Source organism: Salmo salar, chromosome ssa05 (genome assembly GCF_905237065.1).
Source record: "Salmo salar chromosome ssa05, Ssal_v3.1, whole genome shotgun sequence".
NCBI classification, from domain to species: Eukaryota; Metazoa; Chordata; class Actinopteri; order Salmoniformes; family Salmonidae; genus Salmo; species Salmo salar.
Window position 1 is genome coordinate 90795089 of NC_059446.1, and position 66247 is coordinate 90861335.

At 46.6% G+C, this 66247-nt stretch overlaps 2 protein-coding genes across 3 annotated transcripts in view; one reads left to right on the plus strand and one right to left on the minus strand.

The window, feature by feature from the left end:
- The window catches only part of LOC106606144 (dolichyl-diphosphooligosaccharide--protein glycosyltransferase subunit STT3B), a 94949-nt gene extending 94607 nt beyond the window's left edge, over positions 1-342 (minus strand). For both annotated transcript variants that reach the window (XR_006770039.1, XM_045719365.1), the window contains exon 1: positions 1-342. This exon is cut by the window's left edge and continues 214 nt beyond it. Coding sequence is in view for 1 of the 2 variants with exons in the window: in XM_045719365.1 (XP_045575321.1) it covers positions 1-55 (55 nt within the window). In the remaining variant the exon portion in view is untranslated.
- A 34649-nt stretch (positions 343-34991) lies between these two features.
- Positions 34992-59963, plus strand: LOC106594092 (acidic amino acid decarboxylase GADL1). The gene is made up of 14 exons (XM_045719367.1): positions 34992-35227; positions 42174-42358; positions 44173-44299; positions 47284-47374; positions 47620-47729; positions 48021-48136; positions 49751-49830; positions 50206-50260; positions 52449-52565; positions 52891-52955; positions 53302-53383; positions 54350-54549; positions 57504-57645; positions 58389-59963. The coding sequence occupies exons 1-14, from the start codon at positions 35197-35199 to the stop codon at positions 58560-58562; spliced, it is 1575 nt and encodes a 524-aa protein (XP_045575323.1). The 5' UTR covers positions 34992-35196; the 3' UTR covers positions 58563-59963.
- The last annotated feature ends 6284 nt before the right edge of the window (positions 59964-66247 follow it).

Below are 66247 nucleotides of genomic sequence, written 5' to 3' on the forward strand. Positions count from 1 at the left end.
TATTCGCAGCAGAGGCTTTATGCTTGCTATCGGTAACGGAGTGATGTTCCGCCATATTCTACGTTGTTGGCAGATCTGATAGGAAAGAGAGACCCCCCCCTGCTGCCACGCTCCACTGTAAAGACCCTCACAGCCTATCTGCACCTCTCGTTTTACTTCCAATGACCTACGGTGCACCAGAACCCTATCCTTGGTATAACCGGACCGCTAATTCAAACCAAGTTCCCCCGATGGAGTCACATAGCAGACGGGGTTGCAGTACCGCAGTAGCACACGCGAACCGACTGGCTGCTCCTCTTTGGACGTTAACGGCAGGGCGGGCGCACCGAGGAGAGCAGGACCAGGAAGAGCAGGACCAGGAAGAGCGCTCAGCCTCTCACAACCAGACAGGTCCACAGCCATGTCATAACACCAATCACAAGAGAGAGTGTACAGACTGACAGGGACAGTAACCAATGGGATGGGATTCACGCCGGATAGTCGTAGCGTTCGTGTGGAGGATCGCGCACAAGAAAGTCCACCAATCATATGTCTAGGATATAATAATGGACTGAACAGATAGCCAATCCGCTATCAACAGCGCGGGATCAGTTTCACGGAAGAAGCCAATGAAATAAATGAAATCCGCGAGACATGCCTGCCACCAGAGCGTAAACCACAGCCGTGTAAACCGTGTGAATAAGTAGGATCAGTAGGCTACAGTAGGACCTGCCTCCAACCAGCTGCCTCCCACTGCCCACATACCAGCGGTATAATGTCCTCCTTCCATTCAAAACAATCCTCCTGCTGAGAATGACACAAACAGGAAGTCACCACAGCATGTCGGGAATAGACTTCTCACACGAATAACAGACAGGGTGAATTAGACCTGTTATTGTCACGTGGCTTATTCTGTTGTATTATTTGGTGTTGTGTTTTCATCTAGTCTCACGGTGACGTCAGTCAGCAGCCACACTAAGCCAGAGTACAGGTTTAGGTTGGTTATTACCCATACAGGACTAGTTTATCAGGTTTAGGTTATTACCCATACAGGCCTAGTTTATCAGGCTTAGGTTATTACCCATACAGGCCTAGTTTATCAGGTTTAGGTTATTACCCATACAGGCCTAGTTTATCAGGTTTAGGTTATTACCCATACAGGCCTAGTTTATCAGGTTTAGGTTATTACCCATACAGGACTAGTTTATCAGGTTTAGGTTATTACCCATACAGGCCTAGTTTATCAGGTTTAGGTTATTACCCATACAGGACTAGTTTATCAGGTTTAGGTTATTACCCATACAGGACTAGTTTATCAGGCTTAGGTTATTACCCATACAGGCCTAGTTTATCAGGTTTAGGTTATTACCCATACAGGACTAGTTTATCAGGTTTAGGTTATTACCCATACAGGCCTAGTTTATCAGGTTTAGGTTATTACCCATACAGGCCTAGTTTATCAGGCTTAGGTTATTACCCATACAGGACTAGTTTATCAGGCTTAGGTTATTACCCATGTAAGCCTAGTTTATCAGGTTTAGGTTATTACCCATACAGGCCTAGTGTATCGGGTTTAGGTTATTACCCATGTCTATTTCTTATTACTGGAATGAAATGAACTGGAGGTTCATTTCCACAGAATTTCTACTGTGGTTGTAGCATAACACCAAACCTGTTTCAGCTCCTCTAAATACATGATATTGTCTGAGCTCAGTAGTAAAAGTACAGCCGTTGATTCAAGTGGGTGAGCAGCATTCCAACAGAGGAGAGCTGCATACACAAGAGAGAGAGGGGAGGGAGGAGAGAGATGAGGAGAGCAGAGCACATCCACTCTCACACAGTCTGCTTTCTATTCAAACACAAATACTGCTCAATACCTGGAACATTAATACAGGTCCACACTGACACAATACCAATGTGTGGCTTTTCTGCAACAATACCTCCCTCTCTCTCTCCATTGTTATATATCTCTCTCTCTCCATCTCTTTCTCCATCGTTATCTCTTTCTCTCTTTCTCCATCGTTCTCTCTCTCTTTCTCCATCGTTCTCTCTCTCTCTCTTTCTCCATCGTTCTCTCTCTCTATCGTTCTCTCTCCCCTTCTCTCTCCATCGTTATCTCTCTCTCTATCTCTCTCTATCATTCTCTCTCCCCTTCTCTCTCCATCGTTATCTCTCTCTCTATCTCTCTCTATCGTTCTCTCTCCCCTTCTCTCTCCATCGTGATCTCTCGCTCTATCGTTCTCTCTCTCCTTCTCTCTCCATCGTTCTCTCTCCTTCTCTCTCTCTCTCTCTCTCTCTGACCCGGAAAACCTCTCCCTATACACTGATTTGAAAAGAAAAGAAAGAGGGTGAGATTGAGGGGAGAGCACAGAGTATGCATGAAAACAAAAGAGAAGTATTTTAATCAGTAGTGTTCAGTAACTGTCTCTATTGTATAATTATAGTCAGTAGTGTTCAGTAACTGTCTCTATTGTATAATTATAGTCAGTAGTGTTCAGTAACGTTTTCTATTGTATAATTATAGTCAGTAGTGTTCAGTAACTGTTTCTATTGTATAATTATAGTCAGTAGTGTTCAGTAACTGTTTCTATTGTATAATTATAGTCAGTAGTGTTCAGTAACTGTTTCTATTGTATAATTATAGTCAGTAGTGTTCAGTAACTGTCTCTATTGTATAATTATAGTCAGTAGTGTTCAGTAACTGTCTCTATTGTATAATTATAGTCAGTAGTGTTCAGTAACTGTCTCTATTGTATAATTATAATCAGTAGTGTTCAGTAACTGTCTCTATTGTATAATTATAATCAGTAGTGTTCAGTAACTGTCTCTATTGTATAATTATAGTCAGTAGTGTTCAGTAACTGTCTCTATTGTATAATTATAATCAGTAGTGTTCAGTAACTGTCTCTATTGTATAATTATAGTCAGTAGTGTTCAGTAACTGTTTCTATTGTATAATTATAATCAGTAGTGTTCAGTAACTGTTTCTATTGTATAATTATAATCAGTAGTGTTCAGTAACTGTCTCTATTGTATAATTATAGTCAGTAGTGTTCAGTAACTGTCTCTATTGTATAATTATAGTCAGTAGTGTTCAGTAACTGTCTCTATTGTATAATTATAGTCAGTAGTGTTCAGTAACTGTCTCTATTGTATAATTATAGTCAGTAGTGTTCAGTAACTGTCTCTATTGTATAATTATAGTCAGTAGTGTTCAGTAACTGTCTCTATTGTATAATTATAATCAGTAGTGTTCAGTAACTGTCTCTATTGTATAATTATAGTCAGTAGTGTTCAGTAACTGTCTCTATTGTATAATTATAGTCAGTAGTGTTCAGTAACTGTCTCTATTGTATAATTATAGTCAGTAGTGTTCAGTAACTGTCTCTATTGTATAATTATAGTCAGTAGTGTTCAGTAACTGTCTCTATTGTATAATTATAGTCAGTAGTGTTCAGTAACTGTCTCTATTGTATAATTATAGTCAGTAGTGTTCAGTAACTGTCTCTATTGTATAATTATAATCAGTAGTGTTCAGTAACTGTCTCTATTGTATAATTATAATCAGTAGTGTTCAGTAACTGTCTCTATTGTATAATTATAGTCAGTAGTGTTCAGTAACTGTCTCTATTGTATAATTATAGTCAGTAGTGTTCAGTAACTGTCTCTATTGTATAATTATAATCAGTAGTGTTCAGTAACTGTCTCTATTGTATAATTATAATCAGTAGTGTTCAGTAACTGTCTCTATTGTATAATTATAGTCAGTAGTGTTCAGTAACTGTCTCTATTGTATAATTATAGTCAGTAGTGTTCAGTAACTGTCTCTATTGTATAATTATAATCAGTAGTGTTCAGTAACTGTCTCTATTGTATAATTATAATCAGTAGTGTTCAGTAACTGTCTCTATTGTATAATTATAGTCAGTAGTGTTCAGTAACTGTCTCTATTGTATAATTATAGTCAGTAGTGTTCAGTAACTGTCTCTATTGTATAATTATAGTCAGTAGTGTTCAGTAACTGTCTCTATTGTATAATTATAGTCAGTAGTGTTCAGTAACTGTCTCTATTGTATAATTATAGTCAGTAGTGTTCAGTAACTGTCTCTATTGTATAATTATAATCAGTAGTGTTCAGTAACTGTTTCTATTGTATAATTATAATCAGTAGTGTTCAGTAACTGTCTCTATTGTATAATTATAATCAGTAGTGTTCAGTAACTGTCTCTATTGTATAATTATAATCAGTAGTGTTCAGTAACTGTCTCTATTGTATAATTATAGTCAGTAGTGTTCAGTAACTGTCTCTATTGTATAATTATAGTCAGTAGTGTTCAGTAACTGTCTCTATTGTATAATTATAGTCAGTAGTGTTCAGTAACTGTCTCTATTGTATAATTATAGTCAGTAGTGTTCAGTAACTGTCTCTATTGTATAATTATAGTCAGTAGTGTTCAGTAACTGTCTCTATTGTATAATTATAGTCAGTAGTGTTCAGTAACTGTCTCTATTGTATAATTATAGTCAGTAGTGTTCAGTAACTGTCTCTATTGTATAATTATAGTCAGTAGTGTTCAGTAACTGTCTCTATTGTATAATTATAATCAGTAGTGTTCAGTAACTGTTTCTATTGTATAATTATAATCAGTAGTGTTCAGTAACTGTCTCTATTGTATAATTATAATCAGTAGTGTTCAGTAACTGTCTCTATTGTATAATTATAATCAGTAGTGTTCAGTAACTGTCTCTATTGTATAATTATAGTCAGTAGTGTTCAGTAACTGTCTCTATTGTATAATTATAGTCAGTAGTGTTCAGTAACTGTCTCTATTGTATAATTATAGTCAGTAGTGTTCAGTAACTGTCTCTATTGTATAATTATAGTCAGTAGTGTTCAGTAACTGTCTCTATTGTATAATTATAGTCAGTAGTGTTCAGTAACTGTCTCTATTGTATAATTATAGTCAGTAGTGTTCAGTAACTGTCTCTATTGTATAATTATAATCAGTAGTGTTCAGTAACGTTTTCTATTGTATAATTATAGTCAGTAGTGTTCAGTAACTGTCTCTATTGTATAATTATAGTCAGTAGTGTTCAGTAACTGTCTCTATTGTATAATTATAGTCAGTAGTGTTCAGTAACTGTCAAACAAACCCTCGCTTAAATGACCTTCCTTCCATACACTGTTCTGCACACTGTTCTAGAACAAGAAGGGTAGAGGACTTTTTGAGGCAAGCTGCAAAATTGTTCTTTTTGTCCAAACCGTTCCCAGAAGATGAGAGTTTGAGTTGTGTGTACATTTGTGTGCTGTAGATTGTCAGAGCTTACTGAGGCAAGGCGTAATCATTTCAAGTCAAATTGATAAAGGAAATCCTATTACTCTCCCCACCCAGTCTAGATTGGCTCAAAGCAGGAAAATAACATGTGGGGTTACGTCCCAAATTTCACCCTATTCCCGATAATAAAGTCCCTACTTTCAATCAGGGCACATTAAAAGTAGTGCACTATAAAGGGAATAAGCTGCCCTTTGTGACACATTCATAGATTTCCTCCAGAAAAGATACTGGATAGAATCCTGTTTAAAAACAGTGAAACCCACTATGTGAAACCAATTAGAGATTGACGTTTGAGAGATCAACCAAATACAGACAACAAGCAGTTGCTCATCCAATTCTATCCGTTACTTTAGGCTGTAAAGTTTGACCTGTTTTTGTTGTGAAATGGTGCTCCGTTGCAAAAGAGACATCGTTCTCACTGAGACTTCCCTGTATAAAAAAACATGTAGAAATAAAGTATTTACAGAAGTAGCTGTATGTATAGTAGCAACTGGTAAATAGAGAAACAGAGTATGAATGACATTTAGGTCTCAGGTCATCCTCCCAGCTCGGTCCATAACAGGGCCTATTCATCTACATCAACAGCTACTCAGTACAAGGGAGTCCAGGTCACATGGCTTAAACACTTAATATCAAATCAAATGTATTTATATACATCAGCTGATATCTCAAAGTGCTGTACAGAAACCCAGCCTAAAACCCCCAAACAGCAAGCAATGCAGGTGTAGAAGCACTCCTCTTCACATTCGTCAGTTGAAATTAAATGTATTCAGTCACACACACCGAGAGACTTTATTTGAAGAAGTGAACTATTTCCGGAATGATCTGTGTAGCAACAACAGTGATGAACAGAATAAGTTGAGTAAACCCTCAGCCCCCCCCCAGCAGGTCTGTCCATAATAACATAGCAGGGTCTATGTCCCCCCAGCAGGTCTGTCCATAATAACATAGCAGGGTCTATGTCCCCCCCAGCAGGTCTGTCCATAATAACATAGCAGGGTCCATGTTCCCCCCAGCAGGTCTGTCCATAATAACATAGCAGGGTCTATGTCCCCCCCAGCAGGTCTGTCCATAATAACATAGCAGGGTCTATGTTCCCCCCAGCAGGTCTGTCCATAACAACATAGCAGGGTCTATGTCCCCCCCAGCAGGTCTGTCCATAATAACATAGCAGGGTCTATGCCCCCACCCCCCAGCAGGTCTGTCCATAATAACATAGCAGGGTCTATGTCCCCCACCCCCCAGCAGGTCTGTCCATAATAACATAGCAGGGTCTATGTCCCCCCCAGCAGGTCTGTCCATAATAACATAGCAGGGTCTATGTCCCCCCCCAGCAGGTCTGTCCATAATAACATAGCAGGGTCTATGTCCCCCCCCAGCAGTGCTGTCCATAATAACATAGCAGGGTCTATGTCCCCCCCCAGCAGGTCTGTCCATAATAACATAGAATGGTCTATGCCCCCCCCAGCAGGTCTGTCCATAATAACATAGCAGGGTCTATGTCCCCCCCTGCAGGTCTGTCCATAATAAAATAACAGGGTCTATGCCCCCCCCCAGCAGGTCTGTCCATAATAACATAGCAGGGTCTATGTCCCCCCCCCAGCAGGTCTGTCCATAATAACATAGCAGGGTCTATGTCCCCCCAGCAGGTCTGTCCATAATAACATAGCAGGGTCTATGTCCCCCCCAGCAGGTCTGTCCATAATAACATAGCAGGGTCTATGTCCCCCCCAGCAGGTCTGTCCATAATAACATAGCAGGGTCTATGCCCCCACCCCCCAGCAGGTCTGTCCATAATAACATAGCAGGGTCTATGTCCCCCCCAGCAGGTCTGTCCATAATAACATAGCAGGGTCTATGTCCCCCCCAGCAGGTCTGTCCATAATAACATAGCAGGGTCCATGTTCCCCCCAGCAGGTCTGTCCATAATAACATAGCAGGGTCTATGTCCCCCCCAGCAGGTCTGTCCATAATAACATAGCAGGGTCTATGTTCCCCCCAGCAGGTCTGTCCATAATAACATAGCAGGGTCTATGTCCCCCACCCCCCAGCAGGTCTGTCCATAATAACATAGCAGGGTCTATGTCCCCCCCCAGCAGGTCTGTCCATAATAACATAGCAGGGTCTATGTCCCCCCCAGCAGGTCTGTCCATAATAACATAGCAGGGTCTATGTCCCCCCCCCAGCAGTGCTGTCCATAATAACATAGCAGGGTCTATGTCCCCCCCCCAGCAGGTCTGTCCATAATAACATAGAATGGTCTATGCCCCCCCCCAGCAGGTCTGTCCATAATAACATAGCAGGGTCTATGTCCCCCCCTGCAGGTCTGTCCATAATAAAATAACAGGGTCTATGCCCCCCCCCAGCAGGTCTGTCCATAATAACATAGCAGGGTCTATGTCCCCCCCCCAGCAGGTCTGTCCATAATAACATAGCAGGGTCTATGTCCCCCCCAGCAGGTCTGTCCATAATAACATAGCAGGGTCTATGTCCCCCCCAGCAGGTCTGTCCATAATAACATAGCAGGGTCTATGTCCCCCCCAGCAGGTCTGTCCATAATAACATAGCAGGGTCTATGCCCCCACCCCCCAGCAGGTCTGTCCATAATAACATAGCAGGGTCTATGTCCCCCCCACCCCCCAGCAGGTCTGTCCATAATAACATAGCAGGGTCTATGTCCCCCCCAGCAGGTCTGTCCATAATAACATAGCAGGGTCCATGTTCCCCCCCAGCAGGTCTGTCCATAATAACATAGCAGGGTCTATGTCCCCCCCAGCAGGTCTGTCCATAATAACATAGCAGGGTCTATGTTCCCCCCAGCAGGTCTGTCCATAACAACATAGCAGGGTCTATGTCCCCCCCAGCAGGTCTGTCCATAATAACATAGCAGGGTCTATGCCCCCACCCCCCCAGCAGGTCTGTCCATAATAACATAGCAGGGTCTATGTCCCCCCACCCCCAGCAGGTCTGTCCATAATAACATAGCAGGGTCTATGTCCCCCCCAGCAGGTCTGTCCATAATAACATAGCAGGGTCTATGTCCCCCCCAGCAGGTCTGTCCATAATAACATAGCAGGGTCTATGTCCCCCCCCCAGCAGTGCTGTCCATAATAACATAGCAGGGTCTATGTCCCCCCCCCAGCAGGTCTGTCCATAATAACATAGAATGGTCTATGTCCCCCCCCCAGCAGGTCTGTCCATAATAACATAGCAGGGTCTATGTCCCCCCCTGCAGGTCTGTCCATAATAAAATAACAGGGTCTATGCCCCCCCCAGCAGGTCTGTCCATAATAACATAGCAGGGTCTATGTCCCCCCCCCAGCAGGTCTGTCCATAATAACATAGCAGGGTCTATGTCCCCCCAGCAGGTCTGTCCATAATAACATAGCAGGGTCTATGTCCCCCCCAGCAGGTCTGTCCATAATAACATAGCAGGGTCTATGTCCCCCCCCAGCAGGTCTGTCCATAATAACATAGCAGGGTCTATGTCCCCCCCCATGATAACATAGCAGGGTCTATGTCCCCCCCCAGCAGGTCTGTCCATAATAACATAGCAGGGTCTATGCCCCCCCCCCAGCAGGTCTGTCCATAATAACATAGCAGGGTCTATGTCCCCCCCAGCAGGTCTGTCCATAATAACATAGCAGGGTCTATGTTCCCCCCCACAGCAGGTCTGTCCATAATAACATAGCAGGGTCTATGTCCCCCCCCCAAGCAGGTCTGTCCATAATAACATAGCAGGGTCTATGTCCCCCCCCAGCAGGTCTGTCCATAATATTATAGCAGGGTCTATGTCCCCCCCCAGCAGTGCTGTCCATAATAACATAGCAGGGTCTATGTCCCCCCCCAGCAGGTCTGTCCATAATAACATAGCAGGGTCTATGTCCCCTCCCAGCAGGTCTGTCCATAATAACATAGCAGGGTCTATGTCCCCCCAGCAGGTCTGTCCATAATAACATAGCAGGGTCTATGTCCCCCCCCAGCAGGTCTGTCCATAATAACATAGCAGGGTCTATGTCCCCCCCAGCAGGTCTGTCCATAATAACATAGCAGGGTCTATGTCCCCCCCCAGCAGGTCTGTCCATAATAACATAGCAGGGTCTATGTCCCCCCCATGATAACATAGCAGGGTCTATGTCCCCCCCAGCAGGTCTGTCCATAATAACATAGCAGGGTCTATGCCCCCCCCAGCAGGTCTGTCCATAATAACATAGCAGGGTCTATGTCCCCCCCAGCAGGTCTGTCCATAATAACATAGCAGGGTCTATGTCCCCCCCCAGCAGGTCTGTCCATAATAACATAGCAGGGTCTATGTTCCCCCCCAGCAGGTCTGTCCATAATAACATAGCAGGGTCTATGTCCCCCCCAGCAGGTCTGTCCATAATAACATAGCAGGGTCTATGTGTCCCCCCCCCAAGCAGGTCTGTCCATAATAACATAGCAGGGTCTATGTCCCCCCCAGCAGGTCTGTCCATAATAACATAGCAGGGTCTATGTCCCCCCCCCCAGCAGGTCTGTCAATAATAACATAGCAGGGTCTATGCCCCCCCCCAGCAGGTCTGTCCATAATAACATAGCAGGGTCTATGTCCCCCCCAGCAGGTCTGTCCTTAATAACATAGCAGGGTCTATGTCCCCCCCCCAGCAGTGCTGTCCATAATAACATAGCAGGGTCTATGTCCCCCCCAGCAGGTCTGTCCATAATACCATAGCAGGGTCTATGTCCCCCCCCAGCAGGTCTGTCTATAATAACATAGCAGGGTCTATGTCCCCCCCCAGCAGGTCTGTCCATAATAACATAGCAGGGTCTATGTCCCCCCCAGCAGGTCTGTCCATAATAACATAGCAGGGTCTATGCCCCCCCCGAGCAGGTCTGTCCATAATAACATAGCAGGGTCTATGCCCCCCCCGAGCAGGTCTGTCCATAATACCATAGCAGGGTCTATGTCCCCCCCAGCAGGTCTGTCTATAATAACATAGCAGGGTCTATGTCCCCCCCAGCAGGTCTGTCCATAATAACATAGCAGGCTCTATGTCCCCCCCAGCAGGTCTGTCCATAATAACATAGCAGGGTCTATGTCCCCCCCAGCAGGTCTGTCCATAATAACATAGCAGGGTCTATGTCCCCCCCAGCAGGTCTGTCCATAATAACATAGCAGGGTCTATGTGTCCCCCCCCCAAGCAGGTCTGTCCATAATAACATAGCAGGGTCTATGTCCCCCCCCAGCAGGTCTGTCCTTAATAACATAGCAGGGTCTATGTCCCCCCCCAGCAGGTCTGTCAATAATAACATAGCAGGGTCTATGCCCCCCCAGAAGGTCTGTCCATAATAACATAGCAGGGTCTATGTCCCCCCCCAGCAGTGCTGTCCATAATAACATAGCAGGGTCTATGCCCCCCCCCAGCAGTGCTGTCCATAATAACATAGCAGGGTCTATGCCCCCCCCCCAGCAGTGCTGTCCATAATAACATAGCAGGGTCTATGTCCCCCCCAGCAGGTCTGTCCATAATAACATAGCAGGGTCTATGCCCCCCCCCCAAGCAGGTCTGTCCATAATAACATAGCAGGGTCTATGTCCCCCCCCAGCAGGTCTGTCCATAATAACATAGCAGGGTCTATGCCCCCTCCCCCAGCAGGTCTGTCCATAATAACATAGCAGGGTCTATGTCCCCCCCAGCAGGTCTGTCCATAATAACATAGCAGGGTCTATGTCCCCGCCACCCAGCAGTGCTGTCCATAATAACATAGCAGGGTCTATGTCCCCCCCCCAGCAGGTCTGTCCATAATAACATAGCAGGGTCTATGTCCCCCCCAGCAGGTCTGTCCATAATAACATTGCAGGGTCTATGTCCCCCCCCCAGCAGGTCTGTCCATAATAACATAGCAGGGTCTATGTCCCCCCCCAGCAGGTCTGTCCATAATAACATAGCAGGGTCTATGTCCCCCCCAGGAGGTCTGTCCATAATAACATAGCAGGGTCTATGTCCCCCCCAGCAGGTCTGTCCATAATAACATAGCAGGGTCTATGTCCCCCCCCAGCAGGTCTGTCCATAATAACATAGCAGGGTCTATGTCCCCCCCAGCAGGTCTGTCCATAATAACATAGCAGGGTCTATGCCCCCTCCCAGCAGGTCTGTCCATAATAACATAGCAGGGTCTATGTCCCCCCCCAGCAGGTCTGTCCATAATAACATAGCAGGGTCTATGCCCCCCCCCAGCAGTGCTGTCCATAATAACATAGCAGGGTCTATGCCCCCCCCCCCCAGCAGTGCTGTCCATAATAACATAGCAGGGTCTATGTCCCCCCCCAGCAGGTCTGTCCATAATACCATAGCAGGGTCTATGTCCCCCCCAGCAGGTCTGTCTATAATAACATAGCAGGGTCTATGTCCCCCCCAGCAGGTCTGTCCATAATAACATAGCAGGGTCTATGTCCCCCCCAGCAGGTCTGTCCATAATAACATAGCAGGGTCTATGCCCCCCCCGAGCAGGTCTGTCCATAATAACATAGCAGGGTCTATGCCCCCCCCGAGCAGGTCTGTCCATGATAACATAGCAGGGTCTATGTCCCCCCCCAGCAGGTCTGTCCATAATAACATAGCAGGCTCTATGTCCCCCCCAGCAGGTCTGTCCATAATAACATAGCAGGGTCTATGTCCCCCCCAGCAGGTCTGTCCATAATAACATAGCAGGGTCTATGTCCCCCCCCAGCAGGTCTGTCCATAATAACATAGCAGGGTCTATGTGTCCCCCCCCCAAGCAGGTCTGTCCATAATAACATAGCAGGGTCTATGTCCCCCCCCCAGCAGGTCTGTCCATAATAACATAGCAGGGTCTATGTCCCCCCCCAGCAGGTCTGTCCATAATAACATAGCAGGGTCTATGTCCCCCCCCAGCAGGTCTGTCCATAATAACATAGCAGGGTCTATGCCCCCCCCAGCAGTGCTGTCCATAATAACATAGCAGGGTCTATGCCCCCCCCCCAGCAGTGCTGTCCATAATAACATAGCAGGGTCTATGTCCCCCCCAGCAGGTCTGTCCATAATAACATAGCAGGGTCTATGTCCCCCCCCCAGCAGGTCTGTCCATAATAACATAGCAGGGTCTATGCCCCCCCCAGCAGGTCTGTCCATAATAACATAGCAGGGTCTATGCCCCCCCCCAAGCAGGTCTGTCCATAATAACATAGCAGGGTCTATGTCCCCCCCAGCAGGTCTGTCCATAATAACATAGCAGGGTCTATGTCCCCCCCAGCAGGTCTGTCCATAATAACATAGCAGGGTCTATGCCCCCCCCCAGCAGGTCTGTCCATAATAACATAGCAGGGTCTATGCCCCCCCCCAGCAGTGCTGTCCATAATAACATAGCAGGGTCTATGTCCCCCCCAGCAGGTCTGTCCATAATAACATAGCAGGGTCTATGTCCCCCCCCAGGAGGTCTGTCCATAATAACATAGCAGGGTCTATGTCCCCCCCCAGCAGGTCTGTCCATAATAACATAGCAGGGTCTATGTCCCCCCCAGCAGGTCTGTCCATAATAACATAGCAGGGTCTATGTCCCCCCCCAGCAGGTCTGTCCATAATAACATAGCAGGGTCTATGCCCCCCCCAGCAGTGCTGTCCATAATAACATAGCAGGGTCTATGCCCCCCCCCAGCAGTGCTGTCCATAATAACATAGCAGGGTCTATGTCCCCCCCAGCAGGTCTATCCATAATACCATAGCAGGGTCTATGTCCCCCCCCAGCAGGTCTGTCTATAATAACATAGCAGGGTCTATGTCCCCCCCCAGCAGGTCTGTCCATAATAACATAGCAGGGTCTATGTCCCCCCCAGCAGGTCTGTCCATAATAACATAGCAGGGTCTATGCCCCCCCCCCAGCAGTGCTGTCCATAATAACATAGCAGGGTCTATGCCCCCCCCCCCCAGCAGGTCTGTCCATAATAACATAGCAGGGTCTATGTCCCCCCCCAGCAGGTCTGTCCATAATAACATAGCAGGGTCTATGCCCCCCCCCAGCAGGTCTGTCCATAATAACATAGCAGGGTCTATGCCCCCCCCAGCAGTGCTGTCCATAATAACATAGCAGGGTCTATGCCCCCCCCCAGCAGTGCTGTCCATAATAACATAGCAGGGTCTATGCCCCCCCCCCAGCAGTGCTGTCCATAATAACATAGCAGGGTCTATGTCCCCCCCAGCAGGTCTGTCCATAATAACATAGCAGGGTCTATGTCCCCCCCCAGCAGGTCTGTCCATAATAACATAGCAGGGTCTATGCCCCCCCAGCAGGTCTGTCCATAATAACATAGCAGGGTCTATGCCCCCCCCCAAGCAGGTCTGTCCATAATAACATAGCAGGGTCTATGTCCCCCCCAGCAGGTCTGTCCATAATAACATAGCAGGGTCTATGTCCCCCCCCCCAGCAGGTCTGTCCATAATAACATTGCTGGGTCTATGTCCCCCCCCAGCAGGTCTGTCCATAATAACATAGCAGGGTCTATGTCCCCCCCAGCAGGTCTGTCCATAATAACATAGCTGGGTCTATGTCCCCCCCAGCAGGTCTGTCCATAATAACATTGCAGGGTCTATGTCCCCCCCAGCAGGTCTGTCCATAATAACATAGCAGGGTCTATGCCCCCCCCCCCCCCCAGCAGGTCTGTCCATAATAACAAAGCAGGGTCTATGTCCCCCCCAGCAGGTCTGTCCATAATAACATAGCAGGGTCTATGTCCCCGCCACCCAGCAGTGCTGTCCATAATAACATAGCAGGGTCTATGTCCCCCCCCCAGCAGGTCTGTCCATAATAACATTGCTGGGTCTATGTCCCCCCCAGCAGGTCTGTCCATAATAACATAGCAGGGTCTATGTCCCCCCCCAGCAGGTCTGTCCATAATAACATAGCTGGGTCTATGTCCCCCCCAGCAGGTCTGTCCATAATAACATTGCAGGGTCTATGTCCCCCCCCCAGCAGGTCTGTCCATAATAACATAGCAGGGTCTATGTCCCCCCCAGAAGTCTGTCCATAATAACATAGCAGGGTCTATGTCCCCCCCCTCCCAGCAGGTCTGTCCATAATAACATAGCAGGGTCTATGTCCCCCCCCAGCAGGTCTGTCCATAATAACATAGCAGGGTCTATGCCCCCCCCCCAGCAGTGCTGTCCATAATAACATAGCAGGGTCTATGCCCCCCCCCCAGCAGTGCTGTCCATAATAACATAGCAGGGTCTATGTCCCCCCCCAGCAGGTCTGTCCATAATACCATAGCAGGGTCTATGTCCCCCCCAGCAGGTCTGTCTATAATAACATAGCAGGGTCTATGTCCCCCCCAGCAGGTCTGTCCATAATAACATAGCAGGGTCTATGTCCCCCCCCAGCAGGTCTGTCCATAATAACATAGCAGGGTCTATGTCCCCCCCAGCAGGTCTGTCCATAATAACATAGCAGGGTCTATGCCCCCCCCCAGCAGGTCTGTCCATAATAACATAGCAGGGTCTATGTCCCCCCCAGCAGGTCTGTCCATAATAACATAGCAGGGTCTATGCCCCCCCCCGAGCAGGTCTGTCCATAATAACATAGCAGGGTCTATGCCCCCCCCCCGAGCAGGTCTGTCCATAATAACATAGCAGGGTCTATGCCCCCCCCAGCAGGTCTGTCCATAATAACATAGCAGGGTCTATGTCCCCCCCAGCAGGTCTGTCCATAATAACATAGCAGGGTCTATGTCCCCCCCAGCAGTGCTGTCCATAATAACATAGCAGGGTCTATGTCCCCCCCCCAGCAGGTCTGTCCATAATAACATAGCAGGGTCTATGTCCCCCCCCCAGCAGGTCTGTCCATAATAACATAGCAGGGTCTATGTCCCCCCCAGCAGGTCTGTCCATAATAACATAACAGGGTCTATGTCCCCCCCAGCAGGTCTGTCCATAATAACATAGCAGGGTCTATGTCCCCCCCCCAGCAGGTCTGTCCATAATAACATAGCAGAGTCTATGTCCCCCCAGCAGGTCTGTCCATAATAACATAACAGGGTCTATGTCCCCCCCAGCAGGTCTGTCCATAATAACATAGCAGAGTCTATGTCCCCCCCAGCAGGTCTGTCCAGAATAACATAACAGGGTCTATGTCCCCCCGAGGGGTCTGTCCATAATAACATAGCAGGGTCTATGTCCCCCCCCCAGCAGGTCTGTCCATAATAACATAGCAGGGTCTATGCCCCCCCCCAGCAGTGCTGTCCATAATAACATAGCAGTGTCTATGCCCCCCCCCCAGCAGGTCTGTCCATAATAACATAGCAGGGTCTATGCCCCCCCCCCAAGCAGGTCTGTCCATAATAACATAGCAGGGTCTATGTCCCCCCCAGCAGGTCTGTCCATAATAACATAGCAGGGTCTATGCCCCCTCCCCCCAGCAGGTCTGTCCATAATAACATAGCAGGGTCTATGTCCCCCCCAGCAGGTCTGTCCATAATAACATAGCAGGGTCTATGTCCCCGCCACCCAGCAGTGCTGTCCATAATAACATAGCAGGGTCTATGTCCCCCCCCAGCAGGTCTGTCCATAATAACATAGCAGGGTCTATGTCCCCCCCCAGCAGGTCTGTCCATAATAACATTGCAGGGTCTATGTCCCCCCCCAGCAGGTCTGTCCATAATAACATAGCAGGGTCTATGTCCCCCCCCAGCAGGTCTGTCCATAATAACATAGCAGGGTCTATGTCCCCCCCAGGAGGTCTGTCCATAATAACATAGCAGGGTCTATGTCCCCCCCAGCAGGTCTGTCCATAACAACATAGCAGGGTCTATGTCCCCCCCAGCAGGTCTGTCCATAATAACATAGCAGGGTCTATGTCCCCCCCAGCAGGTCTGTCCATAATAACATAGCAGGGTCTATGTCCCCTCCCAGCAGGTCTGTCCATAATAACATAGCAGGGTCTATGTCCCCCCCCAGCAGGTCTGTCCATAATAACATAGCAGGGTCTATGCCCCCCCCAGCAGTGCTGTCCATAATAACATAGCAGGGTCTATGCCCCCCCCCCAGCAGTGCTGTCCATAATAACATAGCAGGGTCTATGTCCCCCCCAGCAGGTCTGTCCATAATACCATAGCAGGGTCTATGTCCCCCCCAGCAGGTCTGTCTATAATAACATAGCAGGGTCTATGTCCCCCCCCAGCAGGTCTGTCCATAATAACATAGCAGGGTCTATGTCCCCCCCAGCAGGTCTGTCCATAATAACATAGCAGGGTCTATGCCCCCCCGAGCAGGTCTGTCCATAATAACATAGCAGGGTCTATGCCCCCCCGAGCAGGTCTGTCCATGATAACATATCAGGGTCTATGTCCCCCAACCAGCAGGTCTGTCCATAATAACATAGCAGGCTCTATGTCCCCCCCCAGCAGGTCTGTCCATAATAACATAGCAGGGTCTATGTCCCCCCCAGCAGGTCTGTCCATAATAACATAGCAGGGTCTATGTCCCCCCCCAGCAGGTCTGTCCATAATAACATAGCAGGGTCTATGTGTCCCCCCCCCAAGCAGGTCTGTCCATAATAACATAGCAGGGTCTATGTCCCCCCCCAGCAGGTCTGTCCATAATAACATAGCAGGGTCTATGTCCCCCCCCCAGCAGGTCTGTCCATAATAACATAGCAGGGTCTATGTCCCCCCCCAGCAGGTCTGTCCATAATAACATAGCAGGGTCTATGTCCCCCCCCCAGCAGTGCTGTCCATAATAACATAGCAGGGTCTATGCCCCCCCCAGCAGTGCTGTCCATAATAACATAGCAGGGTCTATGTCCCCCCCAGCAGGTCTGTCCATAATAACATAGCAGGGTCTATGTCCCCCCCAGCAGGTCTGTCCATAATAACATAGCAGGGTCTATGCCCCCCCCAGCAGGTCTGTCCATAAGAACATAGCAGGGTCTATGCCCCCCCCAAGCAGGTCTGTCCATAATAACATAGCAGGGTCTATGTCCCCCCCCAGCAGGTCTGTCCATAATAACATAGCAGGGTCTATGTCCCCCCCCAGCAGGTCTGTCCATAATAACATAGCAGGGTCTATGCCCCCCCCCAGCAGGTCTGTCCATAATAACATAGCAGGGTCTATGCCCCCCCCAGCAGTGCTGTCCATAATAACATAGCAGGGTCTATGTCCCCCCCAGCAGGTCTGTCCATAATAACATAGCAGGGTCTATGTCCCCCCCCCAGGAGGTCTGTCCATAATAACATAGCAGGGTCTATGTCCCCCCCAGCAGGTCTGTCCATAATAACATAGCAGGGTCTATGTCCCCCCCCAGCAGGTCTGTCCATAATAACATAGCAGGGTCTATGTCCCCCCCCAGCAGGTCTGTCCATAATAACATAGCAGGGTCTATGCCCCCCCCCCAGCAGTGCTGTCCATAATAACATAGCAGGGTCTATGCCCCCCCCCAGCAGTGCTGTCCATAATAACATAGCAGGGTCTATGTCCCCCCCAGCAGGTCTGTCCATAATACCATAGCAGGGTCTATGTCCCCCCCAGCAGGTCTGTCTATAATAACATAGCAGGGTCTATGTCCCCCCCCAGCAGGTCTGTCCATAATAACATAGCAGGGTCTATGTCCCCCCCAGCAGGTCTGTCCATAATAACATAGCAGGGTCTATGCCCCCCCCGAGCAGGTCTGTCCATAATAACATAGCAGGGTCTATTCCCCCCCCAGCAGTGCTGTCCATAATAACATAGCAGGGTCTATGCCCCCCCCCCAGCAGTGCTGTCCATAATAACATAGCAGGGTCTATGCCCCCCCAGCAGTGCTGTCCATAATAACATAGCAGGGTCTATGTCCCCCCCCCAGCAGGTCTGTCCATAATAACATAGCAGGGTCTATGTCCCCCCCAGCAGGTCTGTCCATAATAACATAGCAGGGTCTATGCCCCCCCCAGCAGGTCTGTCCATAATAACATAGCAGGGTCTATGCCCCCCCAGCAGTGCTGTCCATAATAACATAGCAGGGTCTATGCCCCCCCCCCAGCAGTGCTGTCCATAATAACATAGCAGGGTCTATGCCCCCCCCCCAGCAGTGCTGTCCATAATAACATAGCAGGGTCTATGTCCCCCCCAGCAGGTCTGTCCATAATAACATAGCAGGGTCTATGTCCCCCCCCAGCAGGTCTGTCCATAATAACATAGCAGGGTCTATGCCCCCCCCAGCAGGTCTGTCCATAATAACATAGCAGGGTCTATGCCCCCCCCCCCCAAGCAGGTCTGTCCATAATAACATAGCAGGGTCTATGTCCCCCCCAGCAGGTCTGTCAATAATAACATAGCAGGGTCTATGCCCCCCCCCAGCAGGTCTGTCCATAATAACATAGCAGGGTCTATGCCCCCCCCCCAAGCAGGTCTGTCCATAATAACATAGCAGGGTCTATGTCCCCCCCAGCAGGTCTGTCCATAATAACATAGCAGGGTCTATGCCCCCCCAGCAGGTCTGTCCATAATAACATAGCAGGGTCTATGTCCCCCCCAGCAGGTCTGTCCATAATAACATAGCAGGGTCTATGCCCCCCCCCCCCCCAGCAGGTCTGTCCATAATAACAAAGCAGGGTCTATGTCCCCCCCAGCAGGTCTGTCCATAATAACATAGCAGGGTCTATGTCCCCGCCACCCAGCAGTGCTGTCCATAATAACATAGCAGGGTCTATGTCCCCCCCCCCAGCAGGTCTGTCCATAATAACATTGCTGGGTCTATGTCCCCCCCCAGCAGGTCTGTCCATAATAACATTGCAGGGTCTATGTCCCCCCCCAGCAGGTCTGTCCATAATAACATAGCAGGGTCTATGTCCCCCCCAGCAGGTCTGTCCATAATAACATAGCAGGGTCTATGTCCCCCCCCCTCCCAGCAGGTCTGTCCATAATAACATAGCAGGGTCTATGTCCCCCCCCCAGCAGGTCTGTCCATAATAACATAGCAGGGTCTATGCCCCCCCCCCAGCAGTGCTGTCCATAATAACATAGCAGGGTCTATGCCCCCCCCCAGCAGTGCTGTCCATAATAACATAGCAGGGTCTATGTCCCCCCCAGCAGGTCTGTCCATAATACCATAGCAGGGTCTATGTCCCCCCAGCAGGTCTGTCTATAATAACATAGCAGGGTCTATGTCCCCCCCAGCAGGTCTGTCCATAATAACATAGCAGGGTCTATGTCCCCCCCAGCAGGTCTGTCCATAATAACATAGCAGGGTCTATGTCCCCCCCAGCAGGTCTGTCCATAATAACATAGCAGGGTCTATGCCCCCCCAGCAGGTCTGTCCATAATAACATAGCAGGGTCTATGTCCCCCCCAGCAGGTCTGTCCATAATAACATAGCAGGGTCTATGCCCCCCCGAGCAGGTCTGTCCATAATAACATAGCAGGGTCTATGCCCCCCCGAGCAGGTCTGTCCATAATAACATAGCAGGGTCTATGCCCCCCCAGCAGGTCTGTCCATAATAACATAGCAGGGTCTATGTCCCCCCCAGCAGGTCTGTCCATAATAACATAGCAGGGTCTATGTCCCCCCCCAGCAGGTCTGTCCATAATAACATAGCAGGGTCTATGTCCCCCCCCCAGCAGGTCTGTCCATAATAACATAGCAGGGTCTATGTCCCCCCCAGCAGGTCTGTCCATAATAACATAACAGGGTCTATGTCCCCCCCAGCAGGTCTGTCCATAATAACATAGCAGGGTCTATGTCCCCCCCCAGCAGGTCTGTCCATAATAACATAGCAGAGTCTATGTCCCCCCAGCAGGTCTGTCCATAATAACATAACAGGGTCTATGTCCCCCCAGCAGGTCTGTCCATAATAACATAGCAGGGTCTATGTCCCCCCCAGCAGGTCTGTCCATAATAACATAGCAGGGTCTATGTCCCCCCCCAGCAGGTCTGTCCATAATAACATAGCAGGGTCTATGCCCCCCCCAGCAGGTCTGTCCATAATAACATAGCAGGGTCTATGTCCCCCCCAGCAGGTCTGTCCATAATAACATAGCAGGGTCTATGCCCCCCCGAGCAGGTCTGTCCATAATAACATAGCAGGGTCTATGCCCCCCCCAGCAGGTCTGTCCATAATAACATAGCAGGGTCTATGCCCCCCCAGCAGGTCTGTCCATAATAACATAGCAGGGTCTATGTCCCCCCCAGCAGGTCTGTCCATAATAACATAGCAGGGTCTATGTCCCCCCCCAGCAGGTCTGTCCATAATAACATAGCAGGGTCTATGTCCCCCCCAGCAGGTCTGTCCATAATAACATAGCAGGGTCTATGTCCCCCCCAGCAGGTCTGTCCATAATAACATAGCAGGGTCTATGTCCCCCCCCAGCAGGTCTGTCCATAATAACATAGCAGAGTCTATGTCCCCCCAGCAGGTCTGTCCATAATAACATAACAGGGTCTATGTCCCCCCAGCAGGTCTGTCCATAATAACATAGCAGAGTCTATGTCCCCCCCAGCAGGTCTGTCCAGAATAACATAACAGGGTCTATGTCCCCCCCGAGGGGTCTGTCCATAATAACATAGCAGGGTCTATGCCCCCCCCAGCAGGTCTGTCCATAATAACATAGCAGGGTCTATGCCCCCCCCAGCAGTGCTGTCCATAATAACATAGCAGGGTCTATGCCCCCCCCCCCAGCAGGTCTGTCCATAATAACATAGCAGGGTCTATGTCCCCCCCCCAGCAGTGCTGTCCATAATAACATAGCAGGGTCTATGTCCCCCCCAGCAGGTCTGTCCATAATAAAATAACAGGGTCTATGCCCCCCCCCCAGCAGGTCTGTCCATAATAACATAGCAGGGTCTATGTCCCCCCCCCCAGCAGGTCTGTCCATAATAACATAGCAGAGTCTATGTCCCCCCAGCAGGTCTGTCCATAATAACATAACAGGGTCTATGTCCCCCCCAGCAGGTCTGTCCATAATAACATAGCAGGGTCTATGCCCCCCCCAAGCAGTGCTGTCCATAATAACATAGCAGGGTCTATGTCCCCCCCAGCAGGTCTGTCCATAATAACATAGCAGGGTCTATGTTCCCCCCAGCAGGTCTGTCCATAATAACATAGCAGGGTCTATGTCCCCCCCAGCAGGTCTGTCCATAATAACATAGCAGGGTCTATGTCCCCCCAGCAGGTCTGTCCATAATAACATAGCAGGGTCTATGTCCCCCCCGCAGCAGGTCTGTCCATAATAACATAGCAGGGTCTATGTCCCCCCAGCAGGTCTGTCCATAATAACATAGCAGGGTCTATGTCCCCCCCAGCAGGTCTGTCCATAATAACATAGCAGGGTCTATGTCCCCCCCAGCAGGTCTGTCCATAATAACATAGCAGGGTCTATGCCCCCCCCAGCAGGTCTGTCCATAATAACATAGCAGGGTCTATGTCCCCCCCAGCAGGTCTGTCCATAATAACATAGCAGGGTCTATGCCCCCCCCAGCAGTGCTGTCCATAATAACATAGCAGGGTCTATGTCCCCCCCAGCAGGTCTGTCCATAATAACATAGCAGGGTCTATGCCTTCCCCCCCCCCCCCCAGCAGGTCTGTCCATAATAACATAGCAGGGTCTATGTCCCCCCCCAGCAGGTCTGTCCATAATAACATAGACCCTGCTATGTCCCCCCCCCCCAGCAGGTCTGTCCATAATAACATAGCAGGGTCTATGTCCCCCCCAGCAGGTCTGTCCATAATAACATAGCAGGGTCTATGCCCCCCCCCAGCAGGTCTGTCCATAATAACATAGCAGGGTCTATGTCCCCCCCCAGCAGGTCTGTCCATAATAACATAGCAGGGTCTATGTCCCCCCCAGCAGGTCTGTCCATAATAACATAGCAGGGTCTATGTCCCCCCCAGCAGGTCTGTCCATAATAACATAGCAGGGTCTATGTCCCCCCCCAGCAGGTCTGTCCATAATAACATAGCAGGGTCTATGTCCCCCCCAGCAGGTCTGTCCATAATAACATAGCAGGGTCTATGTCCCCCCCCCAGCAGGACTGTCCATAATAACATAGCAGGGTCTATGTCCCCCCCCAGCAGGTCTGTCCATAATAACATAGCAGGGTCTATGCCCCCCCCAGCAGTGCTGTCCATAATAACATAGCAGGGTCTATGTCCCCCCCAGCAGGTCTGTCCATAATAACATAGCAGGGTCTATGTCCCCCCCAGCAGGTCTGTCCATAATAACATAGCAGGGTCTATGCCCCCCCAGCAGGTCTGTCCATAATAACATAGCAGGGTCTATGTCCCCCCCCAGCAGGTCTGTCCATAATAACATAGCAGGGTCTATGCCCCCCCTCAGCAGTGCTGTCCATAATAACATAGCAGGGTCTATGTCCCCCCCAGCAGGTCCTTCCATAATAACATAGCAGGGTCTACGTCCCCCCCCAGCAGGTCTGTCCATAATAACATAGCAGGGTCTATGTCCCCCCCAGCAGGTCTGTCCATAATAACATAGCATGGTCTATGCCCCCCCCCAGCAGTGCTGTCCATAATAACATAGCAGGGTCTATGTCCCCCCCCCAGCAGTGCTGTCCATAATAACATAGCAGGGTCTATGCCCCCCCCCAGCAGTGCTGTCCATAATAACATAGCAGGGTCTATGTCCCCCCCCCAGCAGGTCTGTCCATAATAACATAGCAGGGTCTATGTCCCCCCCAGCAGGTCTGTCCATAATAACATAGCAGGGTCTATGTCCCCCCCAGCAGGTCTGTCCATAATAGCATAGCAGGGTCTATGTCCCCCCCAGCAGGTCTGTCCATAATAACATAGCAGGGTCTATGTCCCCCCCAGCAGGTCTGTCCATAATAACATAGCAGGGTCTATGTCCCCCCCAGCAGGTCTGTCCATAATAACATAGCAGGGTCTATGTCCCCCCCAGCAGGTCTGTCCATAATAACATAGCAGGGTCTATGTCCCCCCCCAGCAGGACTGTCCATAATAACATAGCAGGGTCTATGTCCCCCCCCAGCAGGTCTGTCCATAATAACATAGCAGGGTCTATGCCCCCCCCCAGCAGTGCTGTCCATAATAACATAGCAGGGTCTATGTCCCCCCCAGCAGGTCTGTCCATAATAACATAGCAGGGTCTATGCCCCCCCCCAGCAGGTCTGTCCATAATAACATAGCAGGGTCTATGCCCCCCCCAGCAGGTCTGTCCATAATAACATAGCAGGGTCTATGCCCCCCCCTCAGCAGTGCTGTCCATAATAACATAGCAGGGTCTATGTCCCCCCCAGCAGGTCTGTCCATAATAACATAGCAGGGTCTATGCCCCCCCCCCAGCAGGTCTGTCCATAATAACATAGCAGGGTCTATGTCCCCCCCAGCAGTGCTGTCCATAATAACATAGCAGGGTCTATGTCCCCCCCCCCCAGCAGGTCTGTCCATAATAACATAGCAGGGTCTATGTCCCCCCCCAGCAGGTCTGTCCATAATAACATAGCAGGGTCTATGTCCCCCCCAGCAGGTCTGTCCATAATAACATAGCAGGGTCTATGTCCCCCCCCCAGCAGGTCTGTCCATAATAACATAGCAGGGTCTATGTCCCCCCCCAGCAGGTCTGTCCATAATAACATAGCAGGGTCTATGTCCCCCCCAGCAGGTCTGTCCATAATAACATAGCAGGGTCTATGTCCCCCCCAGCAGGTCTGTCCATAATAACATAGCAGGGTCTATGTCCCCCCCCAGCAGGTCTGTCCATAATAACATAGCAGGGTCTATGTCCCCCCCCAGCAGGTCTGTCCATAATAACATAGCAGGGTCTATGTCCCCCCCCCCAGCAGGACTGTCCATAATAACATAGCAGGGTCTATGTCCCCCCCAGCAGGTCTGTCCATAATAACATAGCAGGGTCTATGCCCCCCCCCCCAGCAGTGCTGTCCATAATAACATAGCAGGGTCTATGTCCCCCCCCAGCAGGTCTGTCCATAATAACATAGCAGGGTCTATGCCCCCCCAGCAGGTCTGTCCATAATAACATAGCAGGGTCTATGCCCCCCCAGCAGGTCTGTCCATAATAACATAGCAGGGTCTATGCCCCCCCCTCAGCAGTGCTGTCCATAATAACATAGCAGGGTCTATGTCCCCCCCAGCAGGTCTGTCCATAATAACATAGCAGGGTCTATGCCCCCCCCCAGCAGGTCTGTCCATAATAACATAGCAGGGTCTATGTCCCCCCCAGCAGTGCTGTCCATAATAACATAGCAGGGTCTATGTCCCCCCCCCAGCAGGTCTGTCCATAATAACATAGCAGGGTCTATGTCCCCCCCCAGCAGGTCTGTCCATAATAACATAGCAGGGTCTATGTCCCCCCCAGCAGGTCTGTCCATAATAACATAGCAGGGTCTATGTCCCCCCCCCAGCAGGTCTGTCCATAATAACATAGCAGGGTCTATGTCCCCCCCCAGCAGGTCTGTCCATAATAACATAGCAGGGTCTATGTCCCCCCCCCAGCAGGTCTGTCCATAATAACATAGCAGGGTCTATGTCCCCCCCAGCAGGTCTGTCCATAATAACATAGCAGGGTCTATGTCCCCCCCCCCAGCAGGTCTGTCCATAATAACATAGCAGGGTCTATGTTCCTCAATCAGCAACTATTCAGCATTGAGGCAAAGCCAAGGCCACACATCTTACCACTTTACACTGACAGAACTCAATAGCACCTCTTTTCAAAATCTTCAGTTGAGATGATGAAATACATTGAGTCCAGTGGTTTTCAAACCGCTCCTCGGGGGACCCCCCCGCTCCTCGGGACCCTTCAATTGGAAGTCCACCCCAATTACCTCTACATAAAAACACCCAACCTAGACAGAACATAGAAAACACAACTTCTTCTGCCACGCCCTGACCAAAACTTATACACCTACTCCACCTGCTGGTCACGACGTGACAGGTCCTGATTGGTTTGAAAAGGCGGGTGATTAACAGGCCGAAGGCCAATCAGATTGAGAGGTCCAATTCCACTACTTCGCTACTCGTTGTCATGCCAAACATATGACTTGGAGTAGGGCTGGATTTCAGGCTAAGAATCTGATACTAAGTCGCTGCATTGAAGTCTGATCCACTCAACTCTACACATCTCTAGAGAGAGAAGCTGCTGTGCCACTAAGGCACTGCATCTCAGCGCTACAGACACCCTGGTTCGAATCCTGGCACATTTGTCCCAGCGTCGTCCGGTTTTGGCCGATCTTGGCCGTCATTGTAAATAAGAATTTGTTCTTAACTGACTTAGTTAAATAAAGGTTAAATATATATATTTTTTTAAATAAATGGTTACAGATAATGATTGTTGGAACTGAGTGCAGATGCTCTCTCCATTTGGATATTTGTTTTATACCTCGTCTGTTCAGCTCCTCCAGTATTCTCATTACCCCATTAACGACTGCCCTTTAACGCTCTGGCCTAACAACTACAGCCTTCTGTAGACATCTTCAAGAGTCCTTCACGCTGATAACTGTCACAGTGTCCACAGAGGGTGGCGCCCCTCCCCGGTCGGGCGGCGCTCGGCGGTCGTCGCCGCCCGGCCTACTAGCTGCCACCGATCTATGTTTCTGTGTTGTTTGGTTTTGTCTGTCTAGGTCTGCACCTGTTCCTTGTTTGTAATTAGTGTGGGGGGGTAATTTAGTTTGTCCTTTTTGTTCAGGTATTCGTGCGGGATTGTTTTGTGTCATTTCGAAGGGCTGTTCGTATTTCGACGCTGCCTGTTAGTTCAGCGTTCTGTGGAGCTGTTAATTATTGCAGGGCTGCGCCCCGTTCTCTTTATTATTTTGGAGCTGTGCTCCTGTCGGGTGTTTAGGCGCACCCAGTATTGCGGCGGCCTATTTTTCCAAACAGTGTTAATAAACATCTGTATTTTTGGACCTCCGTCCCCTGCCCTTGACTCTGACCCTTCCTGCTACACTGATAGCCGTGACAATAACAGGTTATGAAGCATGTCGCCTGCAAGGTTAAGTAACGTGTCACCTTGTCTTTTTCTCTTATTAAATAATACATACGTGAATTTGAGCCGATCTATGTTTTGCTCTATCTTTTGACCAGTGCTGTGAAAGATGAATCCTCCTCTTCTCATTGGCTGTGTCCTAAACGGCACCCTATGTTTGACATAGAAATAAATCATGCAGACGACCCAGTTCTGTATTCCTGTGCCACCTGGGTGCAGGAGGCCATTCGTGAACTTCAGGCATGACTCTGATTCAGGTCAGAAATCATTTACAGATCTTAAAGGATTAAAGTAAAACCAAGCTCATGCTGTTCTCTAGGTCACTACATGTTGACCCTGAGGACCTGTATATTTGCGCTACAAATGGAGCCCAAACTGAGCTCGTTGCTCAATATCAGTACCTGGGTGTCTGGATGTAATGGTCGTCGTGTATAGTAGACCAAGGCGCAGCGGGTTGAGTGCTCATCTTAACTTTTATTTGAACACGTAACAAAACAAGAAAACAAACGACCGCACAGTATTGCAGGCTACACACAGCTATGCAACAACAACTTCCCACAAAACACAAGTGGAAAAAAAAAAAAGGCTACCTAAGTATGACTCCCAATCAGCAACAACGATGTACAGCTGTTCCTGATTGACAGCCATACCAGGCCAACACAAAGAAATACACAACATAGAAAATCATAGAAATACAAAGAACAATACCCAAAAACCCCGGAACACATAAAACAAACACCCCTCTTACATAAGGACATATCCCAACAAACCCCGAAACACTCTAAACAAATACCCCTGCCACGTCCTGACCAAACTATAATAACAAATACCCCTGCCACGTCCTGACCAAACTATAATAACAAATACCCCCTGCCACGTCCTGACCAAACTATAATAACAAATAACCCCTGCCACGTCCTGACCAAACTATAATAACAAATACCCCCTGCCACGTCCTGACCAAACTATAATAACAAATACCCCCTGCCACGTCCTGACCAAACTATAATAACAAATACCCCCTGCCACGTCCTGACCAAACTATAATAACAAATACCCCCTGCCACGTCCTGACCAAACTATAATAACAAATACCCCCTGCCACGTCCTGACCAAACTATAATAACAAATACCCCTGCCACGTCCTGACCAAACTATAATAACAAATACCCCCTGCCACGTCCTGACCAAACTATAATAACAAATACCCCCTGCCACGTCCTGACCAAACTATAATAACAAATACCCCCTGCCACGTCCTGACCAAACTATAATAACAAATAACCCCTGCCACGTCCTGACCAAACTATAATAACAAATACCCCCTGCCACGTCCTGACCAAACTATAATAACAAATACCCCCTGCCACGTCCTGACCAAACTATAATAACAAATACCCCCTGCCACGTCCTGACCAAACTATAATAACAAATACCCCTGCCACGTCCTGACCAAACTATAATAACAAATACCCCCTGCCACGTCCTGACCAAACTATAATAACAAATACCCCCTGCCACGTCCTGACCAAACTATAATAACAAATACCCCCTGCCACGTCCTGACCAAACTATAATAACAAATACCCCCTGCCACGTCCTGACCAAACTATAATAACAAATACCCCCTGCCACGTCCTGACCAAACTATAATAACAAATACCCCCTGCCACGTCCTGACCAAACTATAATAACAAATACCCCCTGCCACGTCCTGACCAAACTATAATAACAAATACCCCCTGCCACGTCCTGACCAAACTATAATAACAAATACCCCCTGCCACGTCCTGACCAAACTATAATAACAAATACCCCCTGCCACGTCCTGACCAAACTATAATAACAAATACCCCCTGCCACGTCCTGACCAAACTATAATAACAAATACCCCCTGCCACGTCCTGACCAAACTATAATAACAAATACCCCCTGCCACGTCCTGACCAAACTATAATAACAAATACCCCCTGCCACGTCCTGACCAAACTATAATAACAAATAACCCCTTTACTGGTCAGGACGTGACACTGGATTGATGACAAGTTGTCCTTCGTAACGCCTATAGAAAATCTGACTAAGAAGCTAAGATCCAAGATATTTATTTTGATATAAAAAAAATGTATGCTTCAGTATTGAAAATAGGAGAAAGATTGTTCAAACAACGCTTCTCCCTGTATTGGATTCTGGTGGTATTGTTTACATGCACGCGGCACAACCTGGACGCCGTCTACCACTCAGCAATACGTTTTATCACAGAGGACAACTTTAGGACTCATCATTGTAGTCTGTATAAAAATGTGGCCCTCGGACAGGGCCAAACAGGCAGGATATAACCCCACCCACTTTGCCAAAGCACAGCCCCCACACCACTAGAGGGAACTGACAGACACTTCAACTCAACTGAGGAGCAACTCTGATCATAGATCACGTTATATACTGTAGTGCCACCTGCTGATAATAAACTGGACTGCATTTTGGTGATTCTGACTCTAGCTTCCTCCTGTCAGATTAACCCTAAATAGATGTTTTAATCTGTGTGACTCCCTGTTTAAATAAAGGTTAAATATATATATACAATATGACAGTGTTTTTGACCAGAGCTCTAAACGGCCCTCTACAGTTTACCCGTCTGAATCCCAGAGCTGATGGGGTTAATCTGACAGGAGGAAGCTGGACTCAGAATCAGCAACATGCAGTACAGTTTATTATCAGCAGGTGGCAGTACAGTATATAAGGTGATCTATGATCAGAGTTGATCCTCAGTTGAGTTGAAGTGTCTGTCAGTGGCAGCCAGAGTGTGAATTATACCGTGACATTCAGGGGAGTCTCTACTGGGTACATGTACTTGCCTCAATAAAAAATGTTATGGGTCTATAAGTAAAGACATGTCATTTAACAGTAAAAATATTTTACATTTTAATGTGGCATGAACACAACCAGTCATGATGTTTTCATCTTTTTGTCAAACCAACCAGTCCACCTGCGACGCTTGTTCATCCACTCCAAAATAATTCCAGCATCCAAACCAGTGCATCGTGCATAAAGACAGCGGCTGAATCGCGTGTCATACACTTTTTGGCCAGATAGCATCAGATACATTGGCTACAAATACTTAGACAGAGGGGCGCTGTTTCGCTCGCTCGGATGCTCTCTCCGGTGAGATTGATGCGTCTCTGTGAAATTATCAATTTTTAGACACCTCCCCTAAAGTTTGACTTTTATTGCGAGTTGTACATGAGTCTCAATAGGCTCATAATATGATTATAAATAATAAGTACAGGATTTCTACATATAAAATGCTTTATGTTATCTACAGTTCTCTATTGGACATGAAGAGCAGGAAGGAGGGGAGATGAGAATAGCGGAGAGAAGGGTTTACCTGTGAGGCAGTACCTTGGTAAAGGTGAAAGTCTGTAGATTTCTCTTCGGTAAAGAATGTTGAATAGATTTGTCTGTACGTACTTGTGTGTATATATATATATATATATAGGACGTGAAGATCAATAAAGGTAAGAGGAGATCTCAGTTCTACTGAGGTCTAAGGCCCCGGGCTGGGGTTCTACTGAGGTCTAAGGCCCCGGGCTGGGGTTCTACTGAGGTCTAAGGCCCCGGGCTGGGGATCTACTGAGGTCTAAGGCCCCGGGCTGGGGATCTACTGAGGTCTAAGGCCCCGGGCTGGGGTTCTACTGAGGCCTAAGGTCCCGGGCTGGGGTTCTACTGAGGTCTAAGGCCCCGGGGCTGGGGTTCTACTGAGGTCTAAGGCCCTGAGATGGGGTTCTACTGAGGTCTAAGGCCCCGGGCTGGGGATCTACTGAGGTCTAAGGCCCGGGCTGGGGTTCTACTGAGGTCTAAGGCCCCGGGCTGGGGATCTACTGAGGTCTAAGGCCCCGGGCTGGGGATCTACTGAGGCCTAAGGCCCCGGGCTGGGGATCTACTGAGGTCTAATGCCCCGGGCTGGGGATCTACTGAGGCCTAAGGCCGCGGGCTGGGGATCTACTGAGGTCTAATGCCCCGGGCTGGGGATCTACTGAGGCCTAAGGCCCCGGGCTGGGGATCTACTGAGGTCTAATGCCCCGGGCTGGGGATCTACTGAGGCCTAAGGCCGCGGGCTGGGGATCTACTGAGGTCTAATGCCCCGGGCTGGGGATCTACTGAGGTCTAATGCCCCGGGCTGGGGATCTACTGAGGCCTAAGGCCGCGGGCTGGGGATCTACTGAGGTCTAATGCCCCGGGCTGGGGATCTACTGAGGCCTAAGGCCGCGGGCTGGGGATCTACTGAGGTCTAATGCCCCGGGCTGGGGATCTACTGAGGCCTAAGGCCCCGGGCTGGGGATCTTCTGAGGCCTAAGGCCCCGGGCTGGGGATCTACTGAGGCCTAAGGCCCCGGGCTGGGGATCTTCTGAGGCCTAAGGCCCCGGGCTGGGGATCTTCTAACATATGGAATTGTTTTGGGAAGGTCATACCAAGGATCATTTAGCTTTTTGAATTAGAATTTTAGGACCCCTGTAAGTATAAAGAAATATATAAAACATGTATTTGATGAAACATTGAATTTGGTCTTACTGCTAAAAGAAGTTCAGGAATTGTTTATTTTTTATGTTGGCCATATTTAACCCCCTTTCTGTCACTAAAGTACTTCCATATACATAGCCTTCAGAAAGTATACACACCTTGACTTTTTCCACGTTTTGTTGTGTTTCAGCCTGAATTTAAAATGGATTAAATTAGGATTTTGTGTCACCTCTGCAGTGACCCAGAGGAGCATGAGGAGAGGGGGTGGGGCCTGGAAGATGACTGGTTCAGACTGGTTCTGCTCTGGACTCTCTCTGGAGGAGATGAGACGGGATGTCAGCCCCGGCACCCAACGTCTTCATCCTGGTCTTGGTGGAGCGCTCCAAATGAGAGGATAGAGGGGCTCTGGAGAGAATGGAAGAGATGTTTGGGGGAGGGTTATTGGAGACACACTGTGATTCTATTCTCCCATGATGGCCTGAAAGAGCAGAGCATTGATGAGTTTCTCCAAGAAGGGAGTCAGGACCTCCAGCAGCTTGTAGAGAAATGTGGGAGCAGTAACCACGTCTTCAACATTAACAACAGGGGCCCATGGCACTTAGTTCCCAGAGCTGCTGAAGCAGGTAGAGGAGACAATGTCAGGAGAGGCCAGAGTTGAAGCAACGAGAAACCTGATGAAGATAGTCCTGCCTGAGTTACAGAGGAGCATCATGATCTCACAGAGAAAGATGCAGAGGGACTTCAGCAGACAGATGGAGGAGAAATATAGAGAGATGGAGGAGAAGGATAGAGAGATGGAGGAGAAGGATAAAGAGATGGAGGAGAAGGATAGAGAGATGGAGGAGGAGCATAGAGAGATGGAGGAGAAGGATAGAGAGATGGAGGGGATAGATAGAGAGATGGAGGAGAAGGATAGAGAGATGGAGGGGAAGGATAGAGGAGGTATATGTAACTATCAAGAAGAGCAGCTCACAGACACAGGAAGGACAAAGGAGAAACAGGAAGAAGAGCAGCTCACAGACACAGGAAAGAGAAAGGAGAAACAGGAAGAAGAGCAGCTCACAGACACAGGAAAGAGAAAGGAGAAACAGGAAGAAGAGCAGCTCACATACACAGGAAGGAGAAAGGAGAAACAGCAATAAGAGAGGGAGAAGAGATGGAGAGCTGAGGTTGGATGAGACCATGACTCCTCCATCGAGGGGTTTGAGAGAAGACAAGTTAAAGAGAATCACACTGTATTTATCTCACAATATAAGAGCAAATGGGTAGTTGTACTATCTCATTTCAAGAGCAACTTATTTGTTTATTAAACAGTGTTTGTTGTTAAATATAGTCTATTAAAGCTACAATACGTAACTTCTTTGGGCGATCTGACCAAATTCACATAGAAATGTGAGTTATAGATCTGTCATTCTCATTGAAAACAGGTGTAAGCAGCAGTAGATCTGTTCTATGTGTGCTATTTCTATGCATCCAGTGTTTAAGTTTAGTTTTTTGCGTCTTTTACTTTAGGTTTTGTACACCAGATTCAAACAGCTGAAAATTAAATATTTTGGGATATGGAAAATATATTTCACATCGGTTTAGATGGTACAATGATTCTCTACACAATGACTGCTTGTTTTGTCACATGAACTGAAATTAGGCAAACTATTAGAATTTTAGCAAGCAGGAAATGGTGGAACAATTTCAGCATATTGCACGTTTAACTTGAATTAAGAAACCTATTGTGAAAAAGGCCCCCCAAAAAAATGCCCATGTTGACTGACAATGTTGTAGGCTTCATGTATTTTAATTAATATACTACCTGCTTGATCAACTGTCATCCAGGAGAGAGGTTTTATCAGAGCAGGGCTTCAAAATCATCAGTAACATAGAAAAAAAAATGAATGATTCAAAAAGCTCTATAAATGCCATAAATCCAGCTCAGGTCTACACAATATGTGCAGGGTAACATCCCTGAATGTGTGGTAGAGTTAACCAGTCCTAACCCAGATAATATTACTATAGCAACAACATGTTATGGGGCAGAGAGAAAAATGTTGCAGTTTTATAGCTAATCTCACGCTATTTTACACATTTTGCCATGAGGCTGAGAGAAAACTTTGCAGTTTTAAAGCTAATTTCCTGTATACATTTAAAAATAATAATTTTCATGGTTTATGACGTGTTTGTTACAGGTCCCAGGATTGAGACCAGGGAAATAGATAATACTGTCTGCACCCGATGTCACAGGAAGGCCAAAAAGATCATCAAGGACAACAACCACTGAAAGCCACTGCCTGTTCACCCCGCTATCATCCTGAAGGCGAGGTCAGTACAGGTGCATCAAAGCTGGGACAGAGAGACTGAAAAACAGCTTCTATCTCAAGACCATCAGACTTGAGACCAAAAACATTATTGGGCACCGACAACAGCACAAAGGGTAAGAAGGTAGAGACAACAATACATCACGCAAAGCAGCCACAACTGTCAGTAAAAATGTCCATGATTGTGTCTTTGAATGAAGAGATTGCAGCGAACTGAGAAGAGGAGCGACCCAGGGATGTGTGTGCTTTGGGGACCTTTAACAGAATGTGACTGGCAGAACGGGTGTTGTATGTGGAGGATGAGGGCTGCAGTAGATATCTCAGATAGGGGGAGTGAGGCCTAAAAGGGTTTTATAAATAAGCATCAACCAGTGGGTCTTGCGATGGGTATACAGAGATGACCAGTTTACAGAGGAGTATAGAATGCAGTGATGTGTCCTATAAGGAGCATTGGTGGCAAATCTGACGGCTGAATGGTAAAGAACATCTAGCCGCTCGAAAGCACCCTTACCTGTCGATCTATAAATGATGTCTCTGTAATCTAGCATGGGTAGGATGGTCATCTGAATCAGGGTTAGTTTGGCAGCTGGGGTGAAAGAGGAGCGATTACGATTGAGGAAACCAAGATTTAACTTTAGCCTGCAGCTATGATATGTGCTGAGAGAAGGACAGTGTACCGTCTAGCCAAGTACTTGTATGAGGTGACTACCTCAAACTCTAAACCCTCAGAGATAGTGATCACACCTGTGGGGAGAGGGGCATTCTTCTTACCAAACCATATGACCTTGGTTTTGGAGGTGTTCAGAACAAGGTTAAGGGCAGAGAAAGCTTATTGGACACTAAGAAAGCTTTGTTGTAGAGCATTTAACACAAAATCTCCGTGGAAGGGCCAGCAAAGTATAAGACTGTATCGATCGGCATATAAATGGATGAGAGAGCTTCCTACTGCCTGAGCTAAGTTGTTGATGTAAATTGAGATTTATGGTATAATTGATTGGTCTCAAACAGCTCCGATCTTCCAGCTAAAAATGTTTAATGTTTGGAGATAAACCAGAATGTCTCCTTTATAGACCAAGAATGTCTTTTAACCTGGGGCCTCAAAGAAAAACAATGGGCCAGGGGTTTTAGAAATGCCAAGGTCGATTTCTGATCCCAGACTGCCCCTGGTTACAATCATAAAGGTAAGCAGCAAGCCATTGAGTCTGTAGTACTTTTTATCAGCCACTAGAGTTCCCCCTAGATCTGATCCTCAGCATGACACTGTACTACTAGTTGCACTTATGAACAGATCTAGTATCAGCCTACTTAGCTCGGGGTTAAATGCCACTGACCTTCATTGAAGTGTACAGATGCGCATTGACCGTGGGAAATGCGCTCTACAAATTCAGTATAATAATACGTATTTTTATTATTGCATCATAGCTAACTGTATCCAGTCAAAAAAACAAACAAACCCCCAAAAAACCTAGCGGAAATGACTAATGGCAGGTCTACCTACAAAATACGCGATGTTACCTAGGTTGTTGTCAAACGTCTTACTCATGGAGAAATACAAACCTGCAACAGATGCCAACTCTTGCTATATGCAAGATGATGAGTCACTTCTCTTTTACGTTTATGTCTTTAGGAAAAATACAGAATTCTCTAATTCTATATCGGAGATGTTCCATAGGAAATATATTGCCCTAATAAAATAGCATAAATGTTTCAACTGTTCTAAAGTGTAACATATAGGTATGAATGTGAACAAGAGAGCACGTATCCTCCCTCACTCCCCAGTCATCAGAGCTCTCCACCTGCTCCTCTCTCCATTTCAGCACGATACAAACAAACGCTCCGACGCCGTGAGACCGTAGACTTGCGGTAACGTGCAGAGAAAAAATTAGGCAACTTGATTCTTCTAGACTCTTTACTGTAATCAGCCAGTGTTCTTCCATGACGCCCAGGCAACCAGCCAGGAACAAGGATGGCCTAACCTTGCCCACGGGGCGCGACGTCACCAGGTTAAAGACATTCTTGGTCTATAAAGGAGACATTCTGTTTTATCTCCAAACATTAAAAAAAAATTTAGCTGGAAGATCGGAGCTGTTTGAGACCAATCAATTATACCATAAATGAACAATGGCGCCGACGAATGAAAGACATTTGAACGGTATGTTGGACTGCTATTTCGCTTTATTCCTTCGTTATTACATGTTTGTTAGGCTAATGAAGGAGCATTTCATGTTATTTGCAAATATATATTGATTATCATTAGCTATATATTGAATTGAAATGTTTACTGTTCTCTCAAAATAAAAAAATACAATATGTGGACATTTTAGTGCGTTTTGCCTGGAGAATAGAAGTTGTCACAATGTCTTTAGAATGAATTTACGTCAGTGTACTATAATGTCACCCAGCGCCCTCTATCTGGTCGGGTCAGGCATCACCTGTTCACACGCTGCTCAGCGCCCTGTGCTCGGAAGATGGGCAGCGGGGAAAGTCGCCCTGGCAAGGTGTCTCTCTGCGGAGGTATTGAATAGAATAGACCTTTGCATAATAAGTAGATACAATGTAATACTTAATTGTTTGGAAATGCGTTATTTTCATCAGTAGCCTAACTTGCTATGTTGGGGAAAGAAAGAAAGAGCCGGTCTGTCACAGAACGCACAGTGTAAGACTGTCTGCCCCGTTTTGAGGTAGCGTGAACCAACCGTGGACAGGAGCTGCAAGGTGCGCCAGTAGCGCAGTAGCTACGTGTCTCACGCATGTACCGTTCCATTTCGCAGGTTATTGGACAGCATATGCTAGGCTATAGGCTATAAACAGTATAAAGTGGATGACAGTTATCCTGTCTGTCATTATTGTCTGTGTGTGGCCTGATTGGCACCGTATTCACCATGTAGTGCACTACTTTAGACCAGGGCCATTTGATTTGCAGCCCCCAGTCAGTGGTCAGTCAGGAATGAGCGTGGATATTCTTGTAACATCCTTAGCCAAACGGAGACGCCAGTAAATAACAGTGAGCTTACAGAATGCGTCACAGCTGAAATAAGGCTTGAGTTGCGGTGTGCGTCCTAAATGGCCTCCATATTCCCTATGTAGTGTACTTATGACCAGGACCCATGCTCAAAAGTAGTGCACAAGAATAGGATGCCTTTTTGGATGCATCTACAGTAGCAGTGTTACTAGCTGTATTAGAGGGCCATCTACAGTAGCAGTGTTACAGCTGTATTAGAGGGCCATCTACAGTAGCAGTGTTACAGCTGTATTAGAGGGCCATCTACAGTAGCAGTGTTACAGCTGTATTAGAGGGTCATCTACAGTAGCAGTGTTACTAGCTGTATTAGAGGGTCATCTACAGTAGCAGTGTTACAGCTGTATTAGAGGGCCATCTACAGTAGCAGTGTTACAGCTGTATTAGAGGGCCATCTACAGTAGCAGTGTTACAGCGGTATTAGAGGGCCATCTACAGTAGCAGTGTTACTGCTGTATTAGAGGGCCATCTACAGTGTTACAGCTGTATTAGAGGGCCATCTACAGTAGCAGTGTTACAGCTGTATTAGGGGCCATCTACAGTAGCAGTGTTACAGCTGTATTAGAGGGCCATCTACAGTAGCAGTGTTACAGCTGTATTAGAGGGCCATCTACAGTAGCAGTGGTACAGCTCAAATCAAATCAAATCAAATTTATTTTTATATAGCCCTTCGTACATCAGCTGATATTCTCAAAGTGCTGTACAGAAACCCAGCCTAAAACCCCAAACAGCAAGCAAAGCATGTGAAAGAAGCACGGTGGCTAGGAAAAACTCCCTAGGAAAAACTCCCTAGAAAGGCCAAAAAAACCTCAGGAAGAAACCTAGAGAGGAACCAGGCTGGGTGAGGGGTGGCCAGTCCTCTTCTCTGGCTGTGCAGGGTGGATATTATAACAGAACATGGTCAAAATGTTAAAATGTTAAAATGTTCATAAATGACCAGCATGGTCAAATAATAATAATCATAGTAGTTGTCGAGGGTGAAACAAGCACGTCCGGTGAACAGGGTCAGGGGTTCCATAGCCGCAGGCAGAACAGTTGAAACTGGAGCAGCAGCACGGCCAGGTGGACTGGGGACAGCAAGGGAGTCATCATACCAGGTAGTCCTGAGGCATGGTCCTAGGGCTCAGGTCCTCCGAGAGAAAGACAGAAAGAGAGAAAGAGAGAATTAGAGAGAGCATATTTAAATACACACAGGACACCGGATAAGACAAGAGAAATACTCCAGATGTAACAGACTGACCCTAGCCCCCGACACATAAACTACTGCAGCATAAATACTGGAGGCTGAGACAGGAGGGATCAGAAGACACTGTGGCCCCATCCGATGACACCGGACAGGGCCAAACAGGCAGGGATATAACCCCACCACTTTGCCAAAAGCACAGCCCCCACACCACTAGAGGGATGTCTCCAACCACCAACTTACTGGTCCTAAGACAAGGCCGAGTATAGCCCCAACGATCTCCGCCACTGGCACAACCCAAGGGGGGCGCCAACCCAGACAGGAAGACCACGTCAGTGACTCAACCCACTCAAGTGACGCACCCCTCCATGGACGGCATGGAAGAACACCAGTAGGCCAGTGACTCAGCCTCTGTAAAAGGGTTAGAGGCAGAGAATCCCAGTGGAAAGAGGGGAACCGGCAAGGCAGAGACAGCAAGGCGGTTCGTTGCTCCAGCCTTTCGTTCACCTTCACACTCCTGGGCCAGACTATACTTAATCATAGGACCTACTGAAGAGATAAGTCTTCAGTAAAGACTTAAAGGTTGAGACTGAGTTGCGTCTCTCACATTGGTAGGCAGACCATTCCATAAAAATGGAGGTCTATAGGAGAAAGCCCTACCTCCAGCCGTTTGCTTAGAAATTCTAGGGACAATTAGAGGCCTGCGTCTTTGTGACCGTAGGCGCTGTGTAGGTATGTACGGCAGGACCAAATCGGAAAGATAGGTAGGAGCAAGCCCATGTAATGCTTTGTAGGTTAGCAGTAAAACCTTCGAAATCAGCCCTTTTGATAGGAAGCCAGTGTAGGGAGGCTAACACTGGAGTAATATGATCAAATTTTTTGGTTCTAGTCAGGGATTCTAGCAGCCGTATTTAGCACTAACTGAAGTTTATTTAGTGCTTTATCCGGGTAGCCGGAAGGTAGAGCATTGCAGTAGTCCAGCCTAGAAGTAACAAAAGCATGGATTAATTTTTTCGGCGCATTTTTGGACAGAAAATTTCTGATTTTTGCAATGTTACGTAGATGGAAAAAAGCTGTCCTGAAACAGTCTTGATATGTTCTTCAAAAGAGAGATCAGGGTCCAGAGAATGCTTCCGAGGTCCTTCACAGTTTTTATTTGAGACGACTGTACAACCATCCAGATTAATTGTCAGATTCAACAGAAGATCTCTTTGTTTCTTGGGACCTAGAACAAGCATCTCTGTTTTGTCCGAAGTTTAAAGTAGAAAGTTTGCAGCCATCCACTTCTTTACTGTCTGAAACACAGGCTTCTAGCGAGGAGCAATTTTGGGGCTTCACCATGTTTTATTGAAATGTACAGCTGTGTGTCGTCTGCATAGCAGTGAAATTTAACATTATGTTTTCGAATGACATCCCCAAGAGGTAAAAATATAGTGAAAACAATAGTGGTCTAAAACGGAACCTTGAGGAACACCGAAATTTACAATTGATTTGTCAGAGGGACAAACCATTCACAGAGACAAACTGATATCTTTCCGACAGATAAGATCTAAACCAGGCCAGAACTTGTCCATGTAGACCAATTTGGGTTTCCAATCTCTCCAAAAAGAATGTGGTGATCGATGGTATCAAAAGCGGCACTAAGATCTAGGAGCACGAGGACAGATGCAGAGCCTGGGTCGACGTCATTAAAAGGTCATTTACCACCTTCACAAGTGCAGTCTCAGTGCTATGATGGGGTCTAAAACCAGACTGAAGCGTTTCGTATACATTGTTTGTCTTCAGGAAGGCAGTCAAGTTGCTGTGCAACAGCTTTTTCTAAAATTTTGGAGAGGAATGGAAGATTCGATATAGGCCGATAGTTTTTTATAATTTCTGGATCAAGATTCGGCTTTTTTCAAGAGAGGCTTTATTACTGCCACTTTTAGTGAGCTTGGTACACATCCGGTGGATAGAGAGCCGTTTATTATGTTCAACATAGGAGGGCCAAGCACAGGAAGCAGCTCTTTCAGTAGTTTAGTTGGAATAGGGTCCAGTATGCAAGCTAGAGGGTTTTGGAGGCCATGATTATTTTCATCATTGCGTAAGAGATATAGTACTAAAACAGCTGTATTAGAGGGCCATCTACAGTAGCAGTGTTACTAGCTGCATTAGAGGGCCATCTACAGTAGCAGTGTTACTAGCTGTATTAGAGGGCCATCTACAGTAGCAGTGTTACAGCTGTATTAGAGGGCCATCTACAGTAGCAGTGTTACTAGCTGTATTAGAGGGCCATCTACAGTAGCAGTGTTACTAGCTGTATTAGAGGGCCATCTACAGTAGCAGTGTTACAGCTGTATTAGAGGGCCATCTACAGTAGCAGTGTTACAGCTGTATTAGAGGGCCATCTACAGTAGCAGTGTTACTAGCTGTATTAGAGGGCCATCTACAGTAGCAGTGTTACTAGCTGTATTAGAGGGCCATCTACAGTAGCAGTGTTACAGCTGTATTAGAGGGCCATCTACAGTAGCAGTGTTACTAGCTGTATTAGAGGGTCATCTACAGTAGCAGTGTTACTAGCTGTATTAGAGGGCCATCTACAGTAGCAGTGTTACTAGCTGTATTAGAGGGCCATCTACAGTAGCAGTGTTACTAGCTGTATTAGAGGGCCATCTACAGTAGCAGTGTTACTAGCTGTATTAGAGGGCCATCTACAGTAGCAGTGTTACTAGCTGTATTAGAGGGCCATCTACAGTAGCAGTGTTACTAGCTGTATTAGAGGGCCATCTACAGTAGCAGTGTTACTAGCTGTATTAGAGGGCCATCTACAGTAGCAGTGTTACAGCTGTATTAGAGGGCCATCTACAGTAGCAGTGTTACAGCTGTATTAGAGGGCCATCTACAGTAGCAGTGTTACAGCTGTATTAGAGGGCCATCTACAGTAGCAGTGTTACAGCTGTATTAGAGGGCCATCTAGCAGTGTTACTAGCTGTATTAGAGGGCCATCTACAGTAGCAGTGTTACAGCTGTATTAGAGGGCCATCTACAGTAGCAGTGTTACAGCTGTATTAGAGGGCCATCTACAGTAGCAGTGTTACTAGCTGTATTAGAGGGCCATCTACAGGTAGCAGTGTTACAGCTGTATTAGAGGGCCATCTAGCAGTGTTACTAGCTGTATTAGAGGGCCATCTACAGTAGCAGTGTTACTAGCTGTATTAGAGGGCCATCTACAGTAGCAGTGTTACTGCTGTATTAGAGGGCCATCTACAGTAGCAGTGTTACTAGCTGTATTAGAGGGCCATCTACAGTAGCAGTGTTACTAGCTGTATTAGAGGGCCATCTACAGTGTTACTAGCTGTATTAGAGGGCCATCTACAGTAGCAGTGTTACAGCTGTATTAGAGGGCCATCTACAGTAGCAGTGTTACTAGCTGTATTAGAGGGCCATCTACAGTAGCAGTGGTACAGCTGTATTAGAGGGCCATCTACAGTAGCAGTGTTACTAGCTGTATTAGAGGGTCATCTACAGTAGCAGTGTTACAGCTGTATTAGAGGGCCATCTACAGTAGCAGTGTTACAGCTGTATTAGAGGGCCATCTACAGTAGCAGTGTTACTCTGACCCTGAGGCCCCTAGTCAGCTGTAGTCTGGCTATGATTGTACTGTTCTGTATGTACCTGTTCAAGTGTGTCATCCAATGAAGTGCTTTTTATCACCAGCTGTTGACAAACTATTGACGCTATTATATGTTAAATAAAGGTTAAATAAAATCAATAAATAAATACATATGAACTGTAGAACCACCAGAAAACCCTAGTAAGACCCCAGCAAGAGAGACCACTAGACCCCTAGTAGACCCCAGCCAGAGAGACCACTAGACCCCTAGTAAGACCCCAGCCAGAGAGACCACTAGACCCCTAGTAAGACCCCAGCCAGAGAGACCACTAGACCCCTAGTAGACCCCAGCAAGAGAGACCACTAGACCCCTAGTAGACCCCAGCCAGAGAGACCACTAGACCCCTAGTAAGACCCCAGCCAGAGAGACCACTAGACCCCTAGTAAGACCCCAGCAAGAGAGACCACTAGACCCCTAGTAAGACCCCAGCCAGAGAGACCACTAGACCCCTAGTAGACCCCAGCCAGAGAGACCACTAGACCCCTAGTAGACCCCAGCAAGAGAGACCACTAGACCCCTAGTAGACCCCAGCAAGAGAGACCACTAGACCCCTAGTAAGACCCCAGCCAGAGAGACCACTAGACCCCTAGTAAGACCCCAGCCAGAGAGACCACTAGACCCCTAGTAAGACCCCAGCCAGAGAGACCACCAGACCCCTAGTAGACCCCAGCCAGAGAGACCACTAGACCCCTAGTAAGACCCCAGCCAGAGAGACCACTAGACCCCTAGTAAGACCCCAGCAAGAGAGACCACTAGACCCCTAGTAAGACCCCAGCCAGAGAGACCACTAGACCCCTAGTAGACCCCAGCCAGAGAGACCACTAGACCCCTAGTAAGACCCCAGCCAGAGAGACCACTAGACCCCTAGTAGACCCCAGCCAGAGAGACCACTAGACCCCTAGTAAGACCCCAGCCAGAGAGACCACTAGACCCCTAGTAAGACCCCAGCCAGAGAGACCACTAGACCCCTAGTAGACCCCAGCCAGAGAGACCACTAGACCCCTAGTAGACCCCAGCAAGAGAGACCACTAGACCCCTAGTAGACCCCAGCAAGAGAGACCACTAGACCCCTAGTAAGACCCCAGCCAGAGAGACCATTAGAACCATGAACTGACCTGTTATCTCCATCTAACCCTCTATCTGACCATCAGACCTCTGGTATTGACATTACTGTCTGTTATCTCCTACCCCCAGATACATACCTCTAGTATTGACTTTTCTGTCTGTTATCTCCTACCCCCAGATACCTCTAGTAAGGCCTCAGAGAGCCCTGCGGAGCCCAAGGGGAAGAGGCCCCCAGTGCTTGTGGACGGGGTGACTCTGAACGGCCCCACGCTGGACATCCGGGAAGCAGAGAGCTTCCTCAGAGAAGCCATGCCCATCATCATGGAGGAGGCCGTCTGGAAGGCTACTGACGTCAAGGAGAAGGTAAACATCTCTTTTCCAATTCTTTCTCACACCATGCACTTCCAGTCCCAGGATGCATAAAGGAAAATTAGATCTGTTGTGAAGTATACCAGAATGCTGGAGTTTATTTTTCAAACAATAGGGAATGGACCTGTATAAGAATTTATCAGGTAAATGGCCACCCGGACTATTTGCATTGACCCATTGACCCTCCTTTTTTTTTTTTACATTGCTGCTACTCGCTGTTTATTATCGATGCATAGTCACTTTACCCCTACCTACATGTATATATTACCTTATTGACCTCGACTAACCTGTACCCCCGCACATTGGCTCGGTAACGTACATCCTGTATTATTATAATTTTTTTGTAACTTTAGTTTACTTAGTAAGTATTTTCTTAACTCTTATTTTTCTTAAAACTGCATTGTTGGTTAAAGGATCGGACCCTTTTTTTCAATTTTCGCGTACAATGACAAACCCAAATCTAACTGCCTGTAGCTCAGGACCTGAAGCAACGATATGCATATTATTGGTACCATTTGAAAAGAAACACTTTGAAGTTTGTGGAAATTTGAAATTAATGTAGGAGAATATAACACAATAGATTTGGTAAAAGATAATACAAAGAAAAAAACATGAATTTTTTTGTTCCATCATCTTTGAAATGCAAGAGAAAGGCCATGATCTGACTTAGGACTCCAGGTGCAATTTAGATTTTGGCCACTAGATGGCAGCATTGTATGTGCAAAGTTTTAGACTGATCCATTGAACCATTGCATTTATGTTCAAAATGTTGTATCAAGTCTGCCCAAATGTCAATATATACATTTTCAAGTTCATAACTGTGCACTCTCCTCAAACAATAACATGGTATGTTTTCACTGTAATAGCTACTGTAAAATTAGATTCGATTTGATTGATATACAGTACATGTTCTTTATGGATGGTGAATAGGCCCAGGTAGTTTGTCTGACGTCAAGGATAAGGTAAACAAACATCTAGTGGAGGGGACAGTCTGAAATGGCACCATTTTCACTATATAACTTGAAGGGTGTTTATCAATATGCATACTACCTACCGCACTCCATACTCTCACGCTCTGAGTGCATTTTCAGAGTACGTTCTTGTGAGGACGAGAGTGTGGAAAACACATAAAACATTACACTTGAGAAGTACTCCCCCTTACTGTATTACCTCACGCTGCACCTCCCCATTCACTGACCCTTCTTCCAGACAGGACAATGGCAACAATAGAGGCCAAACAGGATATACACAAAGCAAAACGTTTTAGGTGTCAAGTCTTTGTGGGTAGCTAGCTAGCTAACAATTCTCTGTGGCTAGCTAACAGTAGTAGCAAGACAGTTAGCCCTTTTGACTTACTATGGGCTTGCGATTTACACACACTACAGTGGGTATTGTAGGCAGGTAAACATGCCAAAATAAAATAAGACAAGATAAAACAAGATAAAATATTGTTGTCAGCCAACATATGAGATGTGAATAGGCAACATTTCATTCCGAAGTCGGAGTGTATTTTCTCTGGATTCAGCTCAGTTAATGTCCGCCATTGATTTTAAGAAATGTTGCATAATTTTTAACACGGTTGCATCATATTTCTGTGCATACTTTCCGTTGCAGCTTGTATCGATGCATGCTTCAGAATATGTACAAACGGAGTACGCATTCGAGAACTGCCCCCCGTGCTCCGTTTTGCAAACTATGATTTGGACTCATACTCCCACCGTCCCGTGCTCTAATTTGCGTGCTCGGAGCACGGTAGTATGCATTTTGAGAAACACCCAAAGTCTATTTCCTTCTCTCCCGTATAACAGGTGTGTGAGTGGCGCTCTCCGGAGCAGCTGAAGGACCTATTAGACCTAGAGCTGAGGGAAGGAGGCGAGGCACACCCCCAGATACTGCAGCGCTGTCGGGATGCCATCCGATACAGTGTCAAGACCGGTAAGAACCCAGCTCAACCCTGATTTAAAATCTGAACCCCCAGACCTCAGCCAAACCCTGACCCCCCCCCCATCCAAACCCTGACTTTCAAAACCCGGACTCTTTAAAAAGATACCAATGAGCTTCATCCCAAACCTGTCCTAAACCCTAACCTTCTAACTCTCCAGCCCAGAGTCTCTCTTTTGCCATACGATACAGTGTCAAGACTGGTAGGAAACAGCTCAACCCTAATCCCCATGCAGCCAATCCCTAACCTTGAAAACCCCCAGCCAAACCCCACATTTAAAACCCTTGTCAACCAGGTCTGTTAACGAACTAACCTTCAAATTCTCCAGCCCAGACTCCCTCTAAACTCCCCAGTCAGCTATGTTACATAATTAACTAGCTAGACCCTAGTTAGCCACCCTCACTGCACTTACGCTAGCTACTGGACAATACAGGCTATAGCGATAGTAGCTCCCATCCTTCCACCCAGCGTTATCCTATCCAACCCAGGCTGTTAATCCACCCAGCGTTATCCTATCCAACCCAGGCTGTTAATCATCAAACTAGCGACAGTAGCCCATCCTTCATAACCGTCCCAGCCCCTTAACACTCCCGGCCCCTTAAACCTCCCGGCCCCTGACATCTGAGCTCCCTTGACCCCCACCTAGCCTGGTCCAGCCAGACCACAAATGTAAAACCCCTGTCAACCAGCTCTGTCAAACAACTAACCTTCAAACTAAAACTCCCCAGTTAGCTAACATTAGGGCAGGGTTAAAGATAGCTAACATTAGGGTAGGGTTAAAGTTAGCTAACATTAGGGTAGGGTTAAAGTTAGCTAACATTAGGTTAGGGTTAAAGATAGCTAACATTAGGGCAGGGTTAAAGATAGCTAACATTAGGGTAGGGTTAAAGTTAGCTAACATTAGGGTAGGGTTAAAGTTAGCTAACATTAGGGTAGGGTTAAAGATAGCTAACATTAGTTTAGGTTTAAAGTTAGCTAACATTAGGGCAGGGTTAAAGATAGCTAACGTTAGGGTAGGGTTAAAGTTAGCTAACATTAGGGTAGGGTTAAAGATAGCTAACATTAGGGTAGGTTTAAAGTTAGCTAACATTAGGGCAGGGTTAAAGATAGCTAACATTAGGTAGGGTTAAAGTTAGCTAACATTAGGGTAGGGTTAAAGTTAGCTAACATTAGGGTAGGGTTAAAGTTAGCTAACATTAGGGTAGGGTTAAAGTTAGCTAACATTAGGGTAGGGTTAAAGATAGCTAACATTAGGGTAGGGTTAAAGTTAGCTAACATTAGGGTAGGGTTAAAGTTAGCTAACATTAGGTTAGGGTTAAAGTTAGCTAACATTAGGGTAGGGTTAAAGTTAGCTAACATTAGGGTAGGGTTAAAGTTAGCTAACATTGGTGTAGGGTTAAAGTTAGCTAACATTAGGGTAGGGTTAAAGATAGCTAACATTAGGGTAGGGTTAAAGTTAGCTAACATTAGGGTAGGGTTCAAGTTAGCTAACATTAGGGTAGGGATAAAGATAGCTAACATTAGGGTAGGGTTAAAGTTAGCTAACATTAGGGTAGGGTTAAAGATAGCTAACATTAGGGTAGGGTTAAAGATAGCTAACATTAGGGTAGGGTTAAAGTTAGCTAACATTAGGGTAGGGTTAAAGATAGCTAACATTAGGGTAGGGATAAAGATAGCTAACATTAGGGTAGGGTTAAAGTTAGCTAACATTAGGGTAGGGTTAAAGATAGCTAACATTAGGGTAGGGTTAAAGATAGCTAACATTAGGGTAGGGTTACTGTACTAAATGCCATATTTTTAGCAGACCCTTACAGTCATACATTTTACATATGGTTGGCCCTGGGAATAGAACCCACAATCCTGGTGTTGGAAAGCACCATGCTCTACCAACTGTACTCACACTAGATACACTAACCCATCCCTATCCAACCCAGGCTGTAAATCATCAAGCTAGCAACAGTAGCTCCTCCCAGCCTCTTAACCCTCCTAGTCCCTTAACCCTCCCAGCCTCTTAACCCTCCCAGCCTCTTAACCCTCCCAGCCCTTTAACCCTCCCAGCCCCTTAACCCTCCCAGCCCCTTAACCCTCCCAGCCCCTTAACCCTCCCAGCCTCTTAACCCTCCCAGCCCCTTAACCCTCCCAGCCTCTTAACCCTCCCAGTCCCTTAACCCTCCCAGCCTCTTAACGCTCCCAGCCTCTTCACCCTCCCAGCCTCCCAGCCTCTTAACCCTCCCAGCCCCTTAACGCTCTCAGTCCCTGACATCTGAGCTGCTGTGTCCTGCATCTAGCCTGGTCCAGTCAGACCCTAAAACACAATATGATGTACTTTATATAGAAACATTGACACAGGAAACAGGGCAACGCTGGCACACTCCTCGTCTCACGTCTCAATGTATGTGTCAGGAATAGCAGTCTGTCGGGAATAGACTGAGAAATGTTCCTTAGTGCCAGTGGATGCAGCAGAGTGCAAGTTAAGCACCTCTGTTTACACATGTGAACGATAGGAGTTTGAATCCCAGGTTCTGCTGTGAATCCACAAGACTTTGCTAGCCTGTCGAGCTAAAGCCTTTACAGATGTAGGATCTTAGTTTGATCACTCTTTTGTTGCTGAGAATCTTCCTCCTTCCTGAATCTTCATGATTTACATAAATTCAGTGAAAACCCACACTAACACACGATTATATTAACAGTATTCCACTTTTCTTGAAGCTAATAGCCTAACCACCGATTAAATCCTGTTGCTGAAGGCATATTTTGCTGCGACAATACTGGTCAAATTAATATCTGACAACTGTAGGTTCTGATTTGGGTTGCAAAATTACGGTAAATTTTCCCAGCTTCTCCAGAAATCCTGTTTGGAGTATCTGGATTTCTTGCTTATTCTCTCCTGATCCCGGGAATCTTCCGACCAGGATTTTCTGGAAAACCTGGAAACTTAGTTGTGATTGAATCAAACCTTGTGTGTTTGTATATGCAGGACATCCTCTCTTCTTCAACCAGCTCTATGCAGGCATGGACCCTTATTCACTAGTGGGTCGATTCATCACAGAAGCTATCAACCCCAGTCTGTGAGTATTATATCTTACCATATCATATGATCTGAGTGGTCTGTCACCATGTACTCATACTCACTGTATAACTGTGCCTGACAAGGGATGTGGGATTTTATGATTACTGAAATTATATCAATGACAACTATTCTGCTATTCATTTCAGAAGTGTCTGTAGCTCGTTCTTGATGATTGATTGGATAGTATGTAGCTCAGGTGAGAGCAGGTGAATCAGTGACTGCACATGTTGTTTGTCTTGGCAGGTACACATACGAGGTGGCTCCAGTGTTCCTGCTGACAGAGGAGGCCGTCCTAAAGAAGATGATTGAGATCATTGGATGGCAGGAAGGAGGGGACGGCATCTTCAGCCCAGGTATGGAAACCACACAGACTGACATCTTCTTCTTCTCCATCTTCATCTTCTTCTTCTTCTCCTTCTTCATCTTCTTCTTCCTCATCTTGTTCTTCATCTTGTTCTTCATTTTCTTCCTCATCTTCCCCTTCATCTTCATCTTCCTCTTCATTTTCTTCCTCATCTTCCCCTTCTACTTCATCATCCTCTTCTTCTCCTTCTTCTTCTTCTTCATTTTCTTCATCTTCTTCATCTTCATCCTTCATCTTCTTCATCATCTTCTTACTGAGAGATTGTCTCTGTGTTCTCCAGGTGGCTCTGTGTCCAACATGTATGCTGTGAACGTGGCCAGGTACCACCACTGTCCTGATGTGAAGGTGCTGGGCCTGTCTGCCTTGCCTAGACTGGTCATGTTTACATCTCAGGAGGTAAACACACACACACACACAAAGGGCAGGCCAACACCTATTATTGTTTTAACACCACACACACACACACACACACACACACACACACACACACACACACACACACACACACACACACACAGGCCAACACCTGTTATCATTATAACACCATACAAAGCGAACACCATACAAAGCGAACACACACACACACACACACACACACACACACACACACACACACACACACACACACACACACACACACACACACACACACACACATATTATAACACCATACAAAGCGAACATTATGCAGCAGCCCTAACAGTTTGATAATACCAGGGGGTGTGAGTGTACATGGTGTGGACCAGCCCTATGCTCAGGGTAACAGTTTGATAATACCAGGGGGTGTGAGTGTACATGGTGTGGACCAGCCCTATGCTCAGGGTAACAGTTTGATAATACCAAGGGGTGTGAGTGTACATGGTTTGGACCAGCCCTATGCTCAGGGTAACAGTTTGATAATACCAGGGGGTGTGAGTGTACATGGTGTGGACCAGCACCAGTTAGTACCTTTTCAAAGAGCGTCTGAAAAGAGTCAATACACCTACTTAATACATCTGTCAAATGATTCCAGTCAGCAGCACTACCCAGTCCCAGGCTGGTCCGTATCAGGAGTCTGGAGGTGGGATATCACATCATAGTGGGTGTCTGCTCAGTTCTTTATGATAACATATAACAACAGCCACACAGCTATCAGGGAGTTTCTCAGTTCTTTATGATAACATATCACAACAGCCACACAGCTATCAGGGAGTTTCTCAGTTCCAGCTGTTGCTCTGAAAGATATTGAATAAATGGTTTTATAATCCCTGTGTGTGTGTGTGTGTGTAGTACTATAAACACCATATATATTACAATCCCTGTCTGTATAGCACCTTATTGTGGATCCTGTCTAGACTGGTCATATAGCACCTTATTGTGGATCCTGTCTAGACTGGTCATTAATATAGCACCTTATTGTGGATCCTGTCTAGACTGGTCATTAATATAGCACCTTATTGTGGATCCTGTCTAAACTGGTCATTAATATAGCACCTTATTGTGGATCCTGTCTAGACTGGTCATTAATATAGCACCTTATTGTGGATCCTGTCCAGACTGGTTATTAATATAGCACCTTATTGTGGATCCTGTCTAGACTGGTCATTAATATAGCACCTTATAGTGGATCCTGTCTAGACTGGTCATTAATATAGCACCTTATTGTGGATCCTGTCTAGACTGGTCATTAATATAGCACCTTATTGTGGATCCTGTCTAGACTGGTCATTAATATAGCACCTTATTGTGGATCCTGTCTAGACTGGTCATTAATATAGCACCTTATTGTGGATCCTGTCTAGACTGGTCATTAATATAGCACCTTATTGTGGATCCTGTCTAGACTGGTCATTAATATAGCACCTTATTGTGGATCCTGTCTAGACTGGTCATTAATATAGCACCTTATTGTGGATCCTGTCTAGACTGGTCATTAATATAGCACCTTATTGTAGATCCTGTCTAGACTGGTCATTTTGTTGATTAACCAGTTCTCCCTCAGTGACACTTTTCTCTCTTTGTTCTTTTCAGTGTCATTACTCTGTTTCCAAAGCAGCAGCTTTCCTGGGAATTGGCACCAACAATGTTTATGTGATCCCGTCGGATAAGAGGTATGCTGGTTACTGCTGGTTACTGCTACAGTTACACGGTTACTGCTGGTTACTGCTGGTTACTGCTACAGTTACACGGTTACTGCTGGTTACTGCTACAGTTACACGGTTACTGCTGGTTACTGCTGGTTACTGCTACAGTTACTGCTAGTTACTGCTAGTTACTGCTACAGTTACTGCTGGTTACTGCTACAATTACATGCTTATGGCTAGTTACTGCTAGTTACTGCTACAGTTACACGGTTACTTCCACTGTCCACACCACACGCTTCTGTTGTCACTGTCCACAATGACTGACCTGCGTCACTATGACACCTGGGTTTTACTAATCCTTGTTCATCTTTCTTTCTATGTCTTTGTGTCTTTGTTTCTCAGAGGGAAGATGATTCCAGCGGAGTTTGAGAAACAAGTACAGAGAGCCAAAGATGAGGTGAGAAGGAGAGCTGTCAATGGAGTCAGCAGAGTTGTTTGGTGTCAGATATGTTATGAAACACATTCGGGAACTGGGAACTGCTGTTGAATATAGCCACGGTGATGGTTAGGGAACTGCTGTTGAATATACCCATGGTGATGGTTAGGGAACTGCTGTTGAATATACCCATGGTGATGGTTAGGGAACTGCTGTTGAATATACCCATGGTGATGGTTAGGGAACTGCTGTTGAATATACCCATGGTGATGTTTAGGGAACTGCTGTTGAATATACCCATGGTGATGTTTAGGGAACTGCTGTTGAATATACCCATGGTGATGGTTAGGGAACTGCTGTTGAATATACCCATGGTGATGGTTAGGGTACTGCTGTTGAATATACCCATGGTGATGGTTAGGGAACTGCTGTTGAATATACCCATGTGATGGTTAGGGAACTGCTGTTGAATATACCCATGGTGATGGTTAGGGAACTGCTGTTGAATATACCCATGGTGATGGTTAGGGAACTGCTGTTGAATATACCCATGGTGATGGTTAGGGAACTGCTGTTGAATATACCCATGGTGATGGTTAGGGAACTGCTGTTGAATATACCCATGGTGATGGTTAGGGAACTGCTGTTGAATATACCCATGGTGATGGTTAGGGAACTGCTGTTGAATATACCCATGGTGATGGTTAGGGAACTGCTGTTGAATATACCCATGGTGATGGTTAGGGAACTGCTGTTGAATATACCCATGGTGATGGTTAGGGAACTGCTGTTGAATATACCCATGGTGATGGTTAGGGAACTGCTGTTGAATATACCCATGGTGATGGTTAGGGAACTGCTGTTGAATATACCCATGGTGATGGTTAGGGAACTGCTGTTGAATATACCCATGGTGAAGGTTAGGGAACTGCTGTTGAATATACCCATGGTGATGGTTAGGGAACTGCTGTTGAATATACCCATGGTGAGGGTTAGGGAACTGCTGTTGAATATACCCATGGTGATGGTTAGGGAACTGCTGTTGAATATACCCATGGTGATGGTTAGGGAACTGCTGTTGAATATACCCATGGTGATGGTTAGGGAACTGCTGTTGAATATACCCATGGTGATGGTTAGGGAACTGCTGTTGAATATACCCATGGTGAGGGTTAGGGAAGTGCTGTTGAATATACCCATGGTGATGGTTAGGGAACTGCTGTTGAATATACCCATGGTGATGGTTAGGGAACTGCTGTTGAATATACCCATGGTGATGGTTAGGGAACTGCTGTTGAATATACCCATGGTGATGGTTAGGGAACTGCTGTTGAATATACCCATGGTGATGGTTAGGGAACTGCTGTTGAATATACCCATGGTGAAGGTTAGGGAACTGCTGTTGAATATACCCATGGTGATGGTTAGGGAACTGCTATTGAATATACCCATGGTGAGGGTTAGGGAACTGCTGTTGAATATACCCATGGTGAGGGTTAGGGAACTGCTGTTGAATATACCCATGGTGATGGTTAGGGAACTGCTGTTGATTATACCCATGGTGAAGGTTAGGGAACTGCTGTTGAATATACCCATGGTGATGGTTAGGGAACTGCTGTTGTATATACCCATGGTGATGGTTAGGGAACTGCTGTTGAATATACCCATGGTGAGGGTTAGGGAACTGCTGTTGAATATACCCATGGTGAAGGTTAGGGAACTGCTGTTGAATATACCCATGGTGATGGTTAGGGAACTGCTGTTGAATATACCCATGGTGATGGTTAGGGAACTGCTGTTGAATATACCCATGGTGATGGTTAGGGAACTGCTGTTGATTATACCCATGGTGAGGGTTAGGGAACTGCTGTTGAATATACCCATGGTGAGGGTTAAGGAACTGCTGTTGAATATACCCATGGTGAGGGTTAGGAAACTGCTGTTGAATATACCCATGGTGAGGGTTAGGGAACTGCTGTTGAATATACCCATGGTGATGGTTAGGGAACTGCTGTTGAATATACCCATGGTGAAGGTTATGGAACTGCTGTTGAATATACCCATGGTGATGGTTAGGAAACTGCAATATAGTATTAATGACCAGGGTGATGGAGTAACATATTGTTGTCCTCTGATGGTATATAGTATTAATGACCAGGATGTTGGAGTAACATTATATTGTTGTTGTTGTTGTTGTTGTTGTTGACAGGGAGCGTTGCCCTTCATGGTGAACGCCACAGCAGGGACCACCGTACTAGGGGCCTTCGACCCGCTGGAGGAGATAGCTGACATCTGTGAACGACACAATCTCTGGATGCATGTAGATGTAAGTGGATCTTAATTAAAGATCATTCTTTCATTCATTTATTGATATATCGATCCATCAATCCATTTGTGCATTTGTTCAGTAGTTTGTTTGTTCCTTTAATCATTCACTCAATCACCCTCTTCTCTGTCTGTTCTCTGTCTCTTCTCTGTCTCTTCTCGGTCTCTTCTCTGTCTGTTCTCTGTCTCTTCTCTGTCTCTTCTCTGTTCTGTTCGCTGCGCGCTTCTCTTCTCTGTCTCTTCTCGGTCTCTTCTCTGTCTGTTTCTCTGTCTCTTCTCTGTCTCTTCTCTGTCTCTTCTCTGTCTCTTCTCTGTCCTTCCTGTAGGCATGTTGGGGAGGAGGAGCCCTGATGTCTAAGAAACACAGATACCTGCTACAGGGAATTCACAGGTAAGACAACAGGTATATCTGGAGGTGGAAGTAAGACAACAGGTATATCTGGAGGTGGAAGTAAGACAACAGGTATATCTGGAGGTGGAAGTAAGACAACAGGTATATCTGGAGGTGGAAGTAAGACAACAGGTATATCTGGAGGTGGAAGTAAGACAACAGGTATATCTGGAGGTGGAAGTAAGACAACAGGTATATCTGGAGGTGGAAGTAAGACAACAGGTATATCTGGAGGTGGAAGTAAGACAACAGGTATATCTGGAGGTGGAAGTAAGACAACAGGTATAAACTGTTCATAGTAACACAGGGTTTTAAACCCCTTTCTGTTGCTTTGTTTCCCTCTTAGAGCCAACTCAGTAGCATGGAATCCTCACAAGATGCTGATGGCTGGTCTACAGTGCTGTGCATTCATGGTTCGGGACAAAACGGTATGATAAACACTGCCTCCTCTTCCTCCCCTGCCTTCTCCTCCTCCTCTTCTTCCTCTTCTTCCTCACCTTCCTCATCTTCCTCATCCTCCTCCCCCTCAAGTCAAATCAAATCAAAATGTATTGGTCACATACATATGGTTACCAGATGTTATTGTGAGTGTAGCGAAATCTCTTTCTCATTGTGTTTCTCCTCATCCTCTTCATTATCTTCCTCCTACTCTTCATTATCTTCCTCCTCTTCCTCATTCTATCCCTCATTCTCCTCTTCCTCCTCCTTTGACGTAGATAGTTTGTGTGTATGTATTGGTATTGATGTAAGCTACGTGTGCCTTTTAGAACTAGTTTTATTGTAATTCTGTCCTTGAGCTGTTCTTGTCTATTCATTTTCTGTATTAATGAATGTTGTGTATTATGTCATGTGTGGACCCCAGGAAGAGTAGCTGCTGCTGTCGTAACAGCTAATGACGATCCTTATAAAATACCAAATACCTCTCCGTCCTTCTCTTCCTCCTCCTCCTCCCACCTCTCCGTCCTTCTCTTCCTCCTCCTCCTCCTCCTCCCACCTCTCCGTCCTTCTCTTTCTCCTCCTCCTCCTCCTCCTCCTCCCACCTCTCTGTCCTTCTCTTTCTCCTCCTCCTCCTCCTCCTCCTCCCACCTCTCCGTCCTTCTCTTCCTCCTCCTCCTCCTCCTCCCACCTCTCCGTCCTTCTCTTTCTCCTCCTCCTCCTCCTCCCACCTCTCTGTCCTTCTCTTTCTCCTCCTCCTCCTCCTCCCACCTCTCCGTCCTTCTCTTTCTCCTCCTCCTCCTCCCACCTCTCCGTCCTTCTCTTTCTCCTCCTCCTCCTCCTCCTCCCACCTCTCCGTCCTTCTCTTTCTCCTCCTCCTCCTCCTCCCACCTCTTCCTCGTTATCCAGACTCTGCTCCAGAGACTCACGTGTTCTCTCTGTGTGTTTCGTTGTTCTAGAATCTTCTGCAGCGGTGTCACTCGGCCCAGGCCTCCTACCTCTTCCAGCAGGATAAGTTCTATGATGTCAGCTATGACACGGGAGACAAGTCCATTCAGTGTAGCCGTAAGCCCGACGCCTTCAAGTTCTGGCTGATGTGGAAAGCCATCGGCACCAAGGGTCTGGAAGAGAGAGTGGACAGAGCCCTCGCTATGGCCAGGTCAGTTTGAAACGTCTTATGACAACAAACAAAAACATTTTCTTTCTCTTTTATTTTTCCTCCAAAGTCTTGATAGAAGACTCATCTATCTAGCCTGGTCCCAGATGTGTTTGTGCTCTGGTCCAGTAAAATACTTACAGTTCTGGCCTAATGTATGAGCTTTAGTGTACATTGTAGTGGCAGGCCATACAATGACAGTCTAGGAACAGTGGGTTAACTGCCTTGTTCAGGGGCAGAACGATAGATTTTTACCTTGTCAGCTCGGGGATTCGATCTAGCAACCTTTCGGTTACTTGCCCAACACTTTGACCACTAGGCTACCTACCGCCCTTGAACATGATCCTGGAGCATCCATGAGTATACACCCTCAGACTGTCTGGACCTGTCTGGTCCTGTCTGGTCCTGTCTATTCAGCTAATAGCCCAGTCCATCAGCTTACACCTAGAAGCTAGACTACTTTAACGTTATAGCAAAAAGGGTTGGGATTGATGACAAATCTTATATTTTAAAGTCTTTAGATTCAAATGGTTTCATGGTGTTTTTAAGTTGCTTGATCAAATGTATTTTTTTGGGGGGGGGGGGCAATACAGAGTGATGGGAAGGGCTCTGCATCGAATGCAATCAGTATCTGTCCAATGCTTCCTGCTCTCAGTGTCTCTAGCAGTAGCTAGCTACAAATAGACTGTATAGCAAAAGGTGGCCAACCCTGACGACCTACTAAGGTATGCAGACTTCTGCTGAATCATCTCTGTTAGAGCAGGGCTTAAGCAAAAGCCTGCACAGCCGCCTGGTAGTTCTCCAGGAGGACAGGAGGCTCCATCTCTACACTGTGGTCACCTCTGGTCTATACACAGTAACATTGCTATCCAAACAGTATGTTTTCCATACGCTGAGAGTAATAACAGTAATAAACCCTACACCTGGGATACCTCTAACAGATATAACCCAGGCTGAGGAATGTTAGATCTTCTACAAGAGAAACCACAGCATCTCAACAGCTTTCTGACGAGGTGTACAGTGGAGAATACAGAGGCAGAAAGGGCTTGGCAGACTGCATGTATTCAAGCAGTCCTAGAAATCAAGCTGTATATTTGGAGGGCAGCCGGTTCTATTTCTGGGCTGTTGGCAGTAAATGACGGTCAGGTCAGGGTTCCTTAACTATTCTGTGTGGCCTTTAGCTGTCCTCTCATCTATTCTGATCCAGATGACCTGTGGTCACCTTTACAGTTCAGGACCTACTGACTGCAGGGGGTATGTGGGACTAAGATAGGGGGTTATATACGACACGAGACCAGACAGCGGCCAGGCTGTTTTCAGACTGCTACTGATAGCCCGTGGGACTAAGATAGGGGGCTATACGACACTCTGCTCCAGTCATCTGTCTAATGCTGTTTAGGATTCAGTAGGGTGGTTGGTGCCGTTTAACATGAGGGAAGACCATTCCTTTTTCCCCCATGAGAATGGCCTTATTTCTATTACAGTCATATTGGATGACTGTCATTCATATTCCGTTCACCCAGTTCAATGTAACATGGATAGGTTTAGGCTACTACAGGATAGTCAAATGTTCCCTATACCCATCATGAGGTTACTACAACCTAGCCTATGAATGAAGGATTACAATATAGGTGCAGAGGTAGAGAGAAGCATTTGAGTAATTAAGGTGACAGACAGTGACACATTCAATACCGCCACCCTCTTACCTGCATCTAGCTGATCCAGGGTGTAATCATTAGTCCAACAGTTGCAAACGAGAGTTTCTATTGGACAAATTCAGGTATGTTTATCCCTGTTTCGTTCCGTTTTAAGAAACGTTTTTCAACAGAATCGGAATGAATACACGCCTGTTTGGCTGGTGGACAGGGACCTCTAGTGGTGGTATAGAGGATAGCAGGAGGACAGGGACCTCTAGTGGTGGTATAGAGGATAGCAGGAGGACAGGGACCTCTAGTGGTGGTATAGAGGATAGCAGGAGGACAGGGACCTCTAGTGGTGGTATAGAGGATAGCAGGAGGACAGGGACCTCTAGTGGTGGTATAGAGGATAGCAGGAGGACAGGGACCTCTAGTGGTGGTATAGAGGATAGCAGGAGGACAGGGACCTCTAGTGGTGGTATAGAGGATAGCAGGAGGACAGGGACCTTTAGTGGTGGCATAGAGGATAGCAGGAGGATAGGGACCTCTAGTGGTGGTATAGAGGATAGCAGGAGGACAGGGACCTCTAGTGGTGGTATAGAGGATAGCAGGAGGACAGGGACCTTTAGTGGTGGTATAGAGGATAGCAGGAGGACAGGGACCTCTAGTGGTGGTATAGAGGATAGCAGGAGGACAGGGACCTCTAGTGGTGGTATAGAGGATAGCAGGAGGACAGGGACCTCTAGTGGTGGTATAGAGGATAGCAGGAGGACAGGGACCTCTAGCGGTGGTATAGAGGATAGCAGGAGGACAGGGACCTCTAGTGGTGGTATAGAGGATAGCAGGAGGACAGGGACCTCTAGTGGTGGTATAGAGGATAGCAGGAGGACAGGGACCTCTAGTGGTGGTATAGAGGATAGCAGGAGGACAGGGACCTTTAGTGGTGGTATAGAGGATAGCAGGAGGACAGGGACCTCTAGTGGTGGTATAGAGGATAGCAGGAGGACAGGGACCTTTAGTGGTGGTATAGAGGATAGCAGGAGGACAGGGACCTCTAGTGGTGGTATAGAGGATAGCAGGAGGACTACTACTGTGATGTAAACATAGACAACAGGAAAGATATTACTCACTTGTTATAAAATAGGTGGGTCTGTCTAAGACTATGTAGCAGGAGCGCTGTGTTGGACAGACTAGAAGACACATTGCAGTCTTGCACTGTTGAAAAAAATGGCTCAGTAAAACTCTTCTAGCCTGAAATGTGTTGGTACGGTTGTGTTATATCATTATTTCTGACACTCTGACTTCCTTCTCTTTTGGTAGATATCTGGCCGAGGAGATCAAGAAGAGAGATGGATTCCGTCTTGTGATGGAGCCTGAGTACACCAACGTCTGTTTCTGGTACATTCCTCCCAGTCTGAGGGACACGGCTGATGGACCTGAGTTCTGGAGAAAGGTCCATGCGGTAAGTCAGAGACGACATCCCCTCATATTTTACCTTTATTTAACTAGGCAAGTCAGTTAAGAACAAATTCTTATTTACAATGACGGTCTAGGAACAGTGGGTTAACTGCCTTGTTCAGGGGCAGAACGACAGATTTTTACCTTGTCAGCTCGGGGATTCAAACTTGCAACCTTTACGGTTACTAGCCCAACCCTCTAACCACTAGGCTACCCTGCCGCCCAGAACTCTATCCTCTCCTTTCCTGTGGTGTTTTTCTACATGAACAGAAGCCCTGTCGTGAATAACACAAAAAAGGTTAATACAATTGAATTCAGGAATGAATTCATGTTGAAAAACAAAAAAACACATTCCATTTCACAGGATATGAATGAGACAATAGTTAGCGAACCATGAGGATTTATGCTCCAGTCTCTTTCGGAGGCGTGGGTTCAGATCCCACCACTGACACCAGATGTCAAGCGGGACCATATTCCTCCAATCCAATCCATTCAGAAATGGACCTTAGATCAGTGTGTGGAGACTCTAAATACAACTTGACTTGTGGTTATGTCCCAATAATGTCTCCTTTCTGCCATGACTTCATGCATTTGAAAGGTAATGACTGGTACACGGAAACACCAATCCAATGTTCTCACACGGGAATGAGTTCTTACTTCAGAAGGAAGGAGAGATTACTGGAATACTGATACCTTATCTTCCAGTTCCACCATCTCACAGTGTTCTGTACTACTCCCTACCCCCAGGTGGCGCCAGTGGTTAAGGAGCGCATGATGAAGAAGGGCTCTATGATGGTAGGCTACCAGCCCCATGGAGACAAGGCTAACTTCTTCAGACAGATCATCATTAGCCCTCAAGTCAGCAGAGAAGACATGGACTTCCTGCTGGACCAAATACACAGCCTGGGGATGGACTTATGATCCCACGGAGATACGTCCAAAATGGCACCCTATTCCCTCAATGAGCCCTGGTCAAAAGTAGTGCACTATACAGGGAATAGGGTACCATTTTAAACAAAACCCATGGGTCATGTTCAGTAGGCACGAAAACAGGAGATCATGTTTTGAAACTGAGTGAAACGGAAGAGGTGGTACCCCAAACGTCCTATAAGAAGTTTGTTAACTTGTTGTCTTATTTGGTGCCCCGGGGTTGTGCAGAAGCCTCAGCAAGTCATCCTTCCATTGGCCGTCTCCATAAAGGGGCTCCAACGAGTTCTTGTTTCTTCTGCTCACTATGGATTCCATTTGTAAATCTGAGGACCGGCAGTGTGTCAGTCCATGAGACAGTAGACTCAGTAGCTCGTTGACGGTTTGAGGATTCAACCTCTTTATTGGAACCAATTTCAGATAAATAAAAAAAACTCAAAGTCATTATCCTTTATGTTGATGTGCTTTTTTTAGGGTAATATATAATACTGTTATAATATAACTGCTGTTAGAAAACAAGGCGTGCAACTTTTAGTAAAAGCTGAAATATTTGAAGAGATTTTAGGAGATACGATTTTAAGCGATACCGATTGATTGTAAGAGATTTATATAAATCTTAAAATATGTATTTTATTTGATGAGATTAATATATAATATTTAGAGAATACTGATGTGTAATATCATGAAAGAGCTTTAAATGTATTTTAGTTCTTTTATTTTCATTTTGGATTTTCTCTTTTGAAGAATTTTCTTGCACACGGCATTAACTTTTATGATTTTAAAAATAATTTTAAAAAATGTAGCACACCTAGTGTTTGGATACTGTGAGTCCACCTCCATAAATCAGACCGATCTTAAAATGGCTACCGTTGTTATGTTTTATAAACGGTTTTCTTTTGCAACACTTTACTTAAAGCCAACAGATGAAATGCTTTCTTACTTGTTTTAAACTGACTCAAAATGCCTGTTATTTAGTCATTGCTATGAGACGATAATAACACAATTTAAGTGGTCAAACCAGTCTTAATGCATTACAGCTGATTTATAATGCATTATACCAGCTTTATAATGCATTATACCAGTTGGCTTAAAAGGAAGGTTTTTTTTTTTGTAGCTTGCCATCGAAGAGAACAGTGTTTACTTTATACATGTATGAAGTACTGTGTACAATACTAGGATACGTGGATTCTGTACTATACATCATATCATATTCTTGCAAGACATTCTGTTTTCTCCTGTTGTTTTGTTTTGTTCCAATAGCATTTTGTTCAGATATGTTGTCTGAAAAAAAAGCCTGTATGTGTTTTTTTTTGTAGATGGATCAGCACCAATGAGGTTTCACTGAGAATTATTTATTTTCTTTATCTGTGAAAATAAAACCATTTGTTTACTGAATCAGGTTGTTGTTGAGTATCTTTTGACTTCCTCTTCATAGCCTGGTATAGATCTCTGTGTGTTTTAGTCCACTCCTCTGATTACTGACTTCCTCTTCATAGCCTGGTATAGATCTCTGTGTGTTTTAGTCCACTCCTCTGAATACAGACTTCCTCTTCATAGCCTGGTATAGATCTCTGTGTGTTTTAGTCCACTCCTCTGATTACTGACTTCCTCTTCATAGCCTGGTATAGATCTCTGTGTGTTTTAGTCCACTCCTCTGATTACAGACTTCCTCTTCATAGCCTGGTATAGATCTCTGTGTGTTTTAGTCCACTCCTCTGATTACTGACTTCCTCTTCATAGCCTGGTATAGATCTCTGTGTGTTTTAGTCCACTCCTCTGATTACAGACTTCCTCTTCATAGCCTGGTATAGATCTCTGTGTGTTTTAGTCCACTCCTCTGATTACTGACTTCCTCTTCATAGCCTGGTATAGATCTCTGTGTGTTTTAGTCCACTCCTCTGATTACAGACTTCCTCTTCATAGCCTGGTATAGATCTCTGTGTGTTTTAGTCCACTCCTCTGATTACTGACTTCCTCTTCATAGCCTGGTATAGATCTCTGTGTGTTTTAGTCCACTCCTCTGAATACAGACTTCCTCTTCATAGCCTGGTATAGATCTCTGTGTGTTTTAGTCCACTCCTCTGATTACAGACTTCCTCTTCATAGCCTGGTATAGATCTCTGTGTGTTTTAGTCCACTCCTCTGATTACTGACTTCCTCTTCATAGCCTGGTATAGATCTCTGTGTGTTTTAGTCCACTCCTCTGATTACTGACTTCCTCTTCATAGCCTGGTATAGATCTCTGTGTGTTTTAGTCCACTCCTCTGATTACAGACTTCCTCTTCATAGCCTGGTATAGATCTCTGTGTGTTTTAGTCCACTCCTCTGATTACAGACTTCCTCTTCATAGCCTGGTATAGATCTCTGTGTGTTTTAGTCCACTCCTCTGATTACTGACTTCCTCTTCATAGCCTGGTATAGATCTCTGTGTGTTTTAGTCCACTCCTCTGATTACTGACTTCCTCTTCATAGCCTGGTATAGATCTCTGTGTGTTTTAGCCCACTCCTCTGATTACTGACTTCCTCTTCATAGCCTGGTATAGATCTCTGTGTGTTTTAGACAGTACATGTTTATGCTTTAGCCATCTTAACTGAAGCATGTCCAGGTCTGGACCAGGGTAATCATCAGTCAGAGAAGATGTCTGAACTGAAGCATGTCCAGGTCTGGACCAGGGTAATCATCAGTCAGAGAAGATGTCTGAACTGAAGCATGTCCAGGTCTGGACCAGGGTAATCATCAGTCAGAGAAGATGTCTGAACTGAAGCATGTCCAGGTCTGGACCAGGGTAATCATCAGTCAGAGAAGATGTCTGAACTGAAGCATGTCAAGGTCTGGACCAGGGTAATCATCAGTCAGAGAAGATGTCTGAACTGAAGCATGTCAAGGTCTGGACCAGGGTAATCATTAGTCAGAGAAGATGTCTGAACTGAAGCATGTCCAGGTCTGGACCAGGGTAATCATCAGTCAGAGAAGATGTCTGAACTGAAGCATGTCCAGGTCTGGACCAGGGTAATCATCAGTCAGAGAAGATGTCTGAACTGAAGCATGTCCAGGTCTGGACCAGGGTAATCATCAGTCAGAGAAGATGTCTGAACTGAAGCATGTCCAGGTCTGGACCAGGGTAATCATCAGTCAGAGAAGATGTCTGAACTGAAGCATGTCCAGGTCTGGACCAGGGTAATCATCAGTCAGAGAAGATGTCTGAACTGAAGCATGTCCAGGTCTGGACCAGGGTAATCATTAGTCAGAGAAGATGTCTGAACTGAAGCATGTCCAGGTCTGGACCAGGGTAATCATTAGTCATCTTTGTCTCTACAGTAGCTCTGCAGCATGGCCTCCTTGGCTCAGCCTTTTCAGCCTCTGATAAAAGACATGTGGAGAGACAGACAGTATGACAGCTCCTAACCTGTCTGTGGTCCTGGAGTAGTCAACAGACCATAGAGAGACAGACAGTAAGACAGCCCCTAACCTGTCTGTGGTCCTGGAGTATGATGCTGCCACAACCATGCTTCACTGTGGGGATGTTTTTCATCAGCAGGGACTGGGAAACTGGTCAGAATTGAAGGAATGATGGATGGCGCTAAATACAGGGAAATTCTTGAGGGAAACCCGTTTCAGTCTTCCAGAGATTTGAGACTGGGATGGAGGTTCACCTTCCAGCAGGACAATGACCCTAAGCATACTGCTAAAGCAACACTCGAATGGTTTAAGGGGAAACATTTAAATGTCTTGGAATGGCCTAGTCAAAGCCCAGACCTCAATCCAATTGAGAATCCGTGGTATCACGTAAAGATTGCTGTACACCAGCGGAACCCATCCAACTTGAAGGAGCTGGAGCGGTTTTGCCTTGAAGAATGAGCAAAAATCCCAGTGGCTAGATGTGCCAAGCTTATAGAGACATACCCCAAGAGACTTGCAGCTGTAATTGCTGCAAAAGGTGGGTCTACAAAGTATTGACTTTGGGGGGGGTGAATAGTTATGCACGCTCAAGTTTTCAGTTTTTTGGTCTCATTTCTTGTTTGTTTCACAATTAAAAATATTTGGGATTTTCAAAGTGGTAGGCATGTTGTGTAAATGAAATGATACAAACACCCAAAAATGTATTTTAATTCCAGGTTGTAAGGCAACAAAATAGGGAAAATGCCAAGGGGGGTGAATACTTTCACAAGCCACTGTAGGTGGGGGCGAAGTGACCATGCATAGGTTAACAAACAACCAGCGAGTAGCAGCAGTGTACAAAAGGGAGGGAGGGTCAATGTAAATTGTCCAGTGGCGATTTTATGAATTGTTCAGCAGTCTTATTGTTTGGGGGAAGAAGCTGTTGAGGAGCCTTTTGGTCCTAGACTTGGCGCTCCGGTACCGCTTGCCGTGCGGTAGCAGAGAAAACAGTCTATAACTTGGATGACTGGAGTCTTAGACAATTTTATGAGCTTTTCTCTGACACCGCCTGGTATAGAGGTCCTGGATGGCAGGAAGCTTGGCCCCAGTGATGTACTTGACCGTTCGCACTACCCTCTGTAGCGCCTTACGCTCAGATGCCGAGCAGTTGCCATATCAGGCGGTGATGCAACCGGTCAGGATGCTCTCGATGGTGCAGCTGTAGAACCCTTTGAGGATCTGGGGACCCATGCCAAATTTTTTCAGTCTTCTGAGGGGGAAAATGTTTTGTCGTGCCCTCTTCACGACTATCTTGGTGTGTTTGGACCATGCTAGTTTGTTGGTGGACACCAAGGAACTTGAAACTCACGACCCACTCCACTTCAGCCCTGTCGATGTTAATGGGGGCCTGTTCGGCCCTCCTTTTCCTGTAGTCCACGATCAACTCCTTTGTCTTGCTCACGTTGAGGGAGAGGTTGTTATTCTGGCACCACACTGCCAGGTGTCTGACCTCCTCCCTATAGGCCGTCTCATCGTTGTCGGTGATCAGGCCTACCACTGTTGTGTCCTCTGCAAACTTAATGATGGTGTTGGAGTTGTATTTGGCCACACAGCCGTGGGTGAACAGGGAATACAGTAGGGTACTAAGTACACACCCTTGAGGGGCCCCAGTGTTAAGGATCAGAGTGGCAGACATGTTGTTGCCTACTCTTACCACCTGGGGGCGGTCCGTCAGGAAGTCCAGGAACCAGTTGCAGAGGGAGGTGTTTAGTCCCGGGGTCCTTAGCTTATTGATGAGCTTTGAGGGCACTATGGTGTTGAACGCTGAGCTGTAGTCAATGAATAGCATTCTCACATAGGTGTTCCTTTTGTCCAGGTGAGAAAGGGCAGTGTGGAGTGCGATTGAGATTGTGTCATCTGTGGATCTGTTGGGGCGGTATGCGAATTGGAGTGGGTTTAGGGTGTCGGGGAGGATGCTGTTGATGTGAGTGCCACAGGGTGGTAATTATTTAGGCAGCTTACCTTCGCTTCCTTGGGCACAGGGACTATGGTGGTCTGTTTGAAACATGTAGGTATTACAGACTCGGTCAGGGAGAGGTTGAAAATGTCAGTGAAGACACTTGACAGTTGGTCCGCGCATGCTTTGAGTACACGTCCTGGTAATCCGTCTGGCCCAGCGGCTTTGTGAATGTGGACCTGTTTAAAGGTTTTGTTCACATCGGCTACCGAGAACATTATCACACAGTCATCCAGACCAGCTGGTGCTCTTGTGCATGCTTCAGTGTTGATTGCCTCGAAGCCAGCATAAAAGGCATTTAGCTCGTATGGTAGGCTAGCGTCACTGGGCAGCTCGCATCTGGGTTTCCCTTTGTAGTCCATTATAGTTTTCAAGCCCAGCCACATCTGACGAGCGTCAGAGCCGGTGTAGTAAGATTCAATCTTAATCCTGTATTGACGGGATTGTTTGATGTTTCATCTGAGGGCATAGCAGGATTTCTTATAAGCGTCCGGATTAGTCTCCCGCTCCTTGAAAGCAGCAGCTCTAGCCTTTAGCTCAATGCAGATGCTGCCTGTAATCCATGGCTTCTGGTTGGGATATGTACGTACAGTCACTGTGGGGACGACGTCATCGATGCACTTATTGATTAAGCCGATGACTGAGGTGGTGTATTCCTCAATGGCATTGGACGAATCCTGGAACATATTTCAGTCTGTGCTTGCATAACAGTCCTGTAGTGTAGCATTCGCATCATCTGACCAATTCCGTATTGAGCGAGTCACTGGTACTTCCTGTTGTAGTTTTTGCTTGTATGCAGGAATCAGGAGGATAGAGTTATGGTCTGATTTGCCTAATGGAGGGTGAGGGAGAGCTTTGTATGCATCACTGTGTGTGGAGTAAAGGTGTTTTCCCCCCGGTTGCACATGTGAAATGCTGGTAAAAATTTGGTAAAACTGATTTAAGTTTGCCTGCATTAAAGTCCCCGGCCACTAGGAGCGCAGTTTCTGGGTGAGCATTTTCTTCTTTGCTTATGGCCTTATAGAGTTGGTTGAGAGCGGTCTTAGTGCCAGCTTCGTTCTGTGGTGGTAAATAGACGGCTACGAATAATACAGATGAGAACTCTCTTGGTAGATAATGTGGTCTACAGCTTATCATGAGGTACTCTACCTCAGGCGAGCAATACCTCGAGACTTATTTAATATTAGACATCGCGTACCAGCAGTTATTGACAACTAGACACACATCCCCACCCTTCGTCTTACCAGAGGTAGCGTCGCCGTTCTGCCGGTGCATGGAAAAACCCGCCAGCTCTATATTGTCCGTATCTTCACTCAGCCACGTCTCGGTGAAACATAAGATGTTACAGTTTTTAATGTCCCGTTGGATAATCTTAATTGCAGATCATCAATTTTATTTTCCAATGATTGCACGTTAGTGAGAAGGATGGAAGGCAGTGGGAGTTTACTCGTTCGCCTCAGGATTCTCAGAAGGATGGAAGGCAGTGGGAGTTTACTCGTTCGCCTCCGGATTCTCAGAAGGATGGATGGCAGTGGGAGTTTACTCGTTCGCCTCCGGATTCTCAGAAGGATGGAAGGCAGTGGGAGTTTACTCGTTCGCCTCTGGATTCTCAGAAGGATGGAAGGCAGTGGGAGTTTACTCGTTCGCCTCCGGATTCTCAGAAGGATGGAAGGCAGTGGGAGTTTACTCGTTCGCCTCCGGATTCTCAGAAGGATGGAAGGCAGTGGGAGTTTACTCGTTCGCCTCCGGATTCTCAGAAGGATGGAAGGCAGTGGGAGTTTACTCGTTCGCCTCCGGATTCTCAGAAGGATGGAAGGCAGTGGGAGTTTACTCGTTCGCCTCCGGATTCTCAGAAGGATGGAAGGCAGTGGGAGTTTACTCGTTCGCCTCCGGATTCTCAGAAGGATGGAAGGCAGTGGGAGTTTACTCGTTCGCCTCCGGATTCTCAGAAGGATGGAAGGCAGTGGGAGTTTACTCGTTCGCCTCCGGATTCTCAGAAGGATGGAAGGCAGTGGGAGTTTACTCGTTCGCCTCCGGATTCTCAGAAGGATGGAAGGCAGTGGGAGTTTACTCGTTCGCCTCTGGATTCTCAGAAGGATGGCCGATCCACGCCTTCTTTTCCGGCGTCTTTTCTTCAGGCTAAAGGTGTGGATCTGGGCCTGTTCCAGTGGAAGCAGGATATCCTTCTCGTCAGACTCGTTAAAGGAATAAGTAACTTCCAGTCCGCAGGTGAGTAATCGCCTTTCTGATATCCAGAAGTTATTTTCGGTCATAAGAGACGGT

Excerpts from the sequence above, each read along its gene's own strand:
- LOC106594092 (XM_045719367.1), top strand. The coding sequence starts at position 35,197 with ATGGCGCCGACGAATGAAAGACATTTGAACG. Across the intron at positions 47,730-48,020 it reads GGACGGCATCTTCAGCCCAG|GTGGCTCTGTGTCCAACATG; the intron begins GTATGGAAACCA and ends TGTGTTCTCCAG. Across the intron at positions 48,137-49,750 it reads TCATGTTTACATCTCAGGAG|TGTCATTACTCTGTTTCCAA; the intron begins GTAAACACACAC and ends TGTTCTTTTCAG.